This window comes from Stegastes partitus, unplaced genomic scaffold, assembly GCF_000690725.1.
Source record: "Stegastes partitus isolate 25-593 unplaced genomic scaffold, Stegastes_partitus-1.0.2 Scaffold337, whole genome shotgun sequence".
Taxonomy (NCBI): Eukaryota; Metazoa; Chordata; class Actinopteri; family Pomacentridae; genus Stegastes; species Stegastes partitus.
Genome location: NW_007578068.1, coordinates 11,201 through 78,001, shown reverse-complemented (window position 1 = coordinate 78,001; position 66,801 = coordinate 11,201). Strand labels below are relative to the sequence as shown.

Genomic DNA, 66,801 nt, shown 5'->3' with positions numbered 1-66,801 from the left:
CATTCACACCTACGGACAATTTAGAATCACCAATTAACCTCAACATGTTTTTGGACTGTGGGAGGAAGCCGGAGAACCTGGAGAGAACCCACACTGCACGGGGAGAACATGCAAACTCCACGCAGAAAGATCCCGGGTGTCCTCAGCGGGACGTAAACCCAGGATCTTCTAGCTGCGAGGCGTCGGTGCTCAGCAGACCCTAAATTACAGAAATGTTAAATGAAAATGTTGAAACAAGGAACATCTACATTTGTCCATTCAAACACAACATTCAATACGAGTCAAGACAGTTAACCATGATGGCATCTTTGGGTTGTGTTCTCTAACTTTGTAAAGCTTATTCTGCAAAAACAAAAAAACCACACACACAAAAAAAGTGCTGCTTTCATGCTGTATGTACAAAACTGAAGTGACCTTTAGAAATGTTGCACTAATTATATGTCTCTTTTAATTTGGCATAACTTTTGCTATATAGGAATATAAGACAATTCCATTGAATTTTACTTGCATCTAATTTGGAAGCTGCCACTTGAGGGCAGTTGGGCCTCAGAGCAAAAAAAAAAAAGAAGTTCTAATACTGTGTAACTCCTTTTAATCCTCCACTCTTGACAGTTACGGTTCAGAGATTATTTGAGATTATCTATGATTTTCAGTTTTTCTGCATGGCTCAATCAATCACCAGCTGGTTAGCAAACAGAGGACTGATCTCTTTTCTCTGCGCCTCACCTCAGTCCAACCTGCTGTGCTGCTGCTAATGAGAAATCTGATGAGCGATACCTGCAGTCAAAGAAGTCAGACTGTGACTATTTGTCGACAGGTGCTGAACCTGTCGCCTCATAAGGGGACACAGCAGGATCCTGTTGACGGTCTTCAAGGAGATCCCAACATGTAGTGTGAAGTCATAGAGACATGCTGTTCTGTGATGCCGCCGCTTCAGATGTCACTTCCCGAAGCTGCTGGACGGGCTTGAAGTCGGTCTTAGCACTAGAAAGTGGCAAAACCTTCACGGCTCACAGGAGCTGACGGTTCACAGGAGGTGTCGGCAGAGCCATTTAACCCTGCAACAGCTTGTGAGGATGTCTGTGAGAGACACTGACAAGACTGGAACAGAAGGGATTGATTCTAGATGTATTACGATTTATGAATACAATCCTGATGAACAGCTTTGCTCATAAAGTATTTTTAAATTGTTTTGATTTAGCAACAACTACACAAAATATATGTGATGAGATGTGAGCACAACTATCAGCTGTCACCAAAAATGGAAAGAAACACCTACAAAGACATTCTTAAACGTCAAACTATAAAATGAAAAGGTCACAAAAAGGAGCATTAGATTATGATAGCTTTAAAACTGCAGTGCATCATTTTCAGTTTGTGCAGTTTAAGACATTTCACGTAAATTCTGCTGCAGGTCTTCATCTGGTGTTTTTGTTCTTGTAAATCATTTTGTAGCCCCTGTTTAGAAAGCACGTTCTATCCAATACTTCTGCTGGTATAATGTTGTTTCTTTTACTATCTTTAGAGTATGTTTCCTCTTGATTTTTTTACATTTTCATCTCAAAAAGAATAAAAGCAATCTGGTGCAAGCATTATCATCTTGTGACTGTTAAATGAATGTGCTAATGATGTATTGATGTTAAAATACTGCATGAACACAACAAAAGGACAGCTTATACTGTAATTAATTTCCACTTATGGCAGAGAGCATGAAGACAGTCGCTTAGAAAAGATGCGTATTCAAAACAAAGGGGATAACAGGAAGTTAATAGAAAGTGACAGAACTAAATGGACTCGTGATTACAACTGCTGATGGAGACAACTGTTAAAGTGTCATTAGGACCTCACACACAGACAAAGCCCAGCCAGCACCTCAGCTGTTTGTTGCCATGTGGGTGTCAGAAGCAGGCATTAGTGGTCCAGAGGTGTGCAAACCACACAGGGGGAATTAAATCCTCCTGTCGCCACAAAGTGACCCAAGGAAAGAGAGGGTGTTAGGTGTCATCCTCCTGTCAGAGTTTTATTTGTTCCTCTCTCATTTTGACTCGACCAAAAGAGGAACACAAGAACCATATGGTTCACATGAGGAAGGAGAAGTGTTTTTCACAAATAGAGCTCCTAGGAATGGCACTTTTTGGGCAGTTCACACTAAAAGCTGTGTGACAGTTTCACAGTAGACCACAGAGGATGTCACCTTTTCTATGTTTGCTCTGTATCATCAATCAGGTTGGTCAGCACTGCCCACAAATCTACAGGATTAAGATCAGGGCTTTGTGATGGCCACTCCAAAACACTGACTTTGTTGTCCTTAAGACACTAATGTGGTGGTATGCTTAGAGTCATCGTCCATTTGGAAGTCTCATTTCCATTCAAGCTTCAATTTCCTGGCTGATATCTTGAGATGTTGCTTTAATATTTCCACATAATGTTCTTTCCTCATGATGCCATCTATTGTGTGAAGTGCACCAGTCCCTCCTGCAGCAAAACATCCCCACAACATGATGCTGCCACCGATGCTTCCAAAGCCATGACATCATCTGGGCTTTCCCAAGTAGTTTGATGACATAGTAATCTTTGTGTATGTAAACTTCTGACTTCGAAGAAACTTAAATTTCTTTTTTTTGAATTAAAAAAAAATCTCTAAAAAAAATTCTCTCTTTCATTGTTCTGGCATTTAGCAAATGAAAATCATTTAGGTAATCCTAACTGACCTAAAACTGGAAAAGTTTAGTCTGATTCAAGGTCAGACAGAGAGAGAGAAAGAAAAGGTTATATGTCTTTTTATTCAGTGTCTGTAAACTTCTGTGTCTATAGATTTTATCTACAGAGGGGGAAGGTTGTCTTTAGGACAGAATGAGCAAACCAAACACTGGCATTCACTTTTTTTGTTTGTTTTTAGTGGTCGACGTAGGTTCTCCTACACACTTGGAAAAGGAGAATGAGGCAACGAGTGTTCAGGTGGTTACAATCTACAGCTTTCATCTAGATGCTCCTAAATCCTACACACTGGACCTTAAAGCATTTCTTGCTTTTTCTTCATTTCAAAATTTGCATGGTTTAATATGGGTTTGGGAATGTGAGAATGTAGGATTTTGTTTTTAGACTATAATTCTATATGGTATTTTTACCACAGAGCAGTCGATGAGAGGCAGACATTTATGCAAATTTTCAGTTTTCCAATATTCTTGTCTGGAGTTCAGTTGCTGACATTTTCTTGGCACCTTTATCGTCTGCGCCAACCGACACCAATCTTAAACCCTAATAAGGGAAACAACAGATGGAGACACGTTTGCATTCCCGAACAGTTGGAGTGAACAAGACAGCAGATGCTTTGCTTTTATTTTTACGTGTTCTCTCGGCCATTTGGAGGTATGGCAGCCCGAGCAGGACAAAGAGCCAAGGCCAAATATCTTGGCTTTGAGGGGACAACAGCTGGGCGCAACAGACCAGGAAGTTGTTTCACTTCATTAAAGACTCAGCATGAGAGCGGCACAGCTTTTCTAGCTCTCTCCACTCTCTCCATCACCCTGCTCCTCCCTCCTGTCTGTAGTTACACGCATATACACGCCTTCCCTCGCTAATGTCGGTTAGTAGCATTAGCTGGAAATATCACAGTCCATTCACATTACAGTCAGGACAGAGCTGTAGGGCTTTTTTCACATTTTCGTTGTTTTCAACTGGATAGATTCCATCTGTAAACACCAAACCCAAAGGTTGATTCTGAGCACGTTCCATCCAACTTGTTCTCCCTCTTGTCCTACCTGCAGTGTGGCACACAACGAACCTTTCTTTCTGTTTGGGTGTGTCTCTTGTTCTTAGCCATAGTGAGTAGTGACAAGCTCTGTGACCTCTAAGCTCCTCTGATCTGATCCTCCTACAGTGTGAAAGTGCTTCTCTCCAGCGTGAGTCGCTTTAATCTCCTCCACAGTGGATCTTTGCAGAGCTGCCGCTGCTTCACAGCCACAACGACCGATCAGCTGCACTGAGACGTCACCTTCTCAAAGTGTCTGTCACTAATCTCACAGTTTATTACCACTTTGCTTAGTTCCTTCCTTTTCCCCCAGTCTGACTCATTTCCTGCAAATATAACTCTGCTTAATGAAAAATACACCACCGCGCGCTCATCCAACAACCAACCAGTTGTGTCTAATAGCACCAACAAGTCCAAAAACAAACACAGGCCAACACATGTACACACATGTCATGGCCTTTTGGCATCACTGGCCCCATCAGTAATAGTCAATCACTTCATGATTTGCTCATTCAGTGAGTGATGGGCAGATCCCCCCTCAGCACCACAAAAGAAAACACCTGTTAGAATCTGCTTAATCCTAGCCAGCGGCCCTGCTCTCTGGGCTCTTGGGGGCCCGGTCTAATCCGCACAAGGGCACCGGGCCAAGGCCAAGGCAGATTAGACCCCCACCACCCATCAATCCATCCATGCACACACACCTCTCTGAGTCTACCCCCTATAACAAGTGTTTGAATCAGCCTCTTAATCCTTGGACTCGGAGGAGCCCTCCACCCAGCGCACAGCCACCTTCCCCCGCAACCCAAACCTAATCTTCATGCATCCCCTTCATACCCACTCACAGACCTGGCCCAGCCCAGCGCTCACTTACCCCACCTCCCACTCCTCTCCACCACCCCACAACCTCCCTTCCCTCCCCCCGTGGGGCTGAAAGCCCATTGATTTGTTGATTTCTCCTCTTTTGTCTGCGGCCGGCCGAGTGTTAACGGGACATCCAGGGTCCAGAGCACAGTGCCAGGACTTTTGGCATGGGAGATTAAGGTCCTAATCTGGGCATCTGTCAATGTCCAGCCCCCCTTCTCCCTTGTGGCTCTGAGAGAGGCCTTTTCTTGAGTTATTTTCAGAATAAATGAGCTGTTCAAGCTGTAAACTGATCTTTGCCCAACAGGAAAAGAAACCTCATTAGTTCAAATGGTCTCAGACAAACAGCACATCAATACAACGACTTCATAGTCTGCACAAGCAAGCACTTCAAAAAACATCATCTGTTGACATTTGCAAAAGTTCTGTTTATAACTAATGCTGATTTAATGTGTAAAATCAGTCACAATATATCACTGTAACCCCTTAAACAGTTTGGAACAGCATCAAGTGTTGGCCCAGATTATCAAGAACCACCACTAGAGAGGAATGTTATCTAAACTTTGGTCGTAAACACTTTTAAACACTTCTTTAAAAAAAAAAAAAACGTGGCTGAAGGATATTCAGGTCTGCAGTCACTGAGCGAAGAGACACTGCATGTAGCAGGTATCATCTGGATGGGAAGTTCTTGCACTGATTAGGTATCTATTTCTAATTATGTTAGGGCTGTTTATGGTGGACTTTCTGAATGGAGACGAATCCTGTTTTCTGTTGATTGTTTTGGGATTGTTCTTCCCTGTATGTTTACAATTTTTGAAACAGTATGGTAATAAATGAAGTTGTATTGGACTGACTGGATTGGTGTGTATGTCAGAATAAAGACAGGCACAAATCAATGTGCATGATTTATGGGGACAGATCAGTGCCATATCTTACTGTATACGCATCTATGTTCTTTTACCTACACCTGCTTCACATACTCACACGGGTTAGACGTGTCCAGATTAAGGTGTGGTGGTGATAATCTCCCAGTTTGCAAGAAGATGTATGAATGCAACAACACACCAAAGCTACATACTTTATGTTCATTGGAAGATTGACCAAACAAGCACCATCATAGAAAATAGCAGTCTGTCTTCATTTGACATTGAAAACAACACACTAAGATCAATAACACTGCGTTTTCAAATTAAACATTAACAAACCTGAAAAGCTATTCAAAATCAAGAGCAATTACTTCGACAGAGTTCATTTAAATAATAGTGGCTGTTCTATATGTATATTATATTTTACTCAGATGTTCTTGAAGATCATTTGTACAGCTATCATCTTCTGAAGCGTGCTGTATTTGCACAATACTGAGCAATTTGTGGGGGTTTTGTTTTTTGACTTTTTTTGTTTTTAATGATTTTAATTTATAAACCTCATAAATAAAACCAAATGCTAAACTTTAACATCATCAGAACAGTTGAAAAGACTACATGAGTAAACAAAGTGATTTTATTCAGACTTTGTCTCCATCTAGTGGAGAAAAAAATGTACATGGAAGTTAGAATATTGGATTTTCCTGAAGCAAGGCTGAAATTGAAGTTGAAGTGCAGAGAACATTTTGATACAGCAACTTGGACTTTTTTGTGTGTGTAAAATCTTTTTTATTTGTGAAACACGTGAAATGACATGACCAATCATCTGGTCGACCTGGCTCATGTGAAGGAAAAAGACTACAGACAGTCTGTCCCCCCACCCCTTGAGATCAAATATCAAAATATATCCATTGCATAAACACATTTCTGCTCTAGTTTTAGAGCCTGTCTTCCATTTATAAACTAATTAGATAACCATCACAGGTGGCTACAATAAAAATGGTTTAGCTTACATCGCCATCTGGTGGTTCACTGAGACATAGATAAAAATCAGCAAAGCATTTATGCTTAGAAAAGGGTTTGTATATTTATTGAAAAATGTACATAGGAAAGATGTTTTCCAGATGAAAAGATTATATGAACATTTTAAAAGTAGCAAAACAATCTCACTGTCAATTTAAAATGCTTATATATGTAATAGTAGTAAAAAAACAAAAAAGCTACTTTTGTGCGTCATACTGTAGTGACAGCTGTACAGCTACAACACTGCAATGCATCCACAACAATCTGTTCACATTTGATGATGACAAACCACAATAACTTCATTTCATCTTTCAATCGTACAAACAACCTTTCTAAAATCATTCACAGCCAACCATCAGGCACAAAGCTATGGCTTACAACAGCTTTCGGCAAAGAATTTGCATCTTCAATTTTCAGAGATACAGCATCTTCAAGATATGTTTAAGTTTGGATTTGGACCAAGTCCAAAGTTATTTTAAAAAAAGAAAAAATATTTGATTGTTTCCTTTAAAGTCACATCTTTTAAAATCTATCAAAGTTTTTTTTTTCAACTTTTTATAAAATGTCAAATCTTTCTATAACAGAAAAGTGCCGGTTTAAAAATGAATAAAATATTACTTAAACAAGTATACTGCACGTAAACAAAACTGCAATTAAATTGCTCACAGCATGACCTTCAAGATAAACAAGATCAGTGGCAGATTTTCAGAGCTGAAGATCCTGATTGAAGCCACTAATTGGAGATGAGCCTGTCACACGGCAGCAGCTGGCTGACACCAACCTTCTTAGCACAGTCGTTCTGCAGAAACAAAATGCAAATTTTAATTAGCTTCAAGGCCATTTTCTTTACGCAAAAGTTGCACATTTTGGTGAATTTATTTTCTTTCTGAAAGGGTTGATACCACAGATGTCTGTAAGGGAGGATTAAATGGGCAGGCACCTCTAAAGCTCACTAAATGGCACATCACAGGTATGTCTCCATTATTTAATCTGCAGAAAAGGTGCAAAGTTGTGGAACAGCTTGGCACATAACACCAGAAAATCCAGAAAATGTCTTTTTTCACACTTTTTGTATGGAATGTATCTTACAAATGAGGGATAACATAATCCATAATATCCCTAATATATGTGCTCATTTGTTTTCTAAACAAGTCAGGACAGTGAAAAAAAAAAAATCACAATCATCAATGAAACTCGTGTGAGAACATCACCACCTCTCAGTTCTTACCATGTAGTTGACGACATTGATGTGGTAGGGAATCCCACCCAAGTCCTCACATTTCTTCATGTTCATCCTCTCTGGATCTCCAGCAGCCAAGACAGGAAAGTTAGGGTCAGCCTGCAGCACAACAGCAACACACATCAAATGTAGCACAAAACAATGCAAGTACACAACCAGGGGTTCAAGATTAGGGAGTGGCAGGTGGAACATGGCAACAACTAGAGTTTGGTGTGTTTGGTGTTGAAGTTACGCCCATTTATCCAGGACTGACAAGCAGACATGTTTGGTGCAGAACAAGGACAGGTTTTTCAGGAAAAGAAACCTCATACCAACTGTGATGCTTGGTGGTAAAAAAAATGGTGTAGAGTTGATTCACTGGGACTGGGCAGTTTATAGTTACTGACTGAAGTATGAGGTTTGCATTATATCAAAGTGTTTGAAGATAATGTGAGGCCACCTTTTTGAAAGTTGAAATTGAAGTAGACCTTTCAACAGGATAATGATCCTATGCATACTTCCAAACCCACCAAGGAGTGTCTCAAAGAGAAGAAATGGAGGGTTGTGGAATGACTTTGCCAAAGTAGCACCAAAATCTTTTAAGGAATTTTAAAGGAAGAGTGGTCAAAAATTTCAGCTGGTGGACTGGTGGACAATGATGCAAAATGCCTATAGCAAGCTATTTCTGCTCAAGGGTCAAGAGCACTTTTTCTAAAAAAAGACTATTACATCTATTGGCATTTTTTTACTGAATAAATTGGTGAAAACCCTAATTTTCCTTTTGGTTGGTCAAACACTTACTTCTGTATGCACAGTTTCAAAGAGCATCAAATGTTAGCTTGTCCAAATACATCAACATGACAAAATTTTCCAGTTATTATTTCACACAACTGTGATTAATGTGCATAAAAAGACTCCATCAGTGGGATGTACTCACAGGATCCATGTTCCTCTGGATGGACAGCAGGTCTGACATTCTGTCACAGAATCCAGGAGCAAAGTTCTCTGGGTTGATTGCCACAAAACATTGACCCTGATGACACAAAACAGGTAACACTGTGAACTGACCCAATGCAAACAGCAGACAGAGCCCTGACGTAATGTGGCCTACATCAGCGCTTATCTTTTAGATAACAACCGTCAAACACGTAAAACTTACGGTGTACGATTTCTTTGCTTTTCTTCAGTGAGAACTGATCATTTTTTGAACTTTGTTCCTTGTTTACACTGTAACACCATTTTTGTATTTTAACATTGGTACACTGAAAAAAGTGAACTTTGTGAGATGTTGAATTAATTAAATGCACCTATGCTAAACTTAATTAAAATGTTTGTGTTGGTGATTAAAACCTCGTCCACTTAAGTTAGTTATTGCTATTATTAATTATACTGTTAAATTAGTTCCAACATAACTCAGTTTCATGGAAAAAGTTGACATAGCTGTTTGAAGTAAATCCAACAATTTTTTCAGTGTACAGGAATTTTAATTAATTTATTCTAAAATGCAAGAAGTAAGTTGTTTCTTTAGGATAACTGCTTTGTCTTTTACTTTCACAGAGGAAACATGACATACTATATCTTCGTTATCAAAGCAGTGGCTTTTAGCTTAGTTAAAAGCGTTTAAAAAAAGAAGAAGATTTTAGTAGTAAGCATCTATGAACTACAGGAAATTCTTTTTCAACTTATTTCTCAGTCCGTTACAAGAAAACAAGAAGCCAACGTGACGACAGCTACAACAAAAATGATCCAAGTTCCCCTGGGGATGAATCTGTTTAAAATGGGCACACTATGTCCTCAGTGAAACACAACACAGCACCAAAACAAAACGTACCAGGTTGGCAACACGGTCCGTCACCTTCCACGTGCGGACATGTTTGCTGTACTGGGCACCAGCCAGGATACCACAGAAAACCTCCACCATCATTCCCAGACCGTAGCCTTTGTACCCTCCTGAAGGACAGCGATGTAATCAGAGGAGAAATGATGCAATTAATGTCCTGCATCTGAACAATATCAACAGTGCTTTTGTGCATTTCTTGTTTATTTTTCGACTGATGTCCTGAAATCGTTGCAGTGTCCCCTTGTGCTGCTGAAACACTGAAAACACTGTGTGATTAATAAATAATAAATCACCCTGTATTATACAATTAGCTCTGACATTATCATCCCAACCTGAGAACAACTGCTGTCACTTTTATTCTCAGTTTCTACCTGAAAAATCATCACTCCATGAAAAACTATGAGATAATGTGAACATCTGCACAAACAAAAATACACAGATTGGAGAAGCGGAAGGAGAAAAACATTTGGGGCTAGGAAGCACCCAGTTTAAAATAGCTTGTTTGACTTGTTATTTGGGTTTGATCTGGAACTAGTCATTTGTAGCAGGGTTTATTTTTTTTTTGAGTAAATGCAAGTCCAGATTTTGTACTAATTTTTAATTTAAAAAACAAAAGAAAAATGGACTCTGGCTGCACATTGCAGGCAGACAATCAGCTGAGCAGTGGGAAATCAGGGCAGTATTTAAATGATATAATATGAAAACAGGATTACTTTAAACTATGATATTTCAATGTGAGTAATGTTTCAAATTGTAACTATAAGATCCAAGAGGACAACTTCAACGTTTTATCAGAAAGACAAACTGAACTAACAGTTTCATCTGACGGCTTCTTACCTGTGTCTTCATTGCCACCGATGGGCACCAGTCCTCCTCCCCTCAGGACTTTCTTGGGGTCCGTTGTCAGTTTTCCTTGAGGGTCGCAGCCCCAGCCCTGGGGAATGGGGTCTTCACGACGGTCATGCAGCTCAATCTGCAAACATCACACAAAGCAAGAGTGTAAAAGGCTTGACATTCTGTATATGGTACTTTTAAAAACAGTCACAAAGGTTTCGACATGTGACAGATAAATGCACTGAAATCTTGGACTCACCTTTCCAAGTGCTACTGCTGAAGTGGCCATGTCCAGAACAAAACTGTCTCCACCGGCAGCAGGAGCTGCCACACTGAGGGGGTTGGTGCCCAAAGTGCACTGCAGACAGCAGGTTCACAGTGTCAGGACAGGAAAGAGTCTTACACTCAATGTCCTTGTTCACTTATTTCAGCAACATCTTGGATCAATGCACAGTCATTCATTCAGCATGTCATTCATGCTGACATTTGTACTATATCCTTTGTGTAAATACAAGACTTGGTGTCACACATGGCATGCAGTGCAGCTTATTGTACTGAATAAATAACAAATTTACCTCTTTACCACGAGTGGGAACCACCAGCGGGGATGTGTTGGTAAATGACATTCCCTGTAGGGGGGCAGAAAATTACCAAGTAGGTCTTAGACATGTAGTACATTCACTCCAGTCTGTTGTTAATAACAGCAAATGAAAAAAAATGGGTTTAAAATGAACATTGTCTACTGAAACACAAACAAAAGTCAAAAGAGTAACTTCTACACAAAGACTGATGGCACGATTCCTTCACTGTGTGTAAAATGTTTAAGACACTCTGTATGAAACAGAACGTGACAGAAGCCTATTTTTCTGGAAATGCACATAAGGTAAGTTGTTCAGCTGTGGACTGTGTGTTGGTGCACATGCTCACATTTCTGTGTTTTGTGTAAATAGATAGAAATTCAGGGACAAAAAGAATTGATGAATTACAAGTCTGCGTTTGGAAATATGAGTAGAATGACGACACTTGATTCGGCTGGATGTATTTCTTCTTCTCGTCATCTCCGATATGTTGTTTTTTCTGCTTTTGCTGTTGACAGAAAAGCTGTGAGACTTCACTGTAGCCAGGTGATTGTATGAAAACCTTTTTCATAAAAGAATTGAGACTTTGTACATTTGTACAGTTTGGGGCACTGAATATTTTCAAAAATTGAGTCAGAACTGCAAGGCTGCAAGGTGGATCGGTGGTTAGCACTGTTGCCTCGCAGCAAGAAGGTCGCCGGTTCGTGTCCCACTGAGGACAGCCAGGATCTTTCTGTGTGGAGTTTGCATGTTCTCCCCGTGCAGCGTGGGTTCTCTCCGGGTTCTCCAGCTTCCTCCCACAAGGTTCAAAAACTTGTTGAGGTTAACTGGTGATTCTAAATTGTCCGTAGGTGTGAATGTGAGTGTGCTTGGTTGTCTGTCTCTAAGTGTAGCCCTGTGATAGACTGGTGATCTAGCGAGGATTAAGTGGTGTATAGATAATGGATGGATGGATCATGGAGTCAGAACTCCCATTTTACTCATCAAAGTCTCAAAAGTGCAGATAAACGTTTCACTCACAATCATGTTTTCCTTCAGTGCCAGCATGGCGTAGTGTCCGGCAATACCATAATGGTTGGAACCTGAAAGGAACCAAAGTATCATCAAAATGTTATGACCTAACAGCGATGCTTATGTATTAGCATCATTTTATTAATCACATTGTGTCCCCACTTCAGTAAACAGACAGAGTCATTAAGCGTATTTCTAAAACCTATAAAAACGTATTTAGTCAACACTTATTCCTCATAAAGATAATTGTATAGATTACTAACATTTAATCAACTCACTGAATGTTTCTACAGTTACTTGTAATACAATGGTTTTGGCTTCTCCTCCTGCACACTTAACTGTCTGCTACACTAAGCTAATATTGAAAACAGGTAAAACAGTTCCTCTGTGGATGCTCAGCAGGCCTGTGCATGTCAATGAGGAACATCCGTTATTAATGTTTATCCATTTCAGTTTCTTTCACCTGAGCTAATGCTGCAGTTAAAGACATTCAAGTTTCTTCGAATCGTTGCCTACAAATATACAGCAAGCCCAGTGGTACAGAAGTTTAACACACATTTTGTCTTAACTTTGGCCTCCCCATGTAAAAAGGCATCATCCCGTCTGAGATGACATATACACACAGTTCACCATCACAGCATTCTGGACTCACAGATTGACGGGACTCACCATGTGCGACCACCCAGCCAATGCCGACCTCTTTGGCCTTCTGTATGGCCAGATTCATGCAGAAGTTTCCCACCACTGGACCCAACAGGTTCTTCCCATCCACCAGCGCTGTAGCTGCACTTTCCTTCATCACCACTGGCTCACCGTCCTTTGCGCAGATTCCTGACTGAATGTCCTTTACGTACATGTCTGCCCAAAAAATATGTAGATCGTGGCATCAGTTTATTTTGGATGCAAGATGTTTCCTACATCACCAATGTTGTAGTGTTCTCAGTGTGCGTGGGTGGAGCAACATGAGCCTCCCATTGTCAAAATCTGAACATCTTTCTGCACAAACATTCAGTCAGAATAAATTCAATCGCATTTTTTTTAACAGAAGTAGATTTCAAACACACAGACGAAGGGATAAACTTTCAGCATCCCACTGACCCATCCTGTTGAGTCCGTGGCTGTAGTGGCCTCTGTGGTCTCCTTCCACCAACACCTCGGCCAGGCTGCGGGCGTGATGCGGTTGGGTGCCCACGGCCTTCATACACCTCTCAATGAAGCCCTGCACCTCCATCTGGCTGATCAGACATCTGCAGAGGAACAGTAGATGTTAAATCAGCAATAGTTGGAAAAGTACAGATGATGATGATGATGATGATGATGATGATGATGATGAAGCTGTTGCTGCTGGTTTACATCGAAGAAAGAGGGAAATCGTATTTTGATATTGTCTTTTTAAAAGTTGGGGTTTTTCATTTTGAAACAGGTTTCAGGAACATTTTAGAGCTTGATTATAACTTTCTTTTTGTACAATGAGGTCAATCTCAAGGGTTCATTTTGAAGATTCAGGATACTTTGTGAGGTTTAAATCCATGTTGCCAAATTGCAAAATTACAAGAAGCAATCAAGAAAGTGGCAGAAGATTTTTCTAAAACTTTAACTAACTATAATCCTTCCTTTATAAAGAGGCTTTTAACTCAACTTAAGAACTCCTTTTTTGAAATTGTGTCTTTAAGTGTGTGTACTGTCTTCTTTTTTATTGTTTGTTTGTAGCACTTTGAGATTTCTTTTAAATTAAAAGTGCTATATAAATAAAATGTATGTTTGTTATTATTATTATAATAATTACTAAATACTGAACAGAATACCATAAAAGGATGGAGCTTCTTTAGCTTTGTGATTTTGAAGAATAGTCTTAAAATAAGGTTGCTTTCAAGTGAAATTAGGAATTGCTCGGCTTGAACATAAACTCTACTTTGATACATTCTATAGTTGCAGTGCAATTACTTTATTTGTTCAATCTGGTTAATGAGTATGACAATGTGTTGTATGCTCACTTTTAATCTCCAAAGTCAATATTCCTTTGACCTTTTTAAGGTTCATTTCCAATGTTACTGTGCCAATTGGGCTAAAGTTCTCTCTCTCTCTCTCACAAATGTTGGTTTCAGGGTCAGAAAATTTGTTCAAACAGCAAACATGAACAAAACAAACTGTAAATCTGCGTAGTTATGTCCTACACCAAAGTCCCTTCATTGCCCCAATTTTCGTAGGATTTGACTGAATGGATAGTTCCACTGTACTTTAAAGTTTGAAGTTCATCTTTGCAGACATTGCTCAAGCTGCAACCCTATGGATGATGTAGGTCACTGCAGCAAAGCTCTGCTGGGATGACGTTAAACTGTTTCTGCAAATCGAGCTTGGCAGAAAAATTCAGACGGCACGACCACTGCAAACAAACTGCAAACTTTCTCTTGACCTATTACACAGTTAGCCTGAGCCGAGCAAACATGTTTCGAGTACGACATTGCAACAGCTTTTAATGATAAATCAAAAATGATAGTAGTGATTATTTTGCATTACATTCTAAAACTTTTTTGGGAGAAAACTTCAACAGCAGAGTCCTCTCAGTGACAGAAGAAACCGAACCAAAACTCTGCTTCAAAAAGATGTTTGACACGGATTTGCAGAACAATGGTTAAGTCATCTTTAAAAATATCAGACTGTTATCCAGACTTTTTTCACTTGATGTCACGCCTTGCTGTGATACGACAACTTTGGACAACTAATGGGAAGCAGACAAGTGTCTCTGTGTATCATACTGAACATTGTGTTCTTCTTCTTCTCTTTCCTCATCTTCTTCTCTGGTGTGGGACATTGTACTTACTGGTACTCAGCGGTTAGAGAGGGAAAGACAGAAGTCGTAAATTTTGGAATGCATTCTAATTGCGTCCAGATTTGGGCGGCGAGAAAGTTTTTTATGTAATTGGATGTTTGTCAGTTCCTCTAGAAAAAAGACATTTTGTTCTGCTTCACACAAAACAAAAAAAAAACACATGCAAGGCATGACATTTCCCAACACAGAGAACTGAATCTGTTTATTAGATGATATTGACACGTGTTGATTAAAACTCAAATCTTGACACACATTTATAGTTGACATTTCAACATTTCCAACATTTAGGTGCATCCTGAATGAAAATGTGTTGAGATGAACTTGAGAAAAGCCTGTTTTTCACTCGACAAGTTGCAACTGAACACAGATCTCTTTGTATGATACAGGGGGTGCATTCCTCTCAAAATTTAGAGCATGTGCATTTCTGCCCCTCATTAAAAACATGAAAGACGCAGAGGAGAGGACTTCTATTGAGACACCACTGTAATTTTACTCATAAATACAAAAATGTCTCCTACAGGGACAGGTCTTTTATTAAGCGCTACGTATTTTTATTTTTTTTACTTTCAACATATGACTGGAGCTCATACACAATGCTGTGATCTCAAAAAGCCTCAAACCAAGTAAGCTGTGATTTTAACAGTCATGTTTTGTGCGTAGACTCAAAGTTTCGAAGCCTACACCTCAGTTATAAACCAACGTGTTGTATTCAGGATTGTTTTCAACATAGCCGGGATGTTCACGATTCCTCAATATCATGACACAGGCGTGTGTGACATGTTGTGAATGTGCATAACGGTTTAGACATGAGGAGAAATCTCGCTGTAACACGTGAGCTATTAAAGTTTAGTGGTTTCTTAAAATTGTTGCATGTATGATTGACACAAATAGATGCCAGACGCACTTTTAAAGAGGTTACTTCACCAAACAAACACACAGAAGAGGGACAGAGAAGCAACTCGTTTGTTTGTGGACTTAAAGGGGAAAAAGATTAGATGTGACAAGCTGATCAACAGGAGAATCAATACTTTAAAAAAAAAAAAAACTGAATGAATGAGAGCCTCACTGCATTATAATCCAGCAACCTGGTAGCTGAACTTGGGATTTTAGTTTTTCATTAACAAAGAGCTTTTTGGCACAAATTGGTGCACAAAAAGTGTTTGATGCTGACAATTACCCGATCGTCTGCTTAATGCGTCCCACTAATGTTCAAACGAAACCCCATGAAAGTGTATGTTACCATTTTTATTGCGTGTCAGAGAAAAGCAACTTGCTAGAGGCTTGGCTTGTTGCCTGACGACTGGCTTGATCCAAAAAATAGTCTGGCATGCATATAACAGCAGGTTTCCAGCCAGTGTACCGATTAAATAAATGAGATAATACAAAAGAGGTGCTTGCAGACACACGATAAAGCGTTGGAAATCTTCTTTTCTAATTCTTTCTGAGAAATCCAAAGTTCCAAAATGTCTTACTGTTGCTTAAAAGGAACATCATAAAGCTATGTAGGTGTTGTTGAGTGCATTTTCAGCAAAACGTTAAGCTACAACTTAATGTTTTTGACCTTGACCCTCCCTGACACTCTGCTGCAGCCCCCCCATGTACTGATCATTACTTTCCTATATGGCTCTTATGAATACAGAGGGTTACATAATTACAAGTATTCTTGTCATGCACACTGTGAAGAAGAGTTTCTAGTTTCAGTAGCTTGTCCTGCCTTGCAGCTAATTGGCTGCGCTGTCCTTGGTCTTTAATTGGAAGCCAGGCCGGCTCCTACCTGCTCATGGTGACCGTCTTGCTGTGCGCTCTTGTCGGGTTTGTTTCTCTTGTCTCCGGTGGTGCCGGTGATCTGGTGATGTCTGTGGCCCACCAACTTGCTCTTTAAGCCCATCAGTTTTAGGAAACGCCCATTTGCTGCCAGGTATCCTGTCTGTTTCAGTGGGTGTGTTGGAGGAGAGGCTTTGTCTCGTCACACAGGCCCGATGCGGTTTGGCAAGGTATGTGGCTCCGGGCGCATTGCACTTTACTGCTTCAGCGTTTCACACGAGAGAGCTGTACATGATGTACCCGTGCGTAATGCTTCCCAAAAATATTATTCTCATAATGATCTGTCGGCCGCTGAGCTTATTTAGCGATGGAGGGACACCTGGTGAGCGCATCATCCGCCAAGGTCAATGTCCTATCTGATAGTTTTAAAGACAGTACTCCGGATTTGCGCCAAAATTCAATGCGTTCTTTCTGTGCTCATGCGCCACCTCTCCGTCACGTTTCATGAAATACGGCTGTGTAATTGCTGAGAAACACACTGACAGACAAACAAGTTCCAGTTGTCACAGATGTCTAGGCGGAGGAAATGTATAGATTGACTTCCAAAATAAAATCCTGCAGAACATTTCATTATTGCGCACAAATTATCCAACATTTATAAAATCTACTGGGTTCATTCACAAGTTAAACTTTTTTTATACTCCTATAAAACTCTGTGTAAACATATACATATAAAAAAAACTCCAATCCAGTGATGCTGGCTGCAGAAAATGGAAGAAAACCCTTTTATTCAAATATGTGTCTGTGCCTGAAGCTCCATTGTTAGTTTTAGGTCCCCTCAGTCAGTCACAGCATGTTTGACAAGCGTCTAAAAGTCACAGGTTTATGTAACCAGTGAGGGCAGCTTTAGGCTGAGTCGGTTATATAAGACGTATATAAACTATAGGACCTGCAGAACCAGGACAGAAGACGAGAAGTAAAAAGTCCTAATTTAAAAACTTGCCTGTTCCTTTTAGTTACTAGCATCTGTCTCTGATTAAATGTTCTGTACTTTGTGTGCCGATGATGATTGTGGGAGTTGCCTGGCTGTTTACTCTTAACAAGCAAATGCTTGTGGATGCAGGGGGGGGAATGAATAAAAAAAAAACAAGCAGCAACACAGAGATGGCTTTTCAGTTTTCTTCTTGCTGCCTGGTCACATTATATATGATGCTGAAGTGACAGCAAATCTTGTGCAGACCTGATCTCTGCACGAGTTCATTGATTAAACCCCTAAAAACTCGCCTCAGTGTATCAAAGTTATGTGTTTAGAGCTTTTCCCCCATGCAAATATCTTAAAATGGCTTAGATGTAACTCTACAAGTCTAGGATGAGCACATGTATGGGGTCCTTGCCTCTTGCGACAGCTGCTCACCCTCTGCTCAAAGCTGCACCACAGCAAGTTATAACACTGGTTCTGAAGAATAATGATACAGAAAGCCCCACCTTGCAAGCTGACAAGATTGGTTCCAGGTTGTTTTGTGTGTGAATGCCCAGCAGCCTGAATCTGTGTCACTGTAGTTTCCAGGTGGAAATGCTCAGCCGTGGCGTCGGCTGATTATTTAGTGTCTCCAAGCATATAAAGAAAGCCCATATGGACATGTTGACAAAATAAAAACTTGTTTCTCACCAGAGGAGCTTTTGTTAGATGCAACACACATGATACATGGATTTGTGATACAGAAATGTCTAACTGTGATGATTCTTCTGATTTCTAAATGTAGGTTGTGCATTTTTTTGTTAACCATGGGCCTAACAAGCACAGTAACCGTAATCTTTAAAATGCTGTGGTGACACAATGATTGCTCCTCCCTGCACTGTGCACACACAGTTGGACTGCGATATTTATCATAACTACTTATATTCAGCTGAAGCCGGTTGCAGACACTCTTTGAGCAGAATGCAACTCATGTAAAGACGAGACACTGCTGCGTAACAGCAGCGTTGTTCAAAGTCAGAACTGTAACATATTATAAACTGAATAATGTCAGAATCAAAGTACGATAAATAAGCATCTAAGTATTAATGTGGATTAATTAGGATAAAATCTGCATTTGGTATTAAATACAACTGTCAATAAATTTTCATTTTACACACTATGTTTGTAAGAGCTGCAGAACTCTTCAGTTCTGAGGAGACTTCTTTATCACTGAAGAAGCTTTTGGATGAGAAGCGAAATGTCTTGAAGAACCAGAAAGAAAAGTTCAGTTACCTTCTACTGATACTCCTGCAATTACCATGACCTGCATGACTTAGATTCTACACAGGCATTTTACACAAAATACAAATTATTGGAAACCTCCTAAATTAGTAATAATAACAATAATAATCTTTTTTCACATAACCTTACCTGCATAAATTGTCATGGTTTGAGAAGAAGTTAACATTTATTATTATTATTATTATTATTATTATTATTATTATTTGGTTTAGCATAGGTTTTTTTTTTTTTTTTTAAAGTCAGAAAGGCTGGAAGAACACAGCCAGGGAGTCCTTTTCTTCAAAGTCCACAAGGCCACAAGGGGTCAGACACTCACTGAATCAGGGGTGGGTTTTGTAAATGCACATAGTCAAACACACAGTTTAACTTTTCCATTCAATCCAACTTTCATATAATCGTGACACACAACATAATGCATCTCAGATCTGTGCAGTGCTGTGGAGGCATGTACTTGGCACCATAATTGCTATAATTTGGATATGAGTGAACTAATTTAATGCTTGTCTTGGTTAATTCTGGCATTTATGAGACATGAAAGGAAACCAGAAGAAACCTGTATTCTTTGCAGTTTAACTAGTTACAAAAAAAAATCATTAACCTGCTTCATTTTAACAAGTAAAGCTCTCAATGACCACAATGCATTAAAAAAATAACAGTTGCAGGAACTTATTGAGTGTTGTTTTCCTAGAGTGCTAAGCTGTTAGCCTATTTTATTACTGTCTTAGCTTACCTTTAAAACTGGGCCGATGCTGCAACAACAAAGGCTGTGGAAACCAGTCGAACTACTTTACTGCTGATATATGAACACATAATACCAGAAGCCACAAGGGCTTTGATGTGCTTATTTTACATGCACTATAATTATATAGTGGATATAATATTGAAGGGACCTAATATAAATCATATAGAAGTGACATCCTAATCTTTTTAGTGACTGACAGACTTCTCCTGTTGCATTTATCTTTTACATAATGACACCGAACTCTAACGAGGAGATTGCATGAAGACCTTTTCCAAATATGAACTTTGCTGTTGAGGTACAGTGCGCTGGTCCAATGAACTTTGCTTTTTGTTTTGCTGTACGTGGATAATGGGTAAAGATCCCTGTGCAAGCTTGTTAGCATGTACAGACCAGGAGATAAGATGATAGGATGAAAAAATACGAGCCCAGACAGAGCGTATATTAGCAGGCAGTCAGAAAATCAACAACAAAGATGATTGCAGAATCTCAACATCCCCTCTTCTCTGCATACAAATCTCTACTATTAGGAAAAAAAAAAAAATCAGTGTGCCAAAGTGCAAATCAGACCATCTGAAAATATTTTGTCCAGCTTTTATCAAGCGGCCAAAGACCAATTCTGAAAAGTAATGCAATGCTCAACATATACACAGGAACTCATAGTAATCTGTGGAGCTTCCTTTCTGTAAAGTTTTCTCATGTTATTTATGAGCTTTTATGCATGTTTTTTTTTTCTTGTTACTCAATGTATCCTTGTGTTTTTATGGGCTTTTTAAAAAAAAATATTATTATTATTGTTGTTGTTGTTGTTGTTGTTGTTGTTGTTGTTGTTGTTGTTGTTGTTATTATTATTTGATGTTTAGAGCAACAGCCTGTAGCACTGGGCCCAAGAAAAGCTTCTCCTCAAAGCTTACTCTCCACTCAACTCTAAATACAAGAGCAAGCACATATGACAAAACTTGGGCAATTAAAGTTTATTTTAAAACAATATTAGGTTGGTTCATCTAAAAGTTTATTTTTAAAAAACACACATATATATATATATATGATATTCAAATTCCTAGAATACTGGGATTGATTATGTGTTGATACAAATCATCAACTTGTGGCATCGTGCCTTTTTGAGTTTGACCACAGGAAATCTAACTTGCTAATTAATTTTAGAAAACTTTTATTAATGATTGAGTCTATGGGAAGGTTATGTAAGGGTGAATGTTAGGCATGGTTGGGACAGCGGAGGTTAAAGAGTAAGGAGTATTTGTTGACCCAGACTAAAGTGTGGGTGATCTGATTATCTTATATTGTGGATAACCATATTTTAGTATACTCCTCTGAAAAGCAGATTTTAAGAGGAATTATACAGATCGTGTAATTAAATAAATAGCAGCATTTTCCAAACTTTCCGACTCCACATGTACTCTGCAACATACTCTCATTTGATGCACTACACATCTTGGAACCACTGAGGTTACTGGATGCAATGCTGGAAACTTGTCACCTCAAATGAAACCATCAGACAGAGCCCGACTATGGTTTATCTTTGCAATCTTCTTGGTCCGACATTAATTTTTGACCATAAGCTGAAATTGTTGGTGTTTGCTGGTAGTTACTGAAACACAGGTGAGCTGAGACACAGAGTTCATAACAGCTACAATATACGGTTATCTGCCATAACTAACTCTTTATTAATACATTTAAGTAAGAGAGGGTAAGAAAGAAAAAGAAGACAGACAGTTGTTTCACAGCTGGGAAGCCCACCACCTACTGAAGTACTGTAACATGTAATGTAGCATGAACCGAAACACACTTCATTTTGAACGCGACACTAATAGTGTGTCACCACAAACCACATCACCGTCAACAGTGAGTGCTTATGACTAAAGACTGCAGCACTGGAAACAGAGAGACAGTATCTGTAGCCCTAACCCCTACACTTTATCAAATCATTTCAACAATGAACAATAAAAAAGTAAAATGAATAAGGTTTAAACCCCCCAATAGCAACAGCACTGTTGCAGATATGCTGTGAAGTTATACATTGCATGTAACTGCACATCTAACAGTAGTGGTCCACCTCTTTTCAACCTATAGAAGAGTTACAGAAGATCAATTCTTCTAACTATTTTAGAAAATGCAACACCTCAGGGAGCTTGAACCCCTACAGTAGCTCCCCAAAACATCAATAATTCATATAAAACAGAGATCATGATTTAAAAAAGGGCCACAGGTTTGGTATGCCACAGCATCCTGCATACAAAACAAAGTCAGCTACATGGAGAGCACACAGAGCACCACAGCCTGAGTGTGGTTGCAGCCTGCAGTCTTCACACCTGCTCACCCTATAGAGCCTATCTACCTCCACAGGCCTCTGCTGTAGCGAGGAGCTCCCAGAAAGAGCGGGGACGAGTTAGCGTCCCTCCCCCCTCCCTTCCCTTCCCTCTGCAGCGCCGACTCCTATCCTATAATTCTCCGCAGCTCAGACATCTGTAAGCATTTCTGTCAGACCACAAGAGGAAAATAGAAAGCTGGAAGCTAGAGGCTGTGATTTGGGTGTGTATAAATAAAGTTGCGAGCAAAGGAGAAGCTGCTAATGGGAGTGCAGAAGGTGGGAGGTCGGGACACCCGAAGGCATCAAAGAAGAGACGTGAGGTGGAAGGAGGACAAGTGGAGCCTCTCAGAAGTTTCATGTAGGACTAATGTCTGAATTGCTTAAGTGGGTGTGTTTCACATAGTACAAGCTTGATGACACTCTTCTTAATGTGCATCACTATGTACGGTATGAGGTGGAAATGATCAATTATGCACCAAAAAATACGAGTTCTTTAAGGATTGTGCAACCTAAAACCACAGCACTTCAAAACACTGTTAGCACAGAAAGACCTTTTGGACAGGACATTTTAGGAGCCCTGTTTAAGCCATCATATGTCATTAAACGCTCTATCTCTATCTATAGTGCTTGTTCCATTCCTGGAAAAAACCTGCAGCATTACAACCTACGGAAAATGTTTTCTCGTCCGCCTTCCCGAAACATTTGCCCTTCAGTCTGTAATAATTCCTGGACTGTGATTGAGTGTAAATGGGACATGTCCTCCCGCTTGCAGTCCTGCACTGCACGTGACTCCTCTGTAGTGGTCTGCCTGGGCGGCCCTGCCTCACAACTGGAGGGCACATTTGCAGTTTCCTAAAACGGGCTGTTCTGTATATAGCTGGCAGAGCAGCAGGCTCACAGCTGGGATGAAACCAACCGTGCCTTGCCCTGTTCTTCCCTCAGACCCGCCCCAGAATCAGAAACCTACGAAGCCCAAAATGATCGCTTTAAAGCTGGGTGTAGGTGCAGCAGCAGAACCGCAGGAGCCGTTTGAACGGACGTCTCTCCGTTCTCGCGTTCATCAGCTGTGAGGAGGAAAATCTAAAACATGTTCGTAGATTTTTGAAAATGGTGAGAATTTTGTAAAGGAGAAAATTTAGGCTTATTCCTTTTTCAGTGTTATACTGAGTTAACAGCATCTGGTTTATTTCGCTCACTTACAAGAGGTTTACAGTAAGATATTGAAAAATCAAAAAAACTTAACAAAATACTAGAAAAAATACATGAATAATGACAAAAATAGATGTATGCTGTAACAGTAATAACATTTCAAACTGATGAAAGGTGATAATAAATGACTATCGATGGGAGGTGAATGTTGATTGTCCTTTTTGTAAAGTGGCTTCTCATCATTGCGGCATTCAGACATTGGCTCCACAGTTTTCTGTTCTCGCTGCTCTTTTTCTTTCTACCGTGACTTAAGATAGCTGTCATTCAAATTCCACTCAACATAAATACAATAAATAACAAGAAAAATGAAGCAGAGTAGCTGCTTGCCCAGTCTCCCAACCTCGATTCACCTCCAGTCATTTCCATCTTTAACATATCACATATTTCCTATGTTAGGCTTGTTCAGTCTTGAATCAACTTCACATCTCAATGACCATTTCCCACTAAGGCTGACATTACAATGAGCAAGGTATCGATACTGTTACGTCAAATCCCAAGCGCCAAACTGCCGTATTGCTTTTATTGAACAAGATAAACATTTGTTAATAGTTTTAGATTCAAAAATCTTTTTTTTTTTTTTATACGTAACTCTTAGATACTGGTTGAATTTCAAATATTTGATGTCGCATTCCAAAGAGGACATTCTTGTAACACTCAAACCCTGGCTTACTTTTCCTTCTCACTAATTAGTAGTGTTTTAGTTCTGAGCAGAGTCCCAACTCCCATGTAGAAAAGGAGCACTAAGACTTTTATCCTCTGAATCAAATCAAATGCCCTTCTCGACAGTTAGTGTGAATGCGTTGAATTTGAGATCTGTTTGCCTCCATCTACCAACTGAACAGCTTCATAAAGTTTTGGAAACCATCTTCTCCAAAGAAGTCAAAGGAGCCCTGAGAGGAGCCGAGGTGGACGAGCAGGAGGACGAGCAGGACGACGGCCAGAAGTGGAATCAACAGGTTCCAGCCGGCTGCCAGGATGTTGTACCATTTGGCTTTGTCCGAACACTCCTGGGCCAGCTGCAGGTTGCCCTGAGTCTTCTGGTCCCTGGCCTACGAAGACATGAAGAGTCACTTCATTTTCATAATCGGTGCAAGAAAGCTGGAAGCAATAAAACTTTGCCTCTACTGCATTAAAATGAAAAAAATCCAACAGACTGTAAATACTGAGAGGAAGAAAAGCAAACAAAGGCATGGTATAATGTTCTATTATGGTTTTGTTTACAGACAGTTCATTGCAGGTTGTCCTGCAATTCAGATTCAAGGCTGACCGAGGCCAGAGTGATACGAGTCCTTGAGCTGCTTCTAAGTGTATCTATGTATTTTGGAAAGGACGGGGCAGAGTCTTTCCCCAGCACTCTCTAATTTCCCATGAGTACTTGCCCATTAAGAAGATGCCAATTACGCCATTTTTAACTCCCCATACAAGCAGCCAGTCACTGTCTTTAATTTAAGTGCTGAGCAAGTAGTGGGCCTGTGATTCAGAGCTACAGCCTATGTAGGAAGAAAAAAGGGACTTAAATAAAGGGTATACACCCTTTTGTGGGGACTTTATTCAGGTAGCCATACAGTGTTTCCGATCCTGCTTTGCACATGGCATTTTCAAGGATCTTTTAGCTGTTTTTTTAGGGAGTAAAGGTTCTGTTTTGGTTTTTGTTCCTGTTTCTTTGCGGCCCCATTCCTGCGGTAAAGGGCACAGCAACTTTCTACTGTGTGTGTCTTCTGACCAGGGACAATAACAGTTCTACAATGTTTGTAATACAGTGGTGTGTTCCATTTTCCATACATGTGAAATCCAAAGATTTTCCCAACAGGACATTTACACAATTGAAACAGTCTTCTTCCATGGTTGTTGCTCAAGTCTTGCATTCAGAATACCAATTTTTCTGACTAAGAAATAATGACTGGGTCCTTCCTGTTCTTTTAGGGATTGTATTGTTCTGCTGCCATACATCTGAGCTTCATTCCCAGTGTGGGATTTGCCACAACATGCCCAATGTTTTATTGCTGTACTTGGCAACTCAATCCACCTTTTGTCTATTATTGTCAGCTAGCTTTGCATAAAGCTTTGGATAATTACAGCAATGTTCTTTTGGGGTATTAGCTGCACAAGACCAACACTAAAATAATCTAATGTTGTGTTGGATGTTGTTGACCAGTTGCAAAATGGTTCCATTGTTTCTACCTTTCATGTGAGTTCAAAGGTAGTTTTAAGGTACAACCACTGATAAAGACTAGTTGTAAAGGAAAAAGCTAACTGAAAAAATGTGTCAGATGAAACCATTTTCAAGGACAGTGAACAATAAATTGGCATTTGTGTTGTCGGGATCCTTCTGAGTGCATCAAACTGTTCAGACTCTTCGTTGTCACACCTCAGTTTGTTTCCTGAATGTTGCAACGTTTCATAGAAATGGCAGAGACTGACACAAGTGGAACAAAAGCAAATAAAACAAAAGCACAAGGTCTCACCTTGATGGAGTAGACGAGCGCCATGAAACCCAGGCAGCAGAAGTTCACATACAAGGTGTTGCACAGCGACCAGACTAGATAGTCCCGGGGAGGATTCTTGCCGCTGTTGCCCATGTTGACCACAGTGGATCCAGCTGGCTTACGCGCAGACTTGCAGTTGGTGAGTGGGGTGCAGTCAGAAGGGAAGTTGTACGAATGGTTGTCCATGGTTGGCGTTTAGAGAGGAGATGGATGTCGCTGTGTAAATAGTGTGAACTTGTTAGCCTTCCAGATGCTCGGCCTCTTTTTTGAAAGTAGTGCCCCCCTCTGTGTGAGATGCTTATAAAGGCCCATGAGGAGGGAGGTGACAGGGAGAGGACGCATGGGCAGGGTCCTTTAATACAGAGCAGGTCTGTCATTATGTGGTGAGGCCTGAGAGAGACTGAAATAGAGATAGAGAGAAGAAGACAGAGAAAAAGCTGTATGAGAGAGAAGACTGAGAAGTTGCAGCAAATAGATACATGAGAGCAGATCACAGTTTTCCATCAAAGTGTCCTTAACCTCAGCTTTCTTAGAGATGGAGGTGGTGTGGATCAGGCTGTTGAGTTGGATGGTGGCAGTATGGGGTGTAGGGTGAAGTGCTGTCTGACTGAGGCCCCTGAGGGAACTGAAAGGGTGAACACAGGTCGGACATCTGTGATGACTCTGATGCGTCCATTAGGTTTTCATACCCACATTCTGGGCAGAAATCATCAAACCTGGACACTGATTTGAAGCTGAAGCTCAAACCAATTAGTCATTTCAGTAATTTGTTTATGCAAAAGTGCCAAACATCACCAAACTTATGGATCTATTTTTCAGCACAAATTCGTACAGTTACTCACTTTGGAGATTCCAAGTTCAGCCGCAGTCTGCTGTTGATGGACGCTGAGGATCCCCACTGGGAATTACTCATAATGTTACAAAAATCCCCAGTTACTGGTAAGATGTAGAGGAAAACCCGCTTGTCTAGCTTTCTCCATTACACACACACAATTTCAGGATTTTATTGTGCTTCATCTAGCAGCCACGGTCTTAATTACACATAACTTTAGGCCTTAATACAAATTCAAATTGCTTAGTCAGTTAGCCAGTTGAATGAATGAATGAATGGGGAAATTAGGTCTGGAGACTAAAACTGGTTTTTTTTGTACTAAGCTGTGTTTATTTCTGCTGCAAAGTTGGACATTTTTTATGGAGATGCAGATGGTCAGTGTAAACCTTCCACTGGCCACACATTTCATATGGCTTTCTCCAATACATGTTACCATTTTCACTACAGGGAACAACAACAACCTCCGAGCGAACAACCTATCATCCTGATAATTTCAAGTTTCATCCTTCTAGGTTTTTTTTCTCTTTTTTTTTGTTGCTCAAGATGATTATGAGGCAAAAGCACTAAATGTACGGTGATTCCCGACATTGAAACCAAACTGAAAGAACTCATTGTGATTATTGAATAAACATCAGATTTTCAACCGTAACTGACACTGAATCAATATTGATTCAACGTCACCTAAAAAGATGGTCTGAGCTACATTTTGGAGGATTCAATATTGAAACAATGTTGGTGACACAATATGGAATAAACCATAATCTAAAATACAGTCTATACCTACATTTCAGCTCTTTCAACACTGAAATGTTTAAATATTCAATAACTTCTTAGTGCTTTGACATATTTTTCTCAACACATAAAAAAATTCTGACTTCCTTTAGCCTGGTTTGAGTTTTTCTTTGCTCTGTGTTAATTTACTACTATTTTACTACAGTAGTATCAAAAACCATAAGTATTTTTAAATGGATTCTGTCCAACAGAGTGTTATTGTGTTGTGCAAAAGTTTACAGATATTTCACACCCAATGAAAAAGTGCTAAACTATTTCTGTTTGTTTATCAAAGGCTAGAAACTGTGTTTACTTGTAAAAAATAATTTCATAATTTTCTTTTTTTTGTTGTTATCATGATTTTGCATTGCTGAATATTACCTTATATTTAACTTTTTTCCTTCACTGTGGTAAAAGTGTCTACTAAGTCCATGACCTGTCAACAACTTGAAACAGAGGATTTTTATACTGCGGTATTTAAGATGACAGTTCTTCTAACACTTTTGACATGAAGCTGACCATGTTGTACATCACACTGTATAGACCAGGGGTGTCCAATCCTGGTCCTCGAGGGCCACAATCCTGCATGTTTTAGATGTTTCCCTCTTCCAACACACCTGATTCAAATGATCAGGATTGTTATCAGGCTTCTGCAGAGATTGATGATGAGCTGATTATAAATCTCAGTCTTGGCTCGTATCTAGAGCTGTCCAGTAAATGTGATGTTATTTTGTTTTACAACAACACTGTGAAGCTCTGCTAATCATTAAACTCAATAAGTGCTAATTAGACATATTAATGTGAGTTAAAAAAAAAAAAATCAGAAGAACTTAGTGGGGCTGCAAGGTGATTAGCACCGTTGCCTCGCAGAAAGAAGGTCGCCAGTTCGTGTCCCGGTGAGGACACCCAGAATCTTTCTGTGTGGAGTTTGCATGTTCTCCCCGTGCAGTGTGGGTTCTCTCTGGGTTCTCCGGCTTCCTCCCACAAGGTCCAAAAACATGTTGAGGTTAATTGGTGATTCTAAATTGTCCGTAGATGTGAATGTGAGTGTGCTTGGTTGTCTGTCTCTAAGTGTAGCCCTGTGATAGACTGGTGACCTGTCCAGGGTGTCCCCCCATGACCCTAGTGAGGATTTAGCGGTGTATTGATGATGGATGGATGGATGAATGGATGGATGCATGGATGGATGGAAGAACTTAGTGTCTTGAAGCTGTCAAGTAAATGTTGTGAAAACCACGACTCAAAATTAAGAGTGTTGGTCTGTGTTTGAAATTCTACACTGAGTGTGTGTATTCCAGCTGCTTCACCTTCCCTCCTCCTCCACAGGACTTGCTGTATCAGTGTTCTGGGACCAACGTCCACACTGGCTCTGCTGCTGCTCCTCGACCCAGTAAGACCCCTGGTTAACCACACACACTCTGAACGTCTCCACTGTTGGGTTGGAGCAGGTTTAATTTTATCACTGTAGGAGAATGATTCTCAGTGATGGAACAGACTACAGCTGTAGTACAGATTTCATACCTATAGTTTAATAGTGGAGATTATTCACCAAAAAGGTTGATAACTTCAGATAGAAAGTCAGATTTAGAAGTAAAATTCAATTGGGAACTCATCTAAGGCTGCATTAGGGCATTCATTAGTCTTGTGGTCATCCAGTTTTCACATGTATACAAACTTCTGAACTCTGTGACCCTCAGTGGAAATCTTCAGACACATGACATCTATTTAACTGATAGATGTAGATGCTCCACATGTTTATACTATTGCATCTAAAATAGAAGGTAAATCGTCCCACCTGGTGGACAGATGACACCACTGCAACTTGTCAAATCAACACTGTGTTCATTTGTTTCACCAGAATGTTTCTGTGACTGAGATCCCTGAAGACATGAAACAGAATTTGTGACCAATCAGGTTCCTTTAAGCTTACACACTCTTTATACTATCTAACATGTGTATCTGTCGCTCTTTATCTGTTTTTGGTTTAATCAACCAAACAGCTAAGCTAAAGATAAAGTTGACGTTTACATTGAAAATCTCTGTTAACCTAGTTTTTATCTTTAATTAACATTTCCTCCACACAGTGGTAACGTACACTCCCTTTCTACTTCTGTTTTGTTTCCATAGCTGTTTGATTAGTAAATTGTGTCATCTTGTGAGTTATCAAAGTGCACAACTAGTTGAGTTCAATTAACTAATCTTGAGTGTAGTATAATAGATTAGAAAAAGTGTCAGCTTCTGATGCCAATTTTACCAAAATACCAGCAGAAGCTGTGAGACTTCTCATTTTTACAATAGTCAGTATTAAAAAGTATCTACAGATGTACAGACTGAATCCTACATTCCTTTATCATGGTTGGATTTATTTGGATTACTAGGAAAAGAAACAACCATCACTTCATTTACCATGTATATAAGACGCACAGCAGGTTTACACGTTTGTATTCTCAAACCACACAAAACTAAAGTCTATGGTTAGTTTTAACTTTCTAACAGTGCATCCTGAGAATTCTGCTTAGGATTCAAGGATTCAAGGCCTTTATTTGTCACAAACACAATTATACATTGTATGACGTGCAGCAAAATTCATTATGCACCTTATGCGCTACTTTTGTTTCCTTTAAACCTAATTGAAGGGTTTGAGTGAACTCTTGGATGTTCATTTATTCAACTTATTATAAGTCAAAGTGTCTCAGGTTACAAGAACTCATGTTTTTACATTCTTAAGTGGTCTGAAAACAAAAAAAATAGGTAAAGATTAGGTTTAAAGAGAAAACAGAAAAGAGAAAAACACAAAAGACAACATTTGCAAAAAGTAAACTAGAAAAGATGCATTGATTTCACTCAATCATGGCGTGTATAGCACATCTTATTTTTTGCTTTGCATGCTTCATACTGGAGCTGCTTTTAATGTAGTATTCTAGTTTCATAGGGTTAACACCATGCAACAGGGTTTTTTTTTATCCTAATAAGTATAAATACTCAAGCAAATTGCATCCAAAAAGTGCTGTTACAAATAAAATTTGAGTCAAAAATACTTCAATACATTCTAAAAACAAAAAATAAACTGTGCAGTGCAGTTTTGCCTACCCTTTACCAGATCACGTATACATTTGATCACTTACGCAACAGTGTTAAAGACACTTCTTTTTTTTTTTTTTTAACTTCCCCATTCATGCAGTTTTACAAGGCAGTGAAAGCTACAAAGCGCCCTTCATCAACGCTGTCACATTTATAGCTGTTGTGATTACATTACGGCTGATTGGGCGAGCCCGCGTCACGTGACCGTCCTTCGACAGGAGTTTCCACGACAGCTGAGTAGCAGCTAAATGCGTCTTTTCACCTGTAACATTCATCCTTTTTTCTACTCCTGTGAGACCGACTCGCGCGAAATGGGAGACAAGAAGAGTCCCACGAGGTAAAAAACTTCCGCTCGTAACGTCTGCGCGGACACTTTTAAAGCGGCTCGTCGGTGAGCGGCGGAGCTCGGTGAATGGATGAAGCTGTTTCAGTGAAGTGTTCATGGCGGCTGCTGCTGCTTTAATGTGGGGCAACAAGCCTGAGTAAAACCGCTTCACTGACCGACTCCCGAGCAGGAAATATCTCCTCGAGTGTCGTTTGTCTCGCCATGCGGTCGTTGTTTTTTTGTTTGTTTCTTTTAACCGAACGGGTAGTTTCCTCAGTGTTCTCATTGTAAAATTGTCCGTGTGTGTTTGTTTTGTTTCTGTGTGAAGGCCAAAGCGGCAGTCCAAGCCCTTCTCCGACGATGGGTACTGGGACTGTAGCGTCTGCACGTTCAGGAACAGCGCCGAGGCGTTCAAGTGCATGATGTGTGATGTCAGAAAGGGGACGTCGACTCGGTAAGATGCACTTTAGCTGTTCATTTTTAACCATCAAACCACCGCCGGACTGTTTTAATGGACCTCAGCTGTGTGTGCAGATACCGAGTCTCGCTTTGACAGAGATGCGTGATATAAATTGCACGATAATAATAATAATAATAATAAAAAAAAGTACACCCAGTCGCAGGTTTATTAGGTAATGTCTGTTTTAACAGCCCTGCAATAAATCTTCTCTCCTTGAGGGTTATAGTATACTAGAGGCTGGTTCATTCAACTTTAGGCACACTTCAGAGACCGCTATCAGGAGCTTATCTGTCACTGAGGTCATGTCCTCAGTAGTAGTCTGGGTATTTCAAAAAAATCTATGACATTTCTTTAAGCTTTGACATTGTAGTACTTTGTGTGTTCAGAGAATACAGTCGTCCTCTTATTATTCATGCCCTTCCTTTAAAGAAGGAAAAAAACAGCTATCAGTGAAATAAGTTGAAATTGACAAAAGTGATAATAAATACAAATTTGATGAAAATCATGACATTGCTTTTGAATTGTGGTTCAACAGAAATATTTTTTTAAAAATTACAATAAAATAAACACAAGCATGATGGGACCTGTAAACTGATATTTTGTTGAACAACCCTATGAGCCAATCACTGCAATCAAGTGTTTTCTGTAACTCTCAATCAGACTTCTGCACCTGTTGACAGGTATTTAGATTTTGGCCACTGCTCATCAGCAAAGTGCTCTAATATGTCCGGGACAGTTTTTTTTTTTCTTTTTAATTATTCTTTTCAACCACAATTCAAAAGCAATGTCCTAATTGCAAAATTATAATTTAGCAAATTTTTTATTCATTATTACTTTTTTCAGTTTCTACTTATTTGAGTGACTATTGTGAATTTTGCCTTTTCTTTAATGGAAGGTATGAATACATTTGAGGACGACTGTATACACCTCGACTGTTGTTTGAGAGAAAGACGTATTTTGCTTATTTACAAGTACCACGATGAAAGGAAGTATTAGAAAAAAAATCAAGTGCAAAAGAATAAATCGCATCACAGAAGCCAAAATGAAGATAATGAAGTCGTTCACTTGTCTGTGGCATTGAGAGTCATTTGGCTTCTCTTATACTGTTGTTCACCATTTTGTTGTGCATTCTACAACCACAACTTCACTTGGTTTTCATCTAATTACCACCATGAATAAACATTTGCTATGGCTCTTATTCAAGTTTTAAGGTAACGAGTGATAGCTTTGTTTTTTTTGTTGCCCATGTGAAATTAATAATGGACTTGAAAGTCTACCCACACTTTGTTTTATCATTACATTACAGATTCTGTATAAATGTAATCATTGCAGAACTGCGTATATAGTATTGGAAAGGTGACTAACGTTTCCTCGTTTGCTTACGAGTCAACCAGGACTCCATTCATTCCTATTAGAACCTCTGTGATCTCTGATGTGTCTGCAAAACTCCTCCCTCCACTTATTTTTCTTGTATGTTAGACATTTTTACACTTTTGCGTTAGATTACAGAGAGACTGGACTGTGTGTGCCAGGAAGTTGGATAAAATTAAATGGCTAACAGGCCGCTGTTTGGCTCTGTTGACAGTCCAATTGTGTAAATGTGAAGTTAGAAAAGAAACTTGCTTAGCTAGTTTAACAAATGCTCGCTTTATAACATAATGAGAACACATATATTGTAGTGGTTCCTACATTCTATCACAAAAGGTTTCACTAAGCTGGCTCCACATGTGGCAGAACAACTTCCTTGATTGTGTCTCGGCATGTATTATCAGCTGGGTTTTTGTGGCAGTAGTGTTTATTACAAATATTCCATAAAACTGGATGGTAAAATCAAAAAGTCTCAGACTAGACTGCATTTCGTGACGTTAACCACAAGGAAACACAGTCCATATATTATACAAACTTTCGGACACAAAGCAAAAGTGTGTGGAAACGAGAGGCATTCACTGATAAGCTGATGTGTTGAATTCAGTGTAAGAGGTGGCAAAATGCAGCGGAGCGTTTTTAAATGTAATTCTAAACCACAAATAGGTTCACAGGTTGTCAGTCTTTTCACACTGGCCACGAAGAGATCTCTTCCTGTCAGGTTTTCAGTCAAAGAAGTGGGAGACAAAATCCACAGTCTTAGTTCTGTGCAAAATGCATTTTAAAGTTTAGCAGAAATTAATGTGAGGCTTGGACAGTCAGATTTACTTAAATTAGACCAGGGGTGTCAATCTCAAAAACACAGTGGGCCAAAATTTAAAACCTGAACAAAGTCGCGGGCCAACATTGAACAAATTAACCTTTTAATATGGACCGAAACAAATTTTGCTTTAACATTGAATATGGAACAAGCAACGCTTATTACCATACATTATATATAACTTAATAGTGGAGACATGCAAAATCAAATTATAAATAAAAAAACACATCAGTGGCACAGTGACAGTTGTAGTGTGAAGACGCTATGCCTACTGTCACAGAGGAGAGGGAGTTTCTGGGTCCTGTCCTGATTGACGCGCCAAAACAACAACAGGGCATTGTGGGATTTGTAGTATTAGCGGTGAATGCGCTGTACAGTATAATACCGGGGGCAGCTCTAGTAGTCATTTGGTATTGTCTCGCGGGCCAAATATAATTACAAAGCGGGCCAGAGTTTGACACCCCTGAATTAGACTGCCATTTCAGAGTTGATCCTGTGGTGTGAAATTCCACCTTTATGTTACTGTGCCTTACTTGTTGCTCAAAAAGGAAAAACTGTCCAGGAAAACAGAAGCAGGACATGACATGTTTAATATTGTAATTTTAGTAATATTCCCACTTATTCAGACTGCTACAGGTAGCAGCCGGCCATGTCTGCTGTGCATTCCAACATAGATTGCTCTTCGACATCTGCTAACAAATGTGTCAATATCTATTGACTATGTGAAACAACCACCTCTGAGCAGCCTACACACCGAAAATGTCAAGTTTTGATTTGGATTGTGCAATACAGAAGGCCTGCCTGGTTCTTTTGGTCAAGTTGCCTTTTTGATGACAGTGCTAACCTCCTTGCATGCAAATTTTACGTCAAATTATCCTGTTTTGCACATGCATTGTCGCTGCATCCTTCGCTTGTGCATCGTCTCCTGGTGTTTAACACGAGGGAATGCATTTCTTTAGGGATGGATGGATGGTTAACCGCAGCCACAGTAGAGAGGCTACTCAGAGGCTCACAGTTTCTACTGTCCAGTTTTATGGAATATGTGCATGGAACATTACTGTCACTAAAACAGGGGAGAAATAGGTGAGGAGGTTATCCTGCCATATGTGGAGCCAAGACTCTGTTGGAGGATGTAAGAACCACTTCAGTATTTGTGTTCTCTGCATCCTGCACAGCTGGCAGCCGTTAAACTAGCTAAACAAATTCTGTTCTAATTTACATGATGTGACTCCACGTAGTCAACAACTGATCACTCCAATTTGTTTTTTAACTTCCTGGCACACACAGTCCGGTCTCACCGTAATCTACAGCGAAAATGAACATTTTTCAACATACTCAAGACAAAATGGAAAGAGGAGGTTTGCAGACACATCGGGGTTCTCATAGGGATGAATGGAGTTTCGGTTGATTGGTGTACAAACACAGACCTGTGTTGAAATTAAGTGTAAGCCTCATTACACTTAGGACGATTGAGATTGGTTTAAAGAAACCAGCAGGTTTTTTTTCCCCCCTTCAGCACAATGATAATGAGGTGCATCCAGACCATTCTCCAAAACCACCTTACACAAGACTATTTAAAGGCAAAGTCAGCAATCGTAAATCAGTACGTATGCTGTCAAATTCAGCGAGTATTTCCTCGTGGTCTGTTGGCTATCCATCCTGTGTTTGTATTGATAAAATTCCAGCGTTTCTACACAGCCTTGGCTCTGTAAATGATAAATAATTTGGTTTGGACTGATTTGTTTAACATTATTCCAGAGTTTATCGTGCACATTTTGTGTTTTTCTCTTCTGGATGCTTCAGATTGTGCTTGAGTGGAGAGGAGGGGTAGTGGGAGTGGCAGGAATGGTAACTCTGGCTCATACTAATGATCTAAACATACCAGCTAGCTAAATATCAACAATCTTCCTCCACAGTCAGACTCCACCTGTAACCTTTTGTCAACATTTTAAGGAGCTATGGTCAAAATCAGTCAGAAATATGCATTTTATTTAATCAAGTGAACTGGTCATACCGAATGCACACACAGTTCCGCGTTGTAAAGCACATTCTAACCCTACTTGCAGGTTCAGTGATTTAAATATCACAAAGCCAACATCTGTTTTGTTTTTTGTTTTTTTCAGAAAACCACGGCCTGTCTCTCAGCTGGTTGCCCAGCAAGTAAATCAGCAGTTTGCACCACCAACACATCCCAAAAAGGAGAAGAAAGAAAAATCAGAGAAAGATAAAAGCGATAAAGAACCTTCACTGAAAAAGAAAAGCCATAAAAAGATGAGGTAATTGATTCATGCTGTCAAAAGAAATGGCTGACTAGATCTTGCTGCTGGTTTTTTGACACCACTTAAATATTGCAGTGTTCTCTACTAGTTTCTTTCACATCCTGTTTTCTGTTTGTCTCGTCACCAGGCCCCGGTTAAAAAACGTAGACAGGAGCAGCGCCCAGCACCTGGAGGTCACAGTTGGAGACTTGACTGTAATAATCACAGACTTTAAGGAGAAAGCCAAACCCACGTCCACTTCAACGAGTGCTGCCTCAGCAGACCAACACAGTCAAAGCGGCTCGAGCTCCGATAACACTGAACGAGGCGTCTCCAGATGCTCTTCGCCCCGCGGTGAAGGCTCGTCGGTCAACGGAGAGACGCACTAACCTTCAAACCTTCACACTCCCAGTCAGCACAACCCCTTCTTCTGCACTCTCAACAGCCTCAACCAGAGATTAAACTTCAAAATGCACGTTTTTTGTTTTTTTTTTGTTAATAATACTATAAATGCCAATCATGATAGCATTCACTTTCCAATTTGGGGTTGTATTTTCCACAGCCTTCCCACGGCGATAAGGAATTCAGGAGTCAGGATGCTGTATGCTGCACACTCAATACTCAGAGAACTGATGCAGCAACTCTCATCATGATGAACTGAGAAAAGGAACAGTAGCATTAAATCCCGGATGTCGGGTGTTGTGGTAACTCGCGATTTAACACCTCAGCGTCGCGTCGGCATCACATTCAGTTGGTCGTCGCTGCACAGAACACACGATGCATTATGAAAGAAATGTGAAGAAGTCATCTCAGAATTGTAGTTTATCCGTGAATTCATTATTTGCACTTAATGGCATCCTGTGTTCACCATAACATTGTTTTTAGCATTATTTCTACTTTGCCATTATCAGTAATCCTAACACTGTTGGTTACTGGCCTTATCCAGCTCTCATTTTTACAACATTGGATGCAATAATTTGTTTTACTGTCTAACGTTTGAGTACAAATATTGAACAGTTATTCTAAGTCTGCTTCTCCTTCACTTGGTAGAGTTAAGCATGATTTAATCTATAGAATGGTTTATATTGTAAAATAATGTTGAATAAAATAAGATGTAGATACTTGAACATGTTCTTTTTTTAAATACTTTTTCTACTGTTGAAGCACAGTTTGGAGGTACTTTCATACTTTCACTTGCTAGTTTACATTTTTATCTGCCTGCCTACAGATTAGACTGTAATCCACTGCATTTATTAAACAGAATTGGTGCATATTAGGATTTTACAAACAAAACACTGTTATTATCTACAATGTGATTCATTAGTACATTAAAAATGCTGCTTAAATGCATCAGTAGTTATAATCAAGTGATGCATTTACTCTCGATGCTTGAAGTGCTTGTTGAAAGCAGAAGTTTACATACACTTCATAAAAAGACCAAACCTTTTTTTTTCTCTCTCTCTCTCTCTGACATTAAATGAGACTAATCTTTTCCTGTTTTCAGTCAGGTAGGATTACCAAAAGAGAACTTTACATTACTTTCTTCAAAGTCAGAAGTTTACATACATTTCCTTAGTATTACCTTAAAACCGTATGACTTGGGTAAAATGTTTTGGGTCCACAAACTTCTCACAACAGTTTGATAGAATTCTGGCCCATTCCTCCTGACAGAACTGATGTGACTGAGTCAGGTTTGTTGGCCACTTTGCTCTGCCCACAAATTTTCTTGAGGATTGAGATCAGGGCTTTGTGATGGCCACTCCAAAACACTGACTTTGTTGTCTTGAAGCCACTTTGTAACTAATTTGGCAGTATGCTTAAGGTCATTGTCCTTTTGGAAGACCCATTTGCACCCAAGCTTTAACTTCCTGGCTGATGTCTTGAGATGTTGCTTCAATATTTCCACATAATGTTCTTTCCTCATGAACCATGAGGTGCACTGCACACCAGTCCCTCCTGCAGCAAAACACCCCCACAGCATGATGCTGCCACCCCCGTACTTCACAGCTAAGATGGTGTTCTCAGGCTTGCAAGCTTCCCCCTTTTTCCTCCAAATGTAACTGTAATGGCAATTTTCAATGCCCTAATGTCCTTTAATTGCCGTTACTGCACAGGTGGAGCAGGAGTGAACCAACCCAAAACAGAATTTCCGGTCCGTATACTTGCCATTAGTAAATGGTTTATTTGACAATATGCAAAGATGAAAATACAGCAGTTTTTCTATGGTGAATTTGGTATATATCTGTACTGGTCTGATGCGGGTCTGCTGAGAACTGTGTGCCCTCCCTCCTATCTATACACCGCTTAATCCTCATTAGGGTCGCCGGGGGGGCTGGAGCCTATCCCAGCTGACTTAGGGTGAAGGCAGGGGACACCTTGGACAGGTCACCAGTCTATCACAGGGCATCTTTATATACAGTGTATGTAAACTTCTGGTTCCAACTGTAGATGTGGTTGACTTTTGCACACAAGGAATCTTTTAATGTGGGACATTTTCTTGTGACAAGGTATTTTTACATTGTAATATTAATACTTAAAGGATCTGAGTACTTCTTTCACTACTGCATGAAATGTGTTTCTAAAATGTGTGGATATAACTGCTGAATTCAATAGTCACAGCATCTGTGCATTCCTATTATTGTAGTACTTAGACGTTTCCTTTAATTTGGCTTTACTTGGGTTGATACTGTTGGGGATCATTTTTCTTTTTTTTTAATGTGTGGCTGGGTGTTCCCACCATTGTGGTTTTCATCCTGCGTGCTATAATTATTGTAGCTTAGAAGTCAGAAGTCTGCTTACTGTACACACACGCGCGCGCGCGCGCGCACACACACACACACACACACACACTCACACACACACACACTCACACACACACAGTGGCAGATGGCTGATCAGAGGTAACACGTGTAATACAAGTGGGTGGGGCGGAACACTGTAAACACCAACTGTGCTCCTCGGCTTACCTTGTGACTTGATTTATGGGGTAGATTAGTTAGCTGCTCGTACAATCAGATGGTACCTGGCTAAGAGCACCGACAATGTTTCTTTAGCGCATCTAACCTGAAGCGCAAAATGCGATGCTATCTCCACGCATTTCTCCTGTGCGTGCTCCTCAGCCTCCTCTCGCTGCTGTACGTGTTCAGCCAGCTCGCCTCCACCCTGGAGGACGCGGACGGCTGGGCTGCGGGACAACACGGGGTACCCGACCGGAGCGGGCACGAGAGCGGCCGTCTTCTCAGGAAAATGCCGGGACTGGCAGGCCTCCGAGACCGCGAAGACAGGTAGCCTAGCGGGCTGTGTTGCCTGATTTTATGTCACAGCTAGCAGCAGTTAGCTTGAGCTGTTAGCTAGACCTGCTGAATTAGCTCCAGTTCAAGAATTAACGTTAGCTTGATCTTTGTAGCTACTGTTTGCTAACGTTAGCAAGTTGTAGAAGCTACTTTAGAATAGAACAGAACTTTATTGATCCCTTTGGTGGAAACCTCAGGGAAATTGTTGTTTAATGTTAGCTCCATAGTAATTTAACCATTTGCTGGAGGGGAAAAAAAATACACATTTATTTATACCGTTTTCCTTCCACCCCAGGTAGTTTGTATGTTGACTTGTGCCACCTGTGAGCTATGTGGATAATTTATCAGCTTAACCTTACTGCCAACTAACTCATTAACGTTAGCTGTAGGCTGGATTTAAAGGACCACCACCTGTTTAACTAATCTAGGAGCTACTTCAGGAGAGATCTAATCGCTACACACAGAATTCTGATGTCTTTAAGACTTATTTAACATTGAGGATCCAAAAGACCATGTTTTTATTCTGTCAGGTGTAAGTCACTATCAGTTTCTTACTGGAATCCCTATTGGAGACTGCCTGCTGATGTTTGTGGAGTGAACTGCTTATTGGAATCATCTCTTAGGTATGACTAATTTTGTGAACCTTTATACCAGTGATCAATATCAATAATCAACTTTCACCTACTTCCCAGGTACACAGTTCAGAATCAAAGCTGTGTTGTTGCTGTTTTCACAGTGTTCCTTGTGACTACTCTTGACTTCTTGAAGTCGTAACCACCACGTCATGATGATGTTCACTTATAGACGCCAGCAGTATCTAATCAGCTGGCTCTTTATTTTAATCATCTGTAATCCTATCTGTAATACCTTTATGGATGTAGATGTGGCATTAGTTTGTCTTGAATCAGAGTCTGGAGAGACCGATCAAGGAGGTCTGAGGGCTTTCTTGAATCTGTCTTGCTGGATACAGTCTTTCAGATATATGGCATGTATACAGAGACATGATTGAAAGTTGGCTATGTGCTCTATAAAAAAGTTTGACAAGTTCCATTTATGATTTCCAAACTTGAAAGCAGTAGTTACAACGAGCGCTTGGAGGCAGCACAAAGCCTGAGTGATAGTTCTGTTCCGCATCCTCCATTAAATCTAATGACAGTTCCAACCCTACAGCGCTGAGCACCAGTCAGCTGAGACTACTGATGTTTTCATTACTTTGCTGTCTCCTGCACTTGCCAGTAGACGCATGCTGCTGTAAACATAGATGTCAGGGTTAAATACTGATTCATTTAACTTTGTCTCGGCCCTTAGTCGGAGGTCAGGCTCTTCCGTCAAGAATCACAGTGACGAGAGGAGTCACCTGGCTGTGGTGGCCTGTGGCCCCAGGCTGGAGGAAACTCTCACTATGTTGAAGTCTGCCGTTCTCTTCAGCAAAAAGCCTCTGCATTTTTACATCTTTGCTGAGGAAGAACTACACAACAACTTCAGAGATGCTGTAAGTGTGCTCCCCAACAACACCTTTGTATGTACTGTATTCATTTGCTGTTATGCACTGTTATGACTCAATAAGTGTGAATGTTGTCTCATATCACTGACAACTGGCATGTACAGAATCCCATTAAGAAGATACGATGAAAACCATTGCACAAGTTGGAACAGTCACACCATTAGCTCGTCCTGTGGTTTTAAAGTGTTTAAGTCTTCTCTTGTTTTGCAGTTTTTGTAACTTTTTGGCCCAAAGGCAAAGATCTAGATTTAGAAAAGAGAACAAAAAAAGATAAAACTGTACCTTTGGATACTGTTGTTCCATATTTTCTTGTGCCTATCTTTTCTTGAAGCTGGCATCATGGCCTCGAACAGTTCAGGCCAAGTTCAACTTCACCGTCTACCCCATCACTTTTCCCGAGGACAATGCAAAAGAATGGAAGAAGCTCTTCAAACCTTGTGCCTCTCAGAGACTCTTCCTGCCAGTAGGTCTACACTCATCCTTCACTTGTTTGTTTTGTGGCAAGCACACTTGTGCAAGAATGTTCTGTTAAGTTTCCCATTTGTTTGTTTTTCAGCTAATCCTGAAAGAGGTGGACTCCTTGCTTTATGTAGACACAGATATTCTTTTTCTGCAACCAGTAGAGGACATCTGGGCCCTGCTCTCTCAGTTCAATTCAAGCCAGTTAGCTGCCATGGCTCCAGAGCACGAGGAGCCACGTATCGGCTGGTACAACCGTTTTGCCCGTCACCCGTACTATGGCAAGACAGGCATCAACTCAGGGGTCATGCTCATGAACATGACACGCCTCAGGGAGAAATTTTTCAAGGTAATTTTGTTGTTTGTTTGCCGCTGTCAACTGCTTCTGAGGTTTTATACTTCATAATGTAATGCAATGTAATGTCTCTGTTGTGTTATGCTTTCATGATGTTCATTCATTCAGTGTACAGTACAAAAAATAGCTAAACAATTTAAAAAAAAATGTGTGGTAACTCGGACTAGCTGTTTTTCACAATTCCACATGTTATATTCAGTTAATGACCGAAACATGTAAAGATGTGGGCACTATTTTGACACTGAAGAATTAAAAATGTTGAGGGAGAAGCTGCACTGCACTACCAACATCAACCAGCTGATGTCACTCTTGTAATTCCCTTCTCATCTTCCCAGTGAGCCTGTTTGTTTGACAGATAAACCTTTTCTGTAGAGTTGATGTGAAGTGTTTACCAAAGGGTTCATTGTCCAGAATTGCAGGTTTATGGGGTTTTTTTGTATTCAAAATGACACAAATGCTCTGTGATTGCTGTCTGATTGCAGAATGACATGACAGCAGCTTCACTGCAGTGGGAGGAAATTCTGATGCCCCTTCTCCAGAAGTATAAACTCAATATCACATGGGGTGACCAGGACCTTCTAAACATCATATTTCATCAAAACCCAGGTTTGTGCAACCACAGCATTATTTTTGAGTCATTAATTCAGGTCACGAGCAATGTTTCATTTAAGATGTTTATTGTTTGAGACATTTCCTATCAAATACATTTTTGAAGGATTTTAATGGAGTGTTATTGAATAAAACTCAGTTATCTGTAATCTGTGGTAACTCAGTTGTGTCTCTTGCTGTTTTACAGAAAGCCTATATGTGTTCCCCTGCCAGTGGAACTACCGTCCAGACCACTGCATCTACGGCAGCAACTGTAAACAGGCTGAAGAAGAAGGTGTCTTCATTCTCCATGGTAACAGAGGAGTTTATCATGATGACAAGCAGCCAGCATTTCGAGCAGTCTATGAAGCCATACAAAAGGTACCGACAGCCTCACAGAAATACCCCATAGTGCACTGACATGAACAAAATTGCCTTTACTCAAAGTGTTCTTGTTCGTAACCAAACGCTATGTCTTGTTAAATATATCTGAAAACGATGGAATATATTTATTCTTCCAAGAGTTTTTAGTGAGATATTCCAGACGCAGCTGAGTGGAGCACTTAATGCAAGAAGAAATAAAGTTTGAAAGGCTTTGTTTATTCCACAGATGAGGGATCATTTTATAGACTTTGTCTCTGGTGCCTCTGTTTCTTTGGAGGGCTGTTGTGTGGGCAGACTAGACTATTTGGAGGAACATTTGCTAGTCATTACATTATCAATAGGTACTCCAGGTCATTGCTTTTCTCTTATGGATGCTTCTGTCCACCAGTGCTTAATCAATAGCCTGTTAAACATTTCCGTCATCCTGTCTTGGGTCTCCCCTCCTGATTTCACCCGGTGGAATACTTGCTTTTAGTTGTGTGCTGGCTTGTGAGGCTAAAATTCTCTACATTTGTTGCAGAGTTGATGCACCTTTATAATATTATTCAGATATTTCTGTTGGTATTTCGGACTGGGTCAAAAGAGGCCCTTGGTAGGAAAACCTACAGTTATTCATAACTCAGTAAATTCCATCATGACCTATGAATGCATGACAAAACCAAATCCTTTCAAATTTTTAGGCTTATTCTGTCGTTGTTTAGAATTAAATATAGCTGCCTTTCTGTATATACGAACATTTAAAACACAAAATGTTTTGATTTAAAGGAGCAAATGTCATGAAAAAAACTGTACTGTACTTTCCAACTTCTCAGGCCTGTCTGTGGCCTTCAACACAAGGTCATTCCTTCCTACTAAACATATAAATCTCCAAGTCTGTGTGTAACTGACTAAGAATAAACTCCAGTGCCCATGTTTACTGTTATAAAGACACACATCACCCTGTGTCACATATAACAGGTTTTGATTACTGAGGTGATACAGTTCATCGCTGGTTTTGGTGTTGTTTTGAGATGATGTTTTCTTGGGTCTGTGCTAAAGCTTCTGTTCACATGTTTAGAATAGCTGATGAGGTTCGGCTGTGTCTTGACACCTCCTGTAAAAACTTCTTTAAGTTTGTTAGATGTGCTACAGAGCACTGTGCTTCAAAATCAGGATAGAACTTGGATTCTAAAAGTATGGCGCCTGTCAAATTTACTTTAAATGCGTTCCAGCTTGTAGAGTTTAAAAGCTCATTACATTTTCTTCATCAGTGAGAAAGAAAATCAGCCCGAGAGCTCTCTCGCTGTTTCGCTGGTGGCTTGCCTTCGATCTTCTATTGTTGATTTCAGCACAACGGTCAACATGCAGGCAGCAATCGGGGGAGCAAGGGAAGCTTCATTAGCTGGTCTCCATCCATTACCGCCACAGGGCCTAGCCTGGCCACTATCAGTACGGGCAATGTTCTCAGCCATTAAGTAAACGAGCAGGCTTCATTATGGGGCACTCGGCCCTCATGCCTCCATCAGTCTCTCTGACAGCACAAACACACATACAGCACATATACCAGACTCACCCGATTTTAGGAGGAAGAGGAGTGCTGCTGTTTGTCATTAGCGAGCGCAACACATATCCCATATCATCCAGATGAATGGAGGAGAAGGGGCTTTATCGTACAGTTAGACAACCAAAGAGTGTTTCATTCTTTGTTTTTTTTTATTTTTGATTTTTTTATTTAGGTTATGTTTTGTTGAAGTTTTTATCAGCTCTTCCTGTTGCTTCATCTCCCTCGGTCCCCTCCCACTTTGTTCCCACTCAGTCCTTTGAGGACAGCATCCTAAAGCCTGGAGCTGGCAATTCTGGAAGAAAGTCTCATTTCCATCCAACCAAGAGATCCTTAGTCAGCCCAGCTCCCAAGGCAGGCTCTCTCAGCCAGCAGAGGAACTTGCAATAAAGGGCACTACCATTATCCAGCCAAGCCCACAGAAGAGTTGTAAAATTTTTAGTGCTGATGCTAGTTTGAGACATCATGATGGCTGTGTGGACAACGCACCAGCCACATCCACATAAAAATCGATAGGAGGCTGTTAATGGTGCTTTATTGCCTGCCGCAGTATATGAAAGATAATAAAGAAAGCGTGCTTTGAGTAACATAATGCTTTGCCAAACTGAAGTCAAATAAGATGTTGTAAAAGAGTGATTTCTTTTATTTACTAGAGCAATAAAAATTGGGCGTATCTCAATATAAAAAATGAAAGGCCCACAGCTTTATTTGCATACTGTACGTGACAAAAGCCTTGGCTGCTAATATTAACTGACTGAAGAGCTGGATGGGTTTTTTTTTTCTTTGCTGTTTACTTGGTGACACAAAAGCATACAATAATGAAGCATATCTGGAATGCTGCAGCTGTGGCTTTTTACCAGTGTTGTCACGCCTTACTAAGCCCATTTGTGTGTAGTTGTGGTCATAGATATTCATCATCCAAACCCACTGAATTGACAGATATGAATCAAATGCAGAATGTTATTGTCTTGAACTGACAGTGACAAATGGGGTACCTAATTCACGTGATTTGAATGCAGCTCTCATTGTCCCGTCGTGGCTGTCACAGGAGGCAACAGGTGTAGTGCGCGCACACTTGTGCTTGATTTTCTACAAAAACATGTTTTCGATCTTTTCTGTGTAATACCAGGAGCAAAGGAGGAGCTGAATTTAAAGTGGGTGCAGCAAGCAGAGGCACAGCGATGTGATGAAGTCTGGTCTATATTAGTAGATCGCTGATATCAGAGATATAATACCTGCACGTGTTTCTCTTTATCCCAGTACCCATTCGGTGAGAACATGGAGGCTTCGCTGCTTCAGCCGCTGGAGGCGTCGCTGCAGACAACCACACACACCTACTGTGGCAGGGCCAGCCACCTGTTTACCAAGAGGTTAAAACAGAGCATCATGTCTGTTCAACAGGACGCCACAAAAAGAAGATGATGGGGTCAGCATTTCCGTGAAAAGTGCCTAATGTCTCTCTGTTAGCAGAGACCTAGATTTGAGTTACTCCTGTGGAGACGATGAGCTGGATGACAGACTCAGGTCAACACCGAACCATCATTTGTTTACAAGCTTCATATTAAGACACTGGAAAAGGAGTTGGATAAGCTGCAGATCAGGCTTCAGTTTTTAAGTGTTGATTCATATCTGTCCAGTGAACTCACAGTCAGGTCCCTAATGATTTCTTACAATGGTGGAAAATGCACTGAATCCAGTTTTTGGACTTGATTGCAGACAAGAAAGACATTTTCCTTTATTCCAGACAATCAGGTGGGTTTTTTTTTTTTTTGTAAGACATAATCTACGCTCACTTTGTACAATTGTCTAAGGATTTTGTGGGAGAAAAAAAAAAGAAATCCAGAGTTATCAAGAGTATTTTATTAGAGGTTTAATATAATTCTGCCAACAGGTTGTGTTTTCATGTTGTTTCCCTGCAGTATATTACATAAAAGGGTTGTTTCTAGGTACGTGATAGGCACATGAAAATGTTCCGTTTTATTTAACGCAACATGTGCTCAATGACGATACTTTAAACGTATAGAATCTGACCAGTATTTATTGTTGTTGGACATCTGTGATAAGAAGCACTTTTTATGTCTTAGCCTCATGTTAAATTCTTATGTTACCATTTCATGTACTCCAATAAGGGAGTTTGCAATACTTTCTTTTTTTACTGTACATTAAATCAATCGTTTTGGTAACTTTACCAATAAAACCACATTTTCCAATAACTGGTAGAATGTCATAAAGAGCCGTTATTTTCTAATTAAACCAGCCAGCGTTACAATATCTGCTCTTTGATGTGTGTGTGTCAAAACATTTGCACAACTGATTTCAGGATTGTGAGGACACAAAGTCGTACCTGTGATTTGAGTGTTTTGCTGTAAAGATGGGATAAATATTTAAACACGTGGTGGATATTTTATTAATAAAAACATTTATAATGATACCTAGGAGGCAGTAAGTGCTATCTGTGAAAAAATAGTAATACTAATGTCATATCAGGTGAATGTGACACAGTTGTAAAGTGTAAGATGATGGTTGGAGAGTTCCTAATGTCGCTCTAAAAGCAAATATACAGTGTTTTGAGCAGAGCCTTTTAAAATAAGAAAAATGAAGCAAGTTTAACAGTTATGTTTTTGTAATAAGGTCAATTAATTCTGGTGTAATGAAATTATTTTCATACGAATTCCTGAAGGTTTAATTTGGCACATTCTGTTCTCATTTTCTTGCAGTTAAATTTGTATTCGTATGAAGTCTTTTGCCATCATAACCGCTTTGCATAAAGTCTACTTGTTGCCCACTCACTCCACACAAAGACTGAGCATGAGCCATGTCCTAGAAAGCAGGAGCAGCAAGCTGAAAATAAGAAATCAATGTGTGAATGTGAAAGACTTCAGAAAGTGTTGTTAGATGGCCAAAAAGGAGCTGATGTGTCTGGGTCAGTAGCCTCTGGCTCTTCATTTCACAGGCAGATTGACACGCGTGCCTGGAATAGGCAATAGGTCTGTGTGATGAATTTAAAATGGTTTCTATGCTAAGCTGCGAGATATATCCGTTTTCTTGTCAAGGAATTGTTAAGTGGGCAGTGGGTGAGGAAAGCGCTTTCTGTGTTTTAGGAAAGAATGATCTCCTCACAAGTTTTACTAGTTATCTCTCAAGCTCAGTTTCATGATGTGAAGTCGGTAGATACGCAGCACAGCAGTGATTCCAGGAGATTAGCATATTAGGCGACTAATTAGCGTATGTAAGCTAATGAGGAGTGACAAAATGTTAGGGTTATGTTTATTTCATCAGGAAAACTTGTCGGAATGGTATATCACTCCAAACCTCAGGGCATGTTACTCCCACTCAGGGTTGTCTGAATCGCTACAGGCTATAAGGAAGGCTTATAAATTGGCACTGGTTCATCATTTTAGTGAAGAACTTGTACGATACAGTGTCATCTGCAAAGGGTTAAACCAGTACATATTGTTCTTGTACACACACACAAAAAAAAATCACAAGAGGTCCATTTATTTCTCCCATGGAGTAATTATGCATTTACAGAGAAATATTCAGTGCTACTGAATACCTTGGAGCAAGCCTTAGTAAGATGGATGTTTACAATTTCAAAGTGCAAAGCATATTCGGTTTTTAGTGGGAAAGGCTAATGCTGCTACAGCCTGGTTTTACTCCCCCTGAGTATAATGGTGATTGAGATCTCATTCTCTTTCGATCTAACAGGAACTGCCAATGGATTATTCATGTTATTGCTTGCACCACTTGGTCTCCGCGATGCTCAATAGCGATTTAAAGCACAGGCATAAATTAGAACAATCAGAGGCAAAATGCCCCCGCAACACAGAGCAAGAAGGTTTATAAAGTATGGATTGTGAAATATTTGGCAGTGCAAAGTCAGCAACATCCTTTTTACCTGAGGAACGTGTGCAGCTTACATCCACAGCAGTTATGTGCAAAAGACATACTGAGTTTCAAGATGACAGGGTCTGTTTTTCACAGTGCAGAGTCCATTACATCTGTTGTTGATGTGAAAATGATGTGCACTCTCGCTACAATTCAGAGTGTCCACTAAAAAATGTGTGTGCACACAATGCACACCGTTTTCTCAGAAGTATTGCACGGCTGCTCTTTAGATGTCGAGTGGGGAAAGTTTATATGATTTGTAACTCAATGGAATGGAAAAAGAAAGGAAAATGTAATATATTTGGAGCCATAATTGGAATCTAATTTCCCTTAGACAAAACTCATTTATCAAGGTAGTTTTAAATGTTATTAATCGAGTTAAAGTGAAAGTACTCAGACCTTGCCTTTTTGCACATTTAACTGTGCTGTGGATTTGATTTTTAATGGCTGCAGTTACAGTAATTTTTTTCCACACTCTGTGACTCATAATAACAAAGTGAAAAAGAAAATGTCTTATGTCCAGAAGTGTTCAGTTTAGTATTCTGCAGGAGACTCTTTTGCAGTAATTATCTTACCACTGTTTTCTGGGGGGTAAGTCTCCACAACATTTGCACACATGGATTAGTGCAGTTTATGAGAGTCCTCCTGGCAGATCCGCACAAGCTCTGGCAGACTGCAGCGGACGCGTTGTGAACTGCTATCTTCAGGTCACTCCACAGATGTAGCCTCGGCCTTGGCTGGGCCACTTAGGGACAGTCAGAGAATTGCCCTCAAGCGGTTCCAGCATTGTCCTGACTGTACACTTCGGCTCACTGTTGTGCTGAATGGCCATGTGCTCTGTGGAGCAGCATCCTCCCTGTCACTGCTGCTGAGAAACTTCCCTTTAGCATTGTCCTTCCATCACCTTTTACTATAGGGATAGTATTAGCCAGATGATGAGCAGTGCCTCATGTTTACCGGACATAATTCTTATGGTTCAATTTTTGTATTGTCAGAAAAAGAATCTTTGCACATTGCACTGCCTTCTTCTTGCCTTCTGCTATCTGCATGTTACTGTTTTCAAAATCATATTTACTGACAACCTACACTCTGAAAGAAAAATTTCAAGATTTCAAGATTTGGATTGTACCATAATGCATTCCTGCTTGATTATCATTATTTTTTTTCTGTTGTTGTTATTGAACTAGCCATTGTAATGACAGTGCTAGTCTCCTCCGAATGTTCCACCAATTCTCCGCCCCTAGTTTGCAAGGAAACTGTTGGTGTCTCCTGGGTTTAGCACCGCCCAAGAAGACTGTCCATCCATCCATCATCTATACACTGCTTAATTCTCACTGGGGTCACAGGGGGGCTGGAGTCTATCCCAACAGGGGACACCCTGGACAGGTCACCAGTCTATCACAGGGCTACATGTAGAAACAATCAAACACACTCACATTCACACCTACGGACAATTTAGAATCACCAATTAACCTCAACATGCTTTTGGACTGTGTGGGAGGAAGCCGGAGAACCCACGCTGCACAGGGAGAACATGCAAATTCCACGCAGAAAGATCCTAACCGGCTCCCAAGATGACTGTGATTACCTTAAACACAGACTGCATACTTTTGTCCCCGATAGCAGAATGATGATGAGGTAGAGTCAGACCATTCTCGAGTGCTGACACAGCACTGTGCAGATAGGTCTGGCTCTGCAAAACTCAGGTGCTTGTTGCTCAATTATTTAGTGTGTCTGCACGGCCAACTCTGAAAAAGAGTTCTAGTGATTTCAAAATGCCCTCATTTTACAATTACTGAGATCACCGTGCTCCTGAGAACACTCGAAGCTTTAGAACAGGTTGATACCTTTGCCCTGAACCACATCTCAGAACACATTTGTAGTAGAGAGTTCATTGATTAGCTTTTGTCCTGACATTATGTCAAGGTTTCAGTCACATTATAGTAACATCTCAAGGATAATTAAAGCAACAGGATGCACCTTTTTGAGTGTGGCAGCAAAGAATCTATATATTTTTGTGAATAAGAGATTTCATTGTCAGTTTATTTTTTCCATAAAGTTCCAAAAACATGTTTTGACTTTGTCATTATGGGTTATTGACTGTAGTTTCATAAAAAATGTTTTTATTTAAAACGATATCTACAATCGAGTGTGTGCAATGTGTGTCTAAATGTTTTCTGAATTCACTGTGTATACACATTTACTGTATATTTACTCTGTGCAAGCATGCAGTGAACCACCAAATGAGCTAAAACAGGCATCGGAGATGAGTCTGTGTTTTTACACGACCAAACACACAACAGGCATTACAATGTTCATTTATTGCATTAATATCAAAAATGTTTATGAATGGGGCTGCAAGGTGGTTAGCACCGTTGCCTCACAGCTAGAAGGTCGCCGGTTCACGTCCCCGTGAGGACACCTGGGATCTCTGCATGGAGTTTGCATGTTCTCACCGTGCAGCGTGGGTTCTCTCTGGGTTCTCCAGCTTCCTCCCACACAGTCCAAAAACATGTTGAGGTTAACTGGTGATTCTGTCTCTAAGTGTAGCCCTGTGATAGACTGGTGACCTGTCCAGGGTGTCCCTTGAATTGGCCCTAGGTCAGCTGGGATAGACTCCAAACCCCCGCAACCCTAGTGAGGATTAAGTGGTGTATAGATAATGGATGGATGGATGGGTTTAAAGCAGGAAGAGCCTTAAGATCACCTAAAAGGGGGCTTGTGCGGCCTTTATAGATACTCAATATGTGACGGTAAGCACAAGTTTTATTCATTAGGGGTATCTCTGAAGAATGGCCCTCAGTCTGCTCAGTTTGCAAGACAGCACTTCTGACTGAGGATAAGACTCCAATTAGTCAAGACAAGAGCCTGACAGTCAGTCATGTATCTTGTCAGTTTGATAAACTGAACAAAGGGACAACCCAGAGTGGGGATGAGAGGAAAGTAAGTAAGTTTATCACAGCCGAATGGACCAGGTAGAAAAATCTGCTTCTTCCCCCTCCATCCATCTCCTCCGCACTCCACCTTTCCTGCTGCAGAAGGATATCATTTAGGTTGTGAACATTTTGATCAATAGTACATTTGCCTGCGCTGCTGAGACAGGTATAATTGTGCTGTATGTCAAGTTTTAAAACAATTAACGTAATTTACAGTTGAGCATTAGCTATGCATGGATCCTTCAGTATCATGCTGAGAAGTGGATTTGCCACTGTAAGCAGAACACGATGAGAAATAGGCATATGCAAATAAAATGAAATTGCCAGTTGAGTGCCTACACTCAGAAACTATGGATATCACTTTGTAATGAAATTAAGTCTATTTCAGCCTTTTTATGATATGGGAGCTGTATAAGGTTTGGACACTGATTTAATTTTTCTTTGTGCAAAAGTTTCTTCACAGGACGTCTCGACTGAACTGAGATTTAAAGAAGTTAAACTTTGTGGCCATTTGATGTTCTGTGATGCTGTGTTTAGTTAGAGCTTTGAACTAAATGTTAATGTTGAATGACAGCGTTAACATGCTTATGTTCAGGTATAATGTTTGCTAAAGAAAAGAAGAGTACAGATAATAATAATTGATCAGATTTATATCGCGCTTTTCTGGACACTCAAAGACGCTTTACACTGTCAATTATTCATTCACACACATTCATTCTGGTGGTGGTAACTACGATTGTAGCCACAGCTGCCCTGGGGCAGACTGACAGAGGCGTGGCTGCCATTCTGCCCCTCCGACCACCACCTCAAACAATCCATTCATACACATTCACACCAGGCAAGGTGGGTGAAGTGTCTTGCCTAAGGACACAACGATCATGAAACAGGTTACAGGGCGGAATTGAACCGCCGGCCTTCCGATCATCGACCGACTCGCTCTACCACCTGAGCCACAGCCTATGAGGTGGACATATGTGTAATCCATTAGTTTTGTAAATTGTAAACTAACCACAAACTGAAATATTTAGCAGTTAAGATTGTGATCAAACAAGATCATCATATGTGACAACCACACATTTTAAAAAAGCTACTTGTCACGAGCTTCGAAAAACAGCCCTGTTTTCTGCTTTGTGGCATTTCCAGGCATTTCCAACTAATCCAAGAGGGTTTTTAAATAGTTAGATTTGCTTAAGAAACAGCAGATTTTTTTTTTCAAAAAATTAAGGAACACTTGATCCTTCAGTCTATCACAAAGTCACCAAGTTTGGAGATACCTGGTTTTCACTGGACAGGAAAGATGTGGAAAATTGTGATCTAAGGAGTAGCTAGTAATAAAAGCTGTGTGACAAATGTAATGACGTAAAAAAATGTAATATTTGTGTCCGAGTGCAATAGAAGTGTAAAGTGTCATACAGTTAAAATACCCAAGTCATGTACAAGTGCTTTAAATTCAGACAAGTAGAGCACTCAAGTAAATGTACTTGGGGTCACCAAATTTACTAGAATTCATTCTAAGCAGGACATAATGTATGTTACAAATGTCCTGAAAATCCATCCAATAGTGGTCAATACATTTCATTAAAAACCACAAATTTTAGGGCATCACCAAAGTCAGTTTATGTGCCTTCTGGTGACCATGAATGTCTGCCAGTGTTTGTAGCAATCCATCCAACAGTTGTTGAGATATTACAGTCCGGACCATGCAGCGGGCCGACGGACCGACAGACTGACACCGCCGTCCTGATCCAGCACACGGCTGGCTCGCTAAAGATTATTCCTGGATTTACTTCTCTAAACCAAATGGCGCTCTTGCAAATACTTCAGATTTATTCCTCCATGAATAAAAGGTTCGCTGGATTAATGGCACATCGCTTCATGCTACACCGTGTGGATCAATGTTTCAACAAATAATCGATGCTCCCGGCTACCCGAGGAGGATGGCGGCTCGTCTCCTCTCGCTCGGCGGCCATAAACAACAAGTCAAAGAGCTTCCGTGGAGACCCCAAGGGCTCTCGCCTCCTCTGCCACCACGCGCAAGATAGCAAGGCATGTTTTATAGATGCATACCATTCAAACACACAAAAATAAGGATGTTATTACTCAGTCTCACTCGTATATTGGCTTTTTATGGCCCAGTTGGAGCAAATGTCATTGAGAGTGAGCATTCAAAATGCACAAGTAATACCATCTGTATTACTGCTCATAAAAGCGCGTATCAATCACTCCGGATGACCTTTTTTCCCCCTGATAAAATGTCTCATCAATGAGCTAAATGCCGTTGCCTGAGGGCTAAAGGACTATTTGTTGAAATCAATGCCATGCCAAGTATTGTTAGTGAACAATATGCCTCATGATTCAATACTCCACACTTTCTTAATTGCATTGTAGACACCACTGACATGCAGCATTAATGAACTGAGCATTTGATTCATGGTAACTGATTGACTGTTACGGGCGTCCGTTTCCATGCACCAGCGTGACAGCAGCATCAGTGGCCTTATGACTTGACTGGATGCCAAGAATGTGTTTCTATTGTCTGAATAATGTGTGTCTGTGTGTGTGTGTTCTTTGCTTTTTGGAGGCGTGCCAAAGACGCAGGGGTTTTGTTTATTGGAGTTGTCCTGCACCTCCTGTAGCCCATAAGCCTTTTCCTCACCACAGCGACCTCAGTTTCAGTGTGTCGTTTATTTTTTGGTTTTTTTTTTTTACCTAAATTGTTCTAATTGCTTAATAATTACAGTGCACTGCTCAAACTTTGTTCTGCGAACTTGTCGCTTCATAGCGGTTGTCCTCCTCTTTCATCTTTTTAGTCCCTCGAGTCCTCAGTCTCATATACTGTAGGTCATTTAATTCCTGCACTTGCATCCCTCCTCCACTGGCATTTCCTAATGAATCCATCTCTCCCAGGCCCACACACACAGTGGTCGCTTCATTGACTATCGGAGCAGCTCGACCTACGCGTGGAACCTTTAATTGTTTTTCCCAGCGTCTGACAGCGGACGACACATGATGGATTTGCCAGAACACTTATCTCTGACACGAAAAAGGACAAGCTGCGTATACCTTGAAAAACATCCACAGTCAAATGAGAACTTTAAAAATCCAGCTAAGGCAGCATAAACAGTTTTCTTGTTGTTGTGTTTTTTTTCTTTTTAATGGGCGCATTGCCAAGCTTGGTTTTAGACCAGAGAAGTGTCTCATTTGGAGTAAAGTCAAAGCAAATCCCTTGGGCTACTGTTCCACAAACTCCACAATTTGCCACAAATCTCTCCACAGCTCATGAACTGTTGGCTGTGATGGAAGTGTTAAATGAGCTGAGGTTTTCAAGGAACAGACGTAGACATGCCCCTCATGTGAAACCTATTGTAAAAACCTAATCTCAAACTAATTTAGCATTCTATTTCTTGCACTCTAAGGCATTCGTAACGCTGAAATAGATTAATCAGACACATTACAGCAACAATGCAATTTAAGGTTACCAAGCTGCAAAATGCATAATGAGCTGTGTAGTTTCAACTAAGGAATAGAGCACAAATTGCTCCAAGAAAGACATTTTTCAGACCCCCTTATTATTTTTCAAGGGCACTTTGACCACAAAAAAACACAGCGTTGGTTCCTCATCAAAGCTCCTGTAAGTCATTATCATTATTTATGCATGCTTGGAGGACTGGCCGGCCTAATTTCTCAGTGATGTGACTGATAGTAGGCGGGGGTAGATAAGACGAAGAAGCGAAGAATTTGATGGAATATTTCTCAAGAAAACCTTAGTCTGACTCAAGCAGATGGGGCTTAGCGAAGCACATCGAAAGGCAATTCCTCACCTCATCCAGGAGGACGTCTCACTTGGATTGTGAGTTTTTATACAGCTGACACTATGTGCTCCTACAAAGTGGTTTCTTTAGAAAATGAAAAGAGTAGTAGCTGATACCTATACCATAAATTTATAGAAGAAAAGTGAAATTATTTCCAGCTGAAGTCAAGTTTAAAGTAGCATCTAGCAGAAATACAAGTGCTTTATTTTTGCACATAACAGTTAAGAAAATGTAGTCAGTTAGAGAATCACATCCTCTCCTAAAAGAAAATATGTGAATTTGTTCCTCGACCACTTTGTTCTAAAAAGCACATTTTCCCCCAAACATCACCATGTTCATTTGTTTTATCGTTACAGACAGGGCAACTGAAATCAACCAGCTTCCTCACTAACTTGCAGCTTCACGATACCCTCGCTTGTTGTCTGCGCGACGTGAGGTCAATAATAATATTAAGAGTGAAAGATTCGTTTCACGGAGGCAGCCATTACAGAAAAGTCAGAGCACTTTAAAATGGAGCAGCTGTTTTCTGTGTCAGGGAAATTAACAGGAGGAGAGGAAGCGCTGCCTTTATTTTAAAAGTTGTCCATCACGACCGCGGAATAACCAGATTTCAATTAGAGGGGAAAATCTTTATTGTCATGGGACCCAGAGCGAGTCACCGCTATGTGCCTTAAGGGTCTGACTTCACTCTATTTCATTATCTCCCTCCTGCATGCATGGATTTCCTTTTACCTGTACCCAGCAGCCACTCAATGTTCCGTTCACTCAATATTCTACCTATAGAGGTGTTCAAAGCAAATCAATTGGAGGTTCTGATGTAGAGTCAATTCTAAAGTGTTACACTGAGTGAAACATTTACACTCTGCGCTCCAAGATTTTATTAAGTGATTACTTTTGTTGCCGTGCCACTGGCGCGGGCAGAATGTCATAAAATGCGTGAAACATCTCAATCAATTATTTGTACATGGTTTCATTCAAGCGATGCATAATCCAGGAATGAAGGGATGCAGGTAACATTTGACATTTCTAATAAAGATTGATTTATTTATTTTTTTTGCAGAAGTGGTGCAACATTATTTAACACCTGAATGACAAATTTAATAAGAAGATTAAGTTCTAATCCCGTTTGAAGATCACTGAGGTTTACTGTGTGACACTGGACGACAATCCAGGAGGCTTCTCAGACGAGCATCTTATCAAGACACACACGCTGATGTAATAATCCTTTGGGCCCTTTATGTGGCTGCAAATATATGTTGAGGTTTAATACGAACTCATATACTAATACGACAACTTATGCAAGGGCTGCTGGGTGTCATGAGCCACAGTATCAAGGATTCCATCACAGAAAATTCTGAGTTACAGGAGTCATTGGAAGCTCAAGAGTGTCATGATACACAGGGTCTTTACAAGTGCATGTAAACTTTTGTTCACAGTACACTGTACCGACCTAAGTGCCTTTAAACGTGGGATTACACTTAGATGGAAATAAATGGACTGGAGTACACGTCTTAAAGGGGCTATAAAGAACTATCTTCAACCACAAGAAGTTTTGCAACAGATGGACTAACCCCACAGAACCCTGCCCTCAGCATCATGGAGTCAGTTTGGGATTACATGAACAAACAGGAGACAAGGAGACAGACTGAATCCACACATCAGAGTTCGCCAAGATGCTCAGAGAAGGTGCTTGGAAAAACTGTGTGCAAGTTCAGTAAGACCTGGTATTGTTTTGAGGGCACTTTGACTGAGCTTAGTTAAATTCATCTAAACATTTTCTAAGATCGAGAGTGTAGGAACGTGGTTCATGTTAGAGTTCAGTCTAGGAGTGATCCAAAAATGCAACACAGGGATAGCTGGTTAGAAAATAAGGGTTTAATCAGGCTGTAGGGAAACAAGGGACACCGGGAAGCACGGTAGGGAAGCCGACTGAGGAAGGGAAATCCAGGAGAAGTTCCAAGAGGGACAGGGAGGCAGGACGGCCAAGGCTGGAGCTCGGCTGCAGAAGATGGGCCGGAGAACACGTCGATCTGTCGGGGAGGTTCTGGTTAGCAAACGCAGACAAGACGACAGTAAGACAAAGCAAGATTCTCAAAGCACATTTCTTCTAAGCAAACATGCTGGCCGATTACCACTCGAGGGAGAATAATCCACTGGTGCTGGAGCACAGGTGGAGGCTGGCTTCATCCAGCGCTGATTCCTGATGAACCCCAGGTGTGGGAGAGCGTGAGTGAGACCTCTACGGACCACAAACCCTGCCCAGCCTGAATAACACTGGCAGCCACAAAAACAACCAGGACATAAACAAAGCTTCACAATACAGGCCTAAACACTCAGATCACCACAGTTCATGCTTTCAAGTAAAACTATAAACACAAATGAACCTGCATAGTTATTAGAACTGCGGAACAAAATGTTTCCTGTTGTTGAAACCAGCAGGATAAATCCAGGTGGGGGAAGTGAGAGAGCAGCGGTGAGCTTTGGTACTTTTGAGTACACGTTCAAATGCAGCAGTTGTGTTGGCGAGCCTCAAGGTGTGAACTTAGTGAAACTTTTCTAAATAAATAAATAAAATGCACGCCCTGTACATACTGGCCTCCTGGCAGTTGGTGTTTTCGTCCGAAGTCCGACCCTGTTTGCTAGAAAAATGTCATGAGGTTGCCCCAGAATATAAATGCACACAGGTCTGAGTTAGGTTGGAGGAACTTCAGCAGCAAAGTTTTAACAAAGTGTTCAGTGTCTTTCACCTCTGGAGGATCTGAATGCAACATAATATGTCAAGAGGAACAAAACTTTTGGACTTTTCAGGTGATCATTAACATAATAAATCCAGTCTGACTATGACTCAGCCTGTTACTGTTGAGGAACTATTGTGTTTTTACAACAACTGTAAAAATATCAGAGCATCAAAAAGAGAAGACCAAATGGATGGATCTGTTTATTTCTCTACGTTATTTGGACCTTTTGATATCACTGTTACTGTGATTTTAATAGTCATAGATGAAGCATGGTAATTTTGCTAAAATTATATTAATTAATACGATTCAATAAGATAAAAATAAAAGTCCCTGCATCGTTGGAAACATGCTGGACAAAAGGGGGCACCTGTTGACACCGGCTTTCTCATAGTGGCTTCTCAGGGGTAAAACCAATTCTGTTGAAAAGACCTTTCTTCTGATCCTCCTCATCTAATTATGCTGCAGAGCAGACTGCAGAGAGGCTCAAATTGCATCCTGACCTTCATCTATGTCTCCCTGATTTTAGGTGAAAACCTCATAATGCCTTCTTTTAAAGTTTTAAAGGGTTCAAGCCTTGTATCGATTTTCACTTGACTATCTACGTGCTCTTTATTTTTATATAATGATAAAGTTATTGAGCACAAGTGTTCTTCATCTATCATCGCTCCACCAATATGACGCTTCAGTAAACAGCCTTATCATTCTTCATTGCACAGAAGGAAAATTAGTAAGGTAAATTGTTTGGAGTGTGTTTGGCTCAGCAGCATCAGTGATACTATTGTGAGGTGGTTTGTTTGTGTAAAGCTGATTAGGGTACACACAGGCATTTAGCAATGTTCAGTGTTATGAGCATGCTGCTGTTTGCATTGAAATGAGGAGTAAACAGCTGATCTCGCCTTGTAAATATTGTTTGAGAACCAGCTGCAGGTCCTTGTGTGGCCATATGATCACTCATATAACAGACCAATGTGATCAGTTTGCTGGCGAAAAAGAATTCTCAATTATAAGAGAAGCCTGTCTCTGTCTTTATAAATTAAAAGCTCATTCATGGAGATTCAGATTAAAGATGTAAAGTTGTAATCAGGCACCTGGAAGGTGACTGGCTTGTCAGCCATTATAAAATGATGGCACTATCACTGATTAAGTATAATATAGCAGCGTCTCTTGATGCAGTCTCTCCTGCTCCACTTTCTAATGAACAGTACAGTAAAGCACCGGAGCAGAAAGTAATAAAAGCAGCTTCATGCCACCACTTTGAACAACCTTTCACACCACTGCACTTTCCTTTAATTTCATTAGAAAATGTATAAATGCGCGGAGATTGGAATGGAACAACTCAGCAGGATGATCTATTTAACATCCTTGTGCTTTTTCATCCAATGAAAATCAGCATGTGCCCCCCCTTAGCAAAAGACACAAGTCCAAATCATCACACATTTATCTCAAGCTGGGCAGAGTTGCACCCAAATTCCTAATTCAATTAACATTTCACGGAGAAGCCTACTTCTAATCATAATTATATGGTCTGGCATTTATGTGGCTTGTCCACAAAGGGCAGTGTCCCATTTAATCTTCTCACAGCACATTGTCATGAGTTCCCTGACTCCAAGCGATAGCTGCAACGGAGCTCCGCACAAGTTAAGAGCAATGATTGAGCTGATATAATATGATTGTTTTTACCATCAGCGAGGCTAAAGGTGTGAAATAGCAAGAACATGAGGCTGAAATGAAGCCAGCAGCAGACAGAGTTAGACGGTAATCAACAGCGGAGGCTTTATTATTATGTTAAACCTTCTGTGACATATATTTCTTTCTCGCATTGCATTTAGATTTTTTTTTTTTTTTTACACTTGAATTATTCATGAGACCGCAAATGACTAGCTTGAGAACACAATCTCGCATGAAGATACAGTTGTCTTCGTCCGTACGCTTAATTCGGGGAATTTTTGTTGCGGAGGGAAAAAGATCCGCAAACTGTAAGACCTCAGTCCTGCTCATGTTGCCTTCTGGGAATCTACCAGTCTTGCCACAATGACTAGAAGCTATGATCCCTTTGCTTAAAACACTAGTGTTTTTGTCTCTGTTGTGACAGGGTTGGTTTTAAGAAACCACTCCTCTCCTTGAGATTGTCAGCCTCTGTCATTATTATTCAGGTGTTGGTGTCCCAAGAGAAATTCTGCATTCGGAAAGCGGCATCTCCTGTTTTTCCCACACACTCCTCCATTATACAGTGAATTCAAATAACAAACACAATCTTTCTCTGTTTTGTTTCTGGCTACTCCTGCAGTCTGTGACAACAACATGCACAGTTCTTAAACAGAAATCTCCTTTTTTTCATTGCAAAATGACAGCATATCTTGGGTTAGGAGATCTTTGTCAGTCAATCAGATGGTCAATGGCAGCATTTGAATACATCTCAAATACAATGTGACTATTGCAATAAGGTTTACTAAGTTATGTGCTTTAAACATGCAGACAAAGCTAGTTCAATGTTGATTTTGGCCTTTTTATGGGATTTATTGACAGTAAAAACAAAAGAAGATAGTATGTCATCCAACCCCAAATGTATGAAATACAAGTGTCGAAACCCATCAGGCAGGTCCATCAACTAATAGGTACACAAACCCTTTTTAGAGATAGTCTCAGGTGCGTCTGATCTATGTGTTTGCACTTTTACACAATGTCCACATGAAAGGCAGAAGACATCCACCAAAGAAAATGATTTTGCACAAGTCAAAACATTCCTTTCAGTTCAAACAACTGTCACAATAGACTGCCAATAAAAAAAAAAAATCATATCATCCAGCTAGTTTTGCCCTGATTGGTATTGTATTTGGCAGTAAAAACCCACTATTGTTCTCTGTCCTTAACTAATATGTCCAAGGTTTCAGTAACAACCATGCTGCTGCTATGAGACCCTTTCTCCTCCCAGTCTATTTAGCACAGTATTAATCAATAAAAAATAGTGCCTTGCAGCAGAAAGCAAAGTCAAGCACAAGCGCTAAACTCCTGACTACCTTATAAAATGCCCTTTTCCCCTGTAGATGTATTCAGCGAGCGCTGCAAACATTCAAAGCCGAGATAGGGAAATAGTTATCTCTGTACAAATGCCTTCAAGCCTGAAAACCTTTTGTACTTCTTTTGCACTCTCAGTGTTGCACTCTCCCAGTCATGCTCCAATGGGGATAGAAGTGTGGTGAATGAATTTTAAAAAAGCTCAACCAGAGACAAAACTGACATATTAAAGGGAGAAGCGTTTAACGGCTGTTGGAATATCTGGGGAGAATGTGCATAAAACAATGAAGCTGGGAGCAAATGGGGTCTCCTCAAAAAGACTACAGCAGCCAGAGCTGGAGTGTAATACAGAGGGACCTCTTCATACAGCTGTCTTCTCTACAACATTTAACACACGTAACTGACTGTCGATGCCCTTGGCAGTGAATATATAGCAAACTGAGCGACTGAAATTCAACTGCTCATGTTAAGAAAGAAGAAAAAGACACTGAGTGGATGAATGATTTAAATGCCAGACTTGATTCAGATTTAAAACTGACTTCTGAAATATTAATTTATCTTTTTCTATGCTTATGGAGCATGTTAAACACTTGCAATAGTGAAATATTTAGCAGCACATTTTATCAACATTTTGTGAGAAAAAAGCTGATTAGCAGAAAAGTATTGCTTTAACTAACCTTCATTCAACCACAGCTTGATTTCCACAGAACACACAGTGAAACAAAGCTGAGCCTCACGCTGAGACTCTTGAATGTGACAAAACAACTTGAACAGTCTTTGTTTCTGACACTCTGAACACCTGCAGAGTCATTAAAACCAAAATGAGAACATACCCGAAGCTGTTTATGGACCAATTTCCACGTTCAGCTGCACTAGTAAGAACATACTAATAGTCCATACCCACAAAGGTATGTTGATTTAATGTAATTTTGAACTCTTTAGTTGGCTGATAACAGTTACTAATTGCCTTTCTTCCTCTACAGACTTTCATATACAAGACTTTAAGTTTGAGGGGTCTCCAAACGTTTGCATCAGTACATCCAGTTGAAATCTGTGTGGTGCTACTATTTTTTAATCATTTATTCTTATTCAATACATATTTAATGGCAATCCAGTTTTTTGAAACCCACTTTCCTTCCCTTTCCTGAGTATTTTTATTTATGATATGCTTTGGGAACATCTCCCAAGGATTCACAGAAAACACAACATCGCCTTTTTACATGGACATTTACACATGAAGTCCAAACAGGGGGATATTCACCTTTTGGATCCTGTTTGATACAACTGTCTCTAATCCTATTCCATCTCCTAACCTCCGGTAGGTGCTATAGAGCACTGAATGGCAAAACAACCAAACACAGACACAGCTTCTTCCCACAGGCCACCACTCTGATAAGTATTTAAATCAGTCTATAATGGCAACTCTTTTTCAATCCATAAACCACTGTATATATGGCGGATTACTTACCTGTTAATGTTTTTCTTTCCAGCAACATTGCTCTCTGCTCCACTGCACTATTGTTTAAAGTGTTAGTAACCCTCAATCTAATAACTGTATTTTGTTCCCTTATGATCAGAATCTGCACAATTTGCACATACCTTTTGAGTCACTTTAAAACATGCTCTTTTACACATATCTGTAGTTGTGCATTAGACATGTATTTCTCTTTAACCCGTTGCCCCTGTTAACATACATATGTGAATGTTTTTTATATTTTGAGTAAGAAAACAACAAAAACAGAATCCTGTTTCCTGTCTGTGTGCACATACTTGGCCAATAAAGCTGATTCTAACTCTGATAAACATGTGATTGCACTGTTAATATAATCAGACAGCCTGTCACACATACAGTATTTGATGAGTGCATTGAAACACCTTCCAAACAGCTGATGAGCTGAATGAAAACACCTGCCCCTCATTGATCTTCTCCTCATTGACCAGTTGTTGATTGTGGTCGCCAGTTCAAGCCATTAGAGTTACACAGTGTGTAACTTAAGAAAACAGTGGTGTTATGATTTAGATAATTGGAAAATAACTTAAACGATTAAAAAAAATATATTATTATCATTATTATCTTTTTTATTTTTATTCTATTTTTTTTTGTAGCAACTGTCCTCCCCACTTTTCATCGTTTCCTTAATTTGGCGAAACAGCGCCCCTCTTTTCTCAAGAGTTGTATGTGTGGCCAAAGCGGGTACTGCATCCTCACCAACCTGTACCCACAAGAAGACGGTTGCAGCTGGTTAAAAACGGTGACATTCAAACAGGCATGCGGTCACTGGTCGCTGGAGAAGCCTTAAAATATCTCATACTCTGCCTTACAACAAACAACACAAAGATAACAGCCTAATTTAACCAATATTTTCTTTTCGTTGCTCTGTACTTGTGACATGTGCAAGGACAATAAATTGCTAATTGATTGATTGATTGAATATAGAAATGCAGCTTGTAAATGTTCTCCACTAGTGTCATAGCAGCTGAGGAGAAAGAAGAGGAAAAGGAAGAAACAAAATGGCCACCACAGCATCAAGTGTAGAGGCACTCATGACAAGGACGCTTCACAGAGAAAAGAAGAATAGACTTTGACGTCAAACAATGTGAGTCACATAGCCCACACATTTTGTCTGGATGTCTCTGTCTGTTTTTCTCCAAGCTTGCCCGTCTGGTTTTCTGGTTTTATCTTTGCAAGACTGTGGCATTTAACATGCTGTATTTTTTTTGTTATGGAGGTTGTTTGCCTCTGAACCTGCTGTGTTAGCTTGCTGTCTGCACAGATAAAGCACATCCAGCAGGGCTTTGGATCATTTGAAGTTCTTCCAGGTTAGCATTTGTTGGTGGTTCAGTCACCTGTTGATTGTGTGGTGCTTGCTAATGAGGCTGAAGGCCTGACAGCTGCTAATGAGATGATATTCTCTTTAAGAATTTGTTTTTAAGGTTCACTAAAGTATGACTCATATGACTAAAGAATAGTTAATTGCTGGGATAGTAGCAAATCACGTGTTGGATAGGTGCATTGATACAGCTGAATATGAGCAGAGACTTTTAGATGTGTGAATATTTTGTATGGAGTGTTTGCAGGATTGATCTGTAACTGGTGAGCTGCATAAAGTGTTTTTTTCTTGCTTTGGAAATGCATCACCTTTGGTCAAGTCATGTATCGTTGACCTGTGCATTGTTGCTTTTGGTAAACAAACAGTTTTACTACTTACTTAAAATTTTGTATTTTTGGTTTGTCCTTGTATTGTCACTATAGAGTCTACTAAAACTCTGAATTTTGTTGCCAATGTTACATAAAGTGTAGTCACTTTACACACTACCTCTTTTAGATTTAGGCCACATTTACACATAGCCAGGTATTTACAAAAACATGTTCAAAAATAACATTGTTCACACCAGATCGTTTAAAAAACAAAAATCTTTGCTAAACCCGCATAAACGCGTCATCAAGAGCTGCTATGAGCATGCCAAACCTATAGGGGGCAGTGTGACGAGAAGCATAAAGCCATGCTAGCCAATCAGAATCCTGGAAAAAAGCACAACAATGGATGGCACAAATTACTTCCTGTTACTTCAACGATAATGCCGCGAGGGTCGTTTGTTTGGACCCACAGAGAAGAGGAGCTACTCCTAAATGTGGTGTTAAAGTACAAAACAAGTAAAATACTTGAAAATATTGACTTTCTATCACAGTAACCAAACTGTAAACATGGGTCGCACACATGACGCTTATGTCGCATACTGTGACGTCAAACTCCGTCTCCTTCTGTCTACATGCAAATGTTAAGACTGACTTTTTCCAAATCTCCAATTGGCCTGAGTTTTCAGAATACTATCAGATATGATAGTATTCTGTGAGTCGTAGCTTTACATGTAAATCATAATCCTAAGCGCATTGAAATATCACCGTTTTTGTGTAAACGGGGCCTTAGCCTGTGAACCCCCTAACGTAGAGCTGTAACAATTCATTGATTAGTTATCAGTTAATAAATTAATCGTCAACTGCTGTGATAATTGGTAATTCAGTTTTAATAATTGACCAAATGATCTGATTCCAGTGTATTACTATGGGAGTTCTTCAGTCAGTCTTCAGTCTGGTACAATGAGCTGAGTATCTTTAGGTTTTGGACAAAACAAGACATTTGAGGATGTCATTGTGGTCTTTGGGAAACATCAATCCACTTTTGTCTCTATTTTCAGACTTTCTAATGACCAAACAACAAAATTGATCAAATGATAAAATCGCAGACTGAATAATCTTATCTTTTTCTTCCCCCTCATCTTTTGTTAGTTCTTAGCCAGTTCTTCAACATTAAAATCTGTTTTCTTCAACTCTAAGCACCAATACAAATTCTTCCACATTTATTTTCGTTATGGTAATCCTTTCTCTCAATAGAGTGTGCACTTTCCTCCCTCTTCATTCCCAAACTAAAATAATTAATTTCCTCGTGCTCATTTCCACATGATGTGAGAATAATTATTGTAGGGGGACTTGAAGAAGCCATTAATCAGAGAAGATGTATCACCAAACTTTCAAAACTGAGCCTTCGTTGGGATTAATCTTAAGCTGTGTGATTGTGAAGACGGTTGAGCTGTTTGTGTACACTATTTCAGATTCTGAGAAGGTGACAAGTGGAAATTGTGTTGATTGTAGGCGGCTTGATACTGTTACTTTCTTTAGCAAATGCAGTACAATCATTGTTGAATATTTAGTCTTTGGCATATGTTGTGAATTAATTTAAAACAGGCATTTCAGCAGTAGAGGAAATCAATTTTCTCCATATTGTAAACAGTAATTACCCTTAGATAAGCTTATATTCCCCAGAGTTTTAACTCAAATGAAATCACAACAACACAGAGGTCACAAAAGGTTAACGCGTCACATTGATTAGAAAGGTAATTAACTTGAATGAGCCGTGACAAGTACCCTAACAATAATTATGCTCCGATGAGACAGGAAACTTATTTTTATGGACCTTTATGTTACATGAGAAGAAACTAATGAACAGGCGTATAGCCAAACATGCACATATTCCAAACGCGTTTTGGATGTTTCATTTGACAGTATGTTCTTTTGAATAAATGAGCATTTCTGGCCTCAAAACCTCCCTCCAACCTCAGCAGGTTATCTCAGCAGTAAGTCATCTATTTTTCTCATGCAGGTGTAACAGTTATCCAGTATTTTCTGTCTTCAGCAACTCCCCAGAGCAGCTTCTCAAAGTCACCCTGATTAGCTACAAATTTAGACTAAAGTGCTTGCAGAGAGAGGCCGCTCTTTTATCTCATCAGGTGGTAAAATAACTCTCATATATTCTTGCACAGCGAAAGTCTCCTTTTAGGCTTTTTTCTTATTTTGTTGCATTTCTATTAACGTTCCTAACTCATTATTTTGTTCTCTGGTCACCACAGACTTGTTGCTGATTTTCGATTTTTGCTAGTTGGTGTCTCAGACGTTATTGATGTAATTTGTTTCTGGTTTTTAAAGATAGTACATAGAAGTAATGTCAGACAGACATCTAGACAGGTGTAAACATGCACATCACTAAGAGTGAATCTACTGTTTAATTTTTATGTTTCAGTAATTAAGATATAACAGTTTTGTGGATAAACTTTGGACAGGTTCTAAGTCTTACTCAGATAATGATTATTAATAGGTTCTACATTATTAAATATTCCTTAACAAATATATAGTCTTTAGTGATTTCACCTATGTGCTGTACTGTAATGATATCAACGATTAACATAACTTGCATTTTAAAAATGACATTTAATTTGTTCAGAATTACAATGCATCTCAATGAAAATGAAGTACAACTTTTTCCTTTTCTGCATTTCACCCTCTCAGTGAATTTAGAAGTAATGACATGAAGTTTACCTCTCAGTCACCGCTACTGACTTGGTTACCTGGTATCAGAATACTGATTTGGTCAGAATTGCTAATATCAATATCTCTGTTTAACACAGCAGGTGACAAATGAATGAAGTGATTCTCTGAGTTTCGGTGCTTCACTAGAGTGATTACCACCATTCTTCCTAAATTCACTCTTCTGGTGTTTTAATAATAGCGCTGGAAACCTTCCATTTGTGTTCAGCTGGGTTGAGATATGGTGACTGGGAAGGCCATTGCGTATGATTCACATCATTTTCACACTAATCAAATCATTCAGTGACACCTCATGTCCTATGGATTGGGAAATCACCCCCTTGGATCTGCCATCAGGATAGAAATGTTAAATCATAGGACAAAGGCATTCGCTCAGAACAAATTTGCAGTGATCCTTCCCTCTGAGGGGACAAGTGGACCCAAACCGTGGAAGCAAAATGCCTCCCACAGCATAACAGAGCCACCAGATTCTCTCACTGTAGGAGTCAAGTAGTCAGGTTTTTCCCTCAATGTGTCACCTGTCTGCACTTCCTTGTGTTGAAGGGTTTGTGTTCATTTGAGGCCAGTCATACTACAACTACAAGTATTCTAAATAAGTGTCATATATCCAAAATATGATAAAAGTGTCTGAGAAATAGCATACTGTACAAACAGATTTTAACATATGGTGAAAAAACAAACATTCTAACACTGTGCCCTAAAATAACTGTGAATGAAATCACATCGTATCACACCAGCTTGCTTACATAATGTTTGTTGATTACTTAAAGAATTTAGAGAAACTGACTGAAAATCTGCAACAACCTATTTGTCTTTTCTTTTTTTTTTAGGTAAACAAAAATACATATTTTTAACAATAATAATAATATTCTTCTTCTATGAAAATAACTGTTAGTTGT

At 40.0% G+C, this 66,801-nt stretch overlaps 4 protein-coding genes across 5 annotated transcripts; 2 read left to right on the top strand and 2 right to left on the bottom strand.

Annotated features, from left to right (window-relative positions):
* Nucleotides 1-6,247: 6,247 nt before the first annotated feature.
* On the bottom strand, nucleotides 6,248-34,234 carry LOC103358850 (uncharacterized). Its single transcript, XM_008283989.1, has 13 exons — nucleotides 34,230-34,234; nucleotides 20,709-20,715; nucleotides 16,585-16,666; nucleotides 13,079-13,227; nucleotides 12,650-12,838; nucleotides 11,990-12,051; nucleotides 10,967-11,020; nucleotides 10,651-10,749; nucleotides 10,395-10,530; nucleotides 9,549-9,667; nucleotides 8,655-8,750; nucleotides 7,727-7,837; nucleotides 6,248-7,297 (listed from the first exon to the last, which is right to left on the bottom strand). The coding sequence occupies exons 3-13, from the start codon at nucleotides 16,590-16,592 to the stop codon at nucleotides 7,232-7,234; spliced, it is 1,089 nt and encodes a 362-aa protein (XP_008282211.1). The 5' UTR covers nucleotides 16,593-16,666; nucleotides 20,709-20,715; nucleotides 34,230-34,234; the 3' UTR covers nucleotides 6,248-7,231.
* LOC103358849 (interferon-induced transmembrane protein 5) lies at nucleotides 23,051-25,823 on the bottom strand. Its single transcript, XM_008283988.1, has 2 exons — nucleotides 25,577-25,823; nucleotides 23,051-24,160 (listed from the first exon to the last, which is right to left on the bottom strand). Exons 1-2 carry the CDS (start codon nucleotides 25,781-25,783, stop codon nucleotides 23,939-23,941), a joined length of 429 nt encoding a protein of 142 aa, XP_008282210.1. The 5' UTR covers nucleotides 25,784-25,823; the 3' UTR covers nucleotides 23,051-23,938.
* On the top strand, nucleotides 30,476-36,636 carry LOC103358851 (YY1-associated factor 2-like). The gene is made up of 4 exons (XM_008283990.1): nucleotides 30,476-30,618; nucleotides 30,935-31,060; nucleotides 35,375-35,527; nucleotides 35,658-36,636. Exons 1-4 carry the CDS (start codon nucleotides 30,530-30,532, stop codon nucleotides 35,896-35,898), a joined length of 609 nt encoding a protein of 202 aa, XP_008282212.1. The 5' UTR covers nucleotides 30,476-30,529; the 3' UTR covers nucleotides 35,899-36,636.
* Nucleotides 36,637-38,452: 1,816 nt separating this feature from the next.
* Nucleotides 38,453-46,063, top strand: LOC103358852 (glucoside xylosyltransferase 1-like). 2 transcript variants are annotated; one of them, XM_008283991.1, is made up of 8 exons: nucleotides 38,453-38,793; nucleotides 39,333-39,425; nucleotides 40,111-40,294; nucleotides 40,638-40,769; nucleotides 40,863-41,114; nucleotides 41,603-41,726; nucleotides 41,917-42,089; nucleotides 44,893-46,063. In XM_008283991.1, exons 1-8 carry the CDS (start codon nucleotides 38,585-38,587, stop codon nucleotides 45,052-45,054), a joined length of 1,329 nt encoding a protein of 442 aa, XP_008282213.1. In that variant the 5' UTR covers nucleotides 38,453-38,584; the 3' UTR covers nucleotides 45,055-46,063. The 2 variants fall into 2 exon arrangements, with proteins under 2 accessions (XP_008282213.1, XP_008282214.1); XM_008283992.1 differs by lacking the exon at nucleotides 39,333-39,425.
* Nucleotides 46,064-66,801: the final 20,738 nt, after the last annotated feature.

Bases quoted from the DNA above. Each gene is read 5' to 3' on its own strand.
- LOC103358850 (XM_008283989.1), bottom strand. The intron at 12,052-12,649 runs GTGAGTCCCGTC...GGTTCCTTTCAG, and splicing joins TGGCTGGGTGGTCGCACATG to GTTCCAACCATTATGGTATT. The intron at 11,021-11,989 runs GTGAGTGAAACG...GCCCCCCTACAG, and splicing joins CACTGAAGGAAAACATGATT to GGAATGTCATTTACCAACAC.
- LOC103358849 (XM_008283988.1), bottom strand. From the start codon at position 25,783: ATGGACAACCATTCGTACAACTTCCCTTCTGACTGCACCCCACTCACC. The intron at 24,161-25,576 runs GTGAGACCTTGT...ATGTCTTCGTAG, and splicing joins CGCTCGTCTACTCCATCAAG to GCCAGGGACCAGAAGACTCA.
- LOC103358851 (XM_008283990.1), top strand. From the start codon at position 30,530: ATGCGTCTTTTCACCTGTAACATTCATCCTTTTTTCTACTCCTGTGAG. The intron at 30,619-30,934 runs GTAAAAAACTTC...TTCTGTGTGAAG, and splicing joins GACAAGAAGAGTCCCACGAG to GCCAAAGCGGCAGTCCAAGC. The intron at 35,528-35,657 runs GTAATTGATTCA...TCTCGTCACCAG, and splicing joins AAAAGCCATAAAAAGATGAG to GCCCCGGTTAAAAAACGTAG.
- LOC103358852 (XM_008283991.1), top strand. From the start codon at position 38,585: ATGCGATGCTATCTCCACGCATTTCTCCTGTGCGTGCTCCTCAGCCTC. The intron at 39,426-40,110 runs GTATGACTAATT...CTCGGCCCTTAG, and splicing joins TTATTGGAATCATCTCTTAG to TCGGAGGTCAGGCTCTTCCG. The intron at 40,295-40,637 runs GTAAGTGTGCTC...CTTTTCTTGAAG, and splicing joins ACAACAACTTCAGAGATGCT to CTGGCATCATGGCCTCGAAC.